Here is a 72089-nt window from a genome sequence, read left to right as displayed (position 1 = left end):
AACATCGGTTAACCCAAACCTGCCAGGATCATCAGATACTGTATTCCACCACAGCATACGCACAACTAATATAAGTTCATCAGATCAGTGGAAGACTAATTTTTACCTGTGAATAAATCTCATATACTTGATACCCGAATTGTGATACAATAATTATATACATGTAGGCCCGAAGGCATGATAATTACACAATAAAAGTACAATTCATATATCAAGTATATACAGGAAATCATCAAAACAATCAGAGTACACAGCTCGGCTCGGTATCAAGGCTGGAGCTCAGCTCGGCATCACATAGAAGAGCTCAGCTCGGCCTCAGAAGTGGAGCTCAGCACGGCCCCAAAGGTGGAGCTCAGCTCGGCCTCAGAACTGCTGTCCCGCAGTACAACTCTCGCACGAGCAGTCGCTGCCATGCTCTAACTCCTCAGGGGTCCACCAGTCCTCTTCAGGAAACTCAACTGTGGGACCCACCCCATGCTCTTCAGATGTATGACCTGCAAAATCATCTAAAAAGGAGTGTACACGTGGGATGAGCTCACTAGCTCAGTAAGTAGAAAGATGGACCACACATCACAACACATCATATGCACTACATGCCATGCTATACATTTTAAATCACATCCACCTAAGCAACATTACTAAGTCCTTGGTTTTAGTGCTACTACAACCACAGTGCGCGTATACTCCGGGTACGAGCCGCGAACTCCCTCCCGCGATACGCCCATAGGGCTGTCGGAGAAGGCCCACCGTGAGTACTCGGAAAAGTAAAGACAATGCCGTCCACCGGCTCTCAACAGAAATGTAAATGACTGAAAATAAAGGTGCTGACTCCAGCAATTTAAAAGCAGTACGATTGGCCCTCTTGAATGTACCACCGGGGTTGCCGACTGTCCTACATGACCCGCCGGGCGTTATGTCTAACCGCCACAGTGACCCGACGACCGCGACCACTGCTTCCCCCCAAATGATAACCCAACACCTTAACCCCTGTTGGGAAGGGTCGTAGCACGGGATGGTGAAAATCCTAATACCGCATGCTCCTATATGACAATAGTACGATTGCATAGTGCCTCCGTGTCCCATTCCACGGGCCACCAATGCACTCGTCTCCAAGCCGACTACGGCATCTAGTCTATCAATGCATCATGCACAATGATGTCCACATTCAACATATAAACATCTCATTCAATTGGCATTTGGAAAGTAAACATAGCACATATGCACATCAATGTGTGGAATGACTAATCTACATAGCATATTCATGATGGCATGACTAGACTAGATATAATTAAATGAATGCCAAACAATGCCTTGAAACAAGGCCAAACGTCCTCTCCCCACTTACCTATAGCGTACAAGGATTCCCGTTCGGTACGGGTGAGATCCGGTGCGAATCGGGTAGGATTTGGTGAACCTAACATAATTGAGCGGGGTTAGTACTTCACCATTTTAAGATCAAAATTAATGAAATCCGATGACAAAATCGTGTTTAGAACGTCAAAAGAACGTCACACGTCCGATTTGGGTCCAATCGGACTTAAGGATCACCCTCGGGGCCACACGGGTGGGTCAGACAGGTGGGCTGTCTGGCCCACTGGTCCTACCCACCGGTAGGGGGCCCGCCGGTATGGCCCATCGGTTCCACCCGCCGATTGGGCCAGGGGCCCCTGCTAGGACCGGCGGGTAGGATGGCCCGCCGGTTGGGCCCGCCGGTTGGGCCCGAAGGCCCCCCCTGCCTTCTCAGGTGGGTGCCCACAGGCGGGTAGGGGCCCACCGGTTGCACCCACCGGTCTTGGCGGGAAACACCCTGTTTCTTCCCAACTTTCTCCATTCTTTGGGGATTCAAATGGGGCTTTTCCCAACCCATTCCTCACTCCTTCAAGGTCTTATAGGATGGTTCTAACCTAGATCTAGGTTAGATTCAAGGGATGGGAAACCATCTTACCTTCTTTGCTCAAGAACAACCTCAAACCCTCCAAATCACTTCAAACCCACAATGCTTCTTCCACCTTGTCAATATCTCTTCAAATCCTTCAAGATCAACACATAAATCATCTATTAAACCTTAGATTCATCATTTCAAAGGGGATTTACATGATCTCAAGAAACCATACTCGAATCAAGGGTTTAAAGCTTGGGTATGGTGAATGTTCACAAAATCCAACTTTGCTTACCTCTAACTGTAGATCTAGAGTTGAAGATCACTCTCCCGGCGCCGGAATGGAAAGATCAAGCTTCGGCGCCGCTGAAATCCTCCTCTTCTTCCTCTTCCTTCTCTTCCCTTCTTCTTCCCTTTCTTTTCTCTCTCCTCTTTACTATCCTCACCAACGTACGGGTGACATAAATGGAAAGAAAAGAAAAACATAAAGCTATATATATAATTCCTAAATAAGTGAATAGTGCACATGGATGGGTCACTCAGGTGGGTGGGTGCACCCACCTGTCCGCCCACCTGAGGGCCAAAACTTGGGATTTTGACGGAGTTCGGGCCTCGGCGCGAACCCCACCCCTGGCATACGATGTAGCATACGTATATACCTTAAAATACAGCTATAATACCTGCTTTATCCGTGCATGGCCTTATGGTAGGTGCATGTACACGGCTTGGGCACTCCCATCTCTTCTGGCACTGGCTCGGACTTGTCGGGCCAGCCGGTGTTTAAGGTCACCTGTGCCATCATAGCCCATAAGGAACACGCTCTAAATCCCTCTGGTTCGGTTCCTGCATGGTTAAACCGGTTCAACCTTGAAATCAGACCGGGTTTAAGAAGCAGGGTATTACACATAGTGTCTAAGAATGGAATTGAAGTAGACCTAGGTAAGGTAAAAGTGGTTGTAAAGTGGGAAACACCCAAGAATGCGATAGAGATTAGAAGCTTCTTGGGATTGGTGTGCTACTATTGGCGCTTCATCGAGAATTTCTCTTGAATCGCTGCTCAAATGACCAATTTGACCAAAAAGGGTGTGAAATTTGAATGGTCTAAGGAGTATGAAAATAGTTTCCAGGAGTTGAAGAATCGATTGGTGTCAGCCCCAGTATTGAAAATTCCATAAGGCACAGGTAGAATGACGGTCTACACTGATGCTTTCAAGATTGGGTTGGGTTGTGTTCTCATGCAACACGGTAAGGTGGTGGCGTATGTATCTAGGAAAGTGAAGGAGTATGAGAAGAACTACCCCACTCATGACTTGGAGCTAGTGGCAGTCATCTTTACCTTAAAGATCTTGCGCCATTATTTACATAGGGAGAAGTGCGAGATATTTAGCGATCACAAAAGTCTCAAGTATTTCTTCACCCAAAAGGATCTAAATGAGGTAGAGGAGATGGCTAGAACTTATGAAAGATTATGACTGCGACATCCAGTACCATACAGGTAAAGCTAATGTGATGTCTTACAACTTAAGCAAGAAGCAACATTGATGGATTGGATGAAGTCCTTTTATATGAGGGAGCGACCTTGGAGCTTGATCATCAGCCGGATAGTGTTAAGCAGCTAACTCTTTCTCTGGCGGCTCTATAAGTACTACCATCTATCAGGCAGGAGGTAATTATGAAACAACCCTTCGATCCTGAGTTGCAGAAGATCAGAATTATGATTCAAGAGCAAATGGTGGATGACATTTCACAATAGCCAGTAATGAAGCACTATTGTTTCGAAGCTGGTTGTGTATGCCCAATGACTTGGAGATACAGGACAAGATAGTAAAGAAAACACATAGCTCAGAGTACACACTTCACTCCGGAAGCACCAAAATGTACAAGGATCTTAAATAAAGTTACTGGTGGCCAGGGATGAAGGTTACGGTGGATATGTGGTGCAGTGTCTCACGTGTCAGAAGGTCAAGGTGGAGTGGCATCGATCATATGGAACTCTTCAGCCCCTCCCAGTACCAGAGTGGAAGTGGGATATGATTACTATAGACTTCATCACTGGGCTACCTCATAGACCCAAGCGATGGATGCAATTTGGGTGATACTTGACAAGCTTACTAAGACTGCTCATTTGATTCCAATCAAGATTACCTATTCCATGGACAACTTGGCACAACTTTACATAGATAATGTAGTTCACTTACATGGGGTGCTGGTGAATATTGTATCAAACATAGATCCATGGTTCACATCTAAATTCTGGAAGAACCTCCAACATGCCATGGGAACACAGGTAAACCTAAGCACTGCCTTCCATCCACAGACTAACGGGCAATCCGAACAAAACATATAAATACTAGAAGATATGCTCAGGTCTTGTGCGATGGAAATGAATGGTAGTTGGGAGGAAAACATACCTCTTATGGAGTTTGCTTATAATAATAGCTATCATGCCACAATTGGAGTGGCTCCATATTAGGCATTGTATGGCAGGAGATGTAGGACACCCTTATATTGGGATGAAGTGGGAGAACGCCAAATGCTTGGACCAGAGATGATACATATGATGTGTGATAAGGTTGATGTCATTCGGGAGAAGATTAAGGCGGCTCAATCACGTCAAAAGAGCTATGCAGACAACCGCAGAAAAGACATTGAATTTCAGGTGGGGGAGAAAGTATTTCTTAAAGTCTCTCCTACCAAGGATTTACATAGGTTCCACAGGAATGATAAGTTGAGTCCGAGATATATTGGCCCGTTTGAGATTTTGAAGTGGGTTGACTCTGTAGTGTACATGCTGGCCCTTCCGCCTTCACTCAACAATGTTCACAATGTATTCTATGTTTCAATGTTGAAGGGGTACATTCATGATCAATGGCATGTGCTAGCTATGGAACCAGAATACTTGAAAACTAATATGACTTATGAAGAACAGCCTGCTGAAATCCTGGATCAGAAGATAAAGACTCTTCACAACCACTCCATTGCTTTTGTAAAAGTGCGATGGGCTAACCACTCACTTGAGGAGGCATCCTGGGAGAAAGAAGATGAAATCCAGGCTGAATACCCTCATCTATTTGGACTACCAAATAACTTCAATTTTGAGGACAAAATTTTAAAAAAGGGGGGGATAAATGTAGTGCAATGCTCACTAAACCGGGTTTATTTTCCGGTTGGCTTGATTTGGTCCTACAAGGTCCAAACCGGAAAGGGTTGATGCAGCTACCCTATGGTGTATGACATCAAGGGTGATTTTGAATGCAGGGTGGTCAGACAAATTCGAGCCAGTGCCGATGTGGTTTGCACGCTTAAACCATGCCCTTACACATATCATAAGGCTATGTATGAGTAGGGAAGGTATGTTGTCGTATTTGATGATGAGAACTTGGTTCATGACAAGTGGCAGAAGTGAAATACGTGTTGAAAATCGATTCCCACCGAAATCTAGCAAGGTTGGCCATGTTTTGGCCAATAGGTGGGTGGTCACTGGTTGGTGCGACCCTCCTGTGCCACCCACTTGTAGGGGAAATGTGGGCCCTAGCAAACCCAACTAGGGTGATCACGCGTGTTTCAGGTTCCCCATCATAGTGAAGTTATATGTGCCCAGTATTACCGGTTACTTCGCTCAGTATCGTGGTTTAATGCAATTCGAGCCATAGTGTCAAAACCAAACACACCCTAGTAGATATTTATGACCCAAACTATAAATATCATTTACTGCTCTCCAATTTATTATTTTAGAAAGGGTTGGTGGAGAGGAGTAAAGAAGAGGGAGAAAAGAAGGAAGAGAAGGGAAGGAAGAGTGCGGGAAAGCGTTTTCCCCTTGTTGCAGAAGTCGTAACTCGCCATTTTGACTTCAAAAAAGTGATTGAAACCTTGGGATCTACAATTTGAGGTAGGTAAGTGCCATAATCCCTTGAATTTGGTGAAACTCTCTTATGTGGTCAAATCAAAGAGTTAAGAGGGACTCTATATGATTTCATTGAAGGTTGTAAAGGAGGAGCAACCAAGATTTGAAAGGATTTTGTGATATCTTGAGTTGGGAGAAGGATCTTAGGTTTTTGGGGTTTCTTGAGCTAAAGGTATGATTTTGTTCCCAAAATCTTGATTTGAACTTAGATCTATGATGTGATCATGTGAATGAAGTCTTAAATGTGTGGGTAATGTGATGGAAATAAATCCCTTAGGTTCCCAAAAGGTGGGATGAAGAAGGGAAGTAGGACAGTAGAACCCATTAGACACTGCTGGGTAGCACCAACGGGTAACCAGACCCACCAGTGTGACCCCTATGTCTTACTTGGGCTTCGGAGCCTACTGGCGAGTAAGACCGGCAGGTACCTAGACCCCTCAGTATAAGCCACTGGTCCTGGCAAGGCTCCAGGGTCCTATCGGCGGGTATAGGTACCCGCCGGTAGGGTGCAACAGGGCCAGGTTAGGCTGGGTTTCTTAAAATCCTAGCCTAACCCTGAGTCCAGTTAACTGGGCCCAAACCCTGACTTAGGGCCGCAAAACTTCAATCCTAGCCCTACCCTTTAGGGTTTAGCCCAACCCTTACCCGCCCTGATTGGCCTTGATTTTTCAGGGTCGGGCCGAGATGACCTTAACCCTAACCCTGGCCTTGGTTTGCCATTAAGGGCTAGGTATACCTTGACCCTGACCCTGACCCTGACCCTACAAAATATGAAATGACTTAAAAATAAAAAATATTCATAATAAAGAGGAGATAAAAAATACAAAGTTACAAATTACTTATCATGAGGAGAACATCCCAAAGCAAACATTCAAACAATACAAATAGCTCCAACTATTATGGTAGACAAAGAGTCAACGAGGAGATCATCCTAATAAAGCAAATAATCCAAAAAATTTCAATTATTTGTCATGATAAACAAAGAGATCATCATAATAAGGAAAATAATCTGAAGATCTCAAAACCCTTGTCATGTTAAACAAAGAGGAGAACATCCTAAGAAAACAAAAAATCCAAAGAACTCAAATTTATTTAAAAGAAAAAGAAAACGACATTTTCTTTCAGCATCCTTCTTTGCATTTCCATTTTCACTCTTCTTCATTAACTGGTCCCTGTAATTTAAATACTAGGTGTCCTTAACTCAATGTCAAATAATATATAAAATTAGGCTAAATTGAGGGTTAACATCAGGGTCACAACTAGGGTCAACATTAGGGGCAGAAATCATGGCCAGGTCGGGCCAAAACCAGGGCCAAAATCAGGGTAAAAAAATCAGGGTCGGGTTCAGGGCGGGCTAGGCAGGCCAAAGACATCAACCCTTACCTGCCCTGACCTTGACTCAAGGTCAGAAATTTCAGGGCCGGGCTCAGGGCCAAAATTTTTGGGTCAGTACTTGTTCAGGATCTGGGCGGTCCAAGGGAGAGTTCGGGCCATCAAGGCCAAACTTGTACCCCTACCCATTGGTAGCACCCACCGGTCTTGGTTGAGCCCTGAGGTCCTACCGGTGGGTAGGACCAACGAGTACCCAGACCCACCGGTAGCACCCGCGCCGATGTGGTCTGAGTGTTGTCTGCACGGACAACTTGCACAGGTGGGTCCTCCTACCCACCTGTGGTCCAATGAGCTCTGTTCAAGCTTGAACTCATCGATAACCTCCTTTACATTATTAAACATGTCCCGAAACAGACTTATTCTAAGCTTCCTGTTTGTGTTAGGTTTTTGTGACACTCGTCTTCGCACGCTAGATCTCACTCGTACCATATGTGTACATTCTTGTACGTGAATAGGTAAGTGGGGAGAGGACATTGATTTTATTTTGGAGTGTTTATTGCATCATATCATTTTATATATCATCTTGCCATTTATGAATGACATCTCCATGCATATATCTTGTCAATTGTAGGATGCATCTATGAATCATATTGCTGTATCTTTAAATTTTCAAATACTTGTTACTTGTTTTGAATTATGAGCATGGATCATTTCAAATATTGGATAATGATGATTTGTTGGGTATGTGACGAATTGCTAGATTAGATGTCGTAGTTGGCTTGAAAACAAATGCATTGGTGCACTGTGGAATGGGACGCGGAAGCACTACGTAGTCGTACTATCTCATATAAATGCATTAGATTTAGGTTGACACATCCTTCACGCTACAACCCTTCCCAACAGGGGTTTAGTTGTTGGTTTATCACTGGGGGGAAGTGTCGATCGCAGACATCCTTGGTGGTTATAAGTACGCCTAGCTGACCATTAGGACAGTTGGAAACCTTGGTGATATATTTAGAGGGCCGAGCGTACTACATTTATTTTCTAATATGGTTCGGCCAAGATATACTTTACTACTGTGGTTCAACCACGATTTACTTTTATGTTATGGTTCGCTCATGATTTACTTTTTTGAGTACTCACGGTCGACCCTCTCCAACAACCCTATGGATGTATCGCAGGATGGAGAATGCGTCTCGTACCCAGGGCATACACACTGTGGTAATGAGTAGACCGTAAGCTATGACTTAGCATTGTTGCCTAGGTGGATAGGCCTAAAATGAACTTCATGCACATAGGATCATTTGGATTGCAATTGGTTGATTGAGTCTTCTTTCCCATTACTAAACTAGTGAGCTCACCCCTTGTGTGCACACCTTTTTAGATGATTTTACAAGTTTTCCTATAGGGGAGCAAAAGCCAGGGCCCATTGACCAGTTTCCAGTAGGAGACTGGTGGGTTCCAGAGGGTTTTGGGCATGGTGCCAGGTGCATGTGCAAGGGCTACGTTGCAGGGCAATAGTAGCGATTCTGATCATCACCTTTTTTATTCTTTCGATGCATTCCCCTTTTTATGCTCTTGATATTTAAATTTTTATTTCTTGTGTAATTATCATGCTTACAGACCCACATGTATATATACTATGTTTTAAAATTTGGGTATCAAGAGTAAGTGGGAAATTTGTAGGTATATATATGATGATTTTCTACTGAATTATTTAATTATATTTTTATATCGTATGTTACATGTTGTGTTGTGGTTTACTACATCAGATGATGCTGGTATTTTTGGGTTACCCGAAGGTAACCCAGTTACCGGTCAGGTTGTATGTGAATGGGGCGTGACAATAGTGGTATCAAAGTGCGATGCTCTAAACACTCACAGCTTGCAAGTTTGAACCTTGTAGAATCTAAAATAGGATTTGGGGTGGGGTAAATATAAAATATTTCAACATAAAAGCTATAATGATATAAAAGTTTAAATATCCATCATGTTGCATGTACCGGAAAAAAGAGTATAAGGGTAAGGAAAGGAAGAAGAAGAACAGAAGAAAAAAAAAAGGAAGTTGCCCAAACAAGTTCACATACAATCACCTTGATTCACTGTATTATCAATCATCATCTAAATCTATGACATCTACCTCTTGGGACCTAGTGTTAATGTTGAGGTGACGATCATAATAGTCGAAGCGTCGGTTTACTAGCTTCACCTCCTCTTGAAGCTATCTAAGGTTCACTGCCACCTCTGCGGAGACTGATTTTAGGGCTTCGGATAGGTACCTAAGATCTGTCTCCATACCTTCTTGGGTCTTTCAGAGTGTCCCCTCATGTGTGGCACCCTCCTCTTGATTCCTCAATATCTGCTCTTGTCCTACCCGAAGTGCCTCTAATCGGTCCATCATACCTTGGAAATCAAAAGCTCCACCTGGAGGGGGTGGTGCTGTATAAGAGGGATCCTTAGCCTCCATTGCTTTCTCCTCATCCCCTTTGGGAACATATTCCTCATCTTGCTCATCATCTTCCTTTAGAGCCCACTTTCTCCTCATTAGCTCCCACCACACCATACAGATCCATCTTATGTAAGTTCCCTCGGGAAAATTTATCCAAGGGGAACTTTCCCTCCTCACCCCTTAGATCCATATAGAAATACTAAAATACAATCGTGAGAGACCGAGCATAGGGGAAGTTACCATCGAAAGGATGTGTAGTGTGGTACTCCATGGTCTTCATTATGACGAAGGTAAGACATATGCGGGAAGCATCCTCTGGGGCCATGTAGATACAGTAAGCCATGTACACCCCCATGAAGTTCACCCGATTCCTCTGATCGGCTCTAGGGAGCAAGTTAAACTGGACCAGGTGGCTGAAAACCTGCACATCTGGAATATACGTAGTCTCGAACTCGGGGCATACCGCACTTCCACTCATGGTCTAGTAGATGTGGCTCTGTAACTCCTGGTTTATGAAGGGACCTAAGGCCTTGCCCCTAGGAGGACAAAAGTACCAGTTACCCTCCATTGAAAATGCACAGAATCTCTGCTAATAGTTCGATGGGAAGCCTTTTGTCTCATCCCTTCACTTGACTAGTGAGAGAGTATACCCTACCATCATAGGAGACCTTGAGGTTGTAGTAAAACATCCGAACAAGATCGGGGTAGCAAGGTGAGTCAATAAAAAGAATAGACTGCCAGCCCAAAGCAATAAACTTCTCTAACAGTCGGACCTTAAGAAGTCCTCAACTACCACAGACTTCTCCATAAGTACGGGCTTTGAGGAGAATGTGGACCATGACACGGCTGCCTCTAGACTCCGAAAGACATGCTAGTCATAGTCTTCGGGGTCTATAGGTGCATTTCTCCTCGGACAAGCCCTTATTGCAGAAGAGCTCGAAGTTGTACACTTCCTCTTCTAATTTGGATCATTTCTGCTTCGTGATGGGGCAATAGCCTCCTTACCCTTACGAGATGACATCCTGCAAAGTCCACATGAAAGACATAAGAACCTGACAAAGATTTCAAGAGGAATTAAATTAAGAAAGGGATAAAAGAAGAATCAATGCAAATTAGGACCATAAGAGGTGGAAAAGTAGTATGAATGACAACAATCCAACATGGCACTCATACTAAGTACATTGTTGGTGGTAATGTGTAGTGAATGATGAATAAGGAGAGAAAACCACTAAAGTGCTAATGTCGTTGTTATGATGTGTTCATATAGGAATGATAAGTTGACAGGGAAAAGAGTTGACATGTACAGTGTAGTGACCAAGTGAACATCAAGGTGTCATGATTTTTTAATGTACATTTCACAATTAGAAGCCAAGAAGTGAGAGCATTATACTATATATAATAATTTGGGTATCAAGAGTAAGTGAGGAATTTATAGGTATATATGTGACGAGTCTTTTGTTGAATTATTTAATTGTATTTCCATGTCGTATGTTGCATGTTGTGTTGTGGTTTACTGCATCAGATGATCCTGGTGATTTTAGGTTACCTGGAGGTAATCCAATCACCGGTCTGATTCTATATGAACAAGGCATGACAATGACTGTCATGGGTTACGATTTTGAGGTTGACTGTGTGTATTTGTGACATCATACTATGGTTATTGTTGTGAGCATAGATTGGCATCGTGATTGAATGTGTGTGCTTTCCAACTCGGCCGTCACTGGGCTAGTGTGGCTCACCCCTCGTGGATTTCTCTTTTTAGATGGTGGAATCAGAGCTGAAGTGGACAGGAATTCAGCAAAGGTTGTGAGTCTCTATCTCATAGACATTGTGGAGTGAACAGTTGTTCACTTCTCATACTGTGGTTTATATTTTCATGACATGTATGATGTATTATCTATTATCTATGGCTTAATTCAAATTGGTTCTATAATATTGTATTTATCGTTGCAGACTAATCACCACGGGTAATTATCAAATTACAATTTTTTATATGTGCACTCTCATTAAGTTAGTGATCTTGTGGCAATGTTAGTTCGTAGACTACTTATGTGATCCTGGTAGAGGTCAGTTGACTACGTTGAGAATCAAGTGCCACATACCTTGACTTATAGTTGAGGCAGGGTGTGATAAAGTGGTATCAGAGCGTGAAGCTCTCTTCGAAAATCTCAATGCACAAGATCATAGGTCCAGTGGTGATTATTAGGTTTTAAAATTAAAAGTACAAGATAAATGCATAAGCCATAGTGAACAAACTAGGAGACTAGTATAGGTGCTCAAGCCGGAAACCAAAGATAATTTCATTAAAGAGCATAAACTAATTACATAGTTTGTATATACCAATTGGATTGAGAAGACATAAGATAAGAGAGAGAGAAAAGATAAATAAAGACAAAAAAAAGTAAAAAAATCAAAAAAATTAAAGAATCCACTAGAACATAAACCTGATTCAAACTAAAACAACTGAACATAAAACTAAACACCAAAGTATTGACCCAAGTATTCTGCCCAATCCTGCACTGATGTCTCCAAAGTAGATACACGAGAGCTAAGGGTCTCTAATCTCGTAATCACCTGTGAATCCATGGAAATGACACTGAAATGTGTATATGAAAGGCCTCTCTCTCTCTCTCTCTCTCTCTCTCTCTCTCTCTCTCTCTCTCTCTAAATAAGGCATAACCTCCTATATGCTCGGTACACCTATAGAGGTGGAAGGAGGAAAGGATCCAACTGTAAAGTAAATTGGTGGGGCTGGATAAGTAAATGGATTGAATTTGGTCAGAGGTGGAGGTGGAATACTACCTCAGGGCAGTGAGGAAGCATCCTGAGGAATCTCCTACGGAACATGCTCACCCTGAGGGAATGGCGTATGCAGTTGATCTTCAATAGACATGAAGTTCCCTTACTACAGTAAGGAGCATCAGACATACCTCACACCTAGTCTTCACCATCGGTGTTCAAACGGTATATTGATATGTCCCTTTAATAATCCTAAAGGTATTGGACCTGAGGGTTATGAGTTCACCAGGGAGCCCAACGAACCTTGATTCTGGTCCCGTAACTACTTATCACATGGGTGACCATGCATCCGTGTAGTGCAAGTTTGTGAAAGTGTAATGCATGATGCTTATTAGTTACAACAAAACCCCTAACAAACATGTTCTTTGTATACAAGGCTCAATCAATTAATTTTCTAAACAAAGAACGCATCGGTGTATGACCTAAATAGGTTTGGTATGAAGTTTGAAAAGTCCCTAGTGGAGTCGTCATTGTGAGGACTGGTGGGGTTTGCTAGACCTCCTCCCCTATTGATCCAACAGTTTCTATTGAACAAGTGCCACCACCTAGATTAGGGTCTAGGACTCATTGTTAATTGAAATTGAAGCTGAAATTGAAATGACTCCACCCAAACTGACTAACCACGGGTTAGGGTTTGTGTCAGGTTGCAATCTGAGGAAGGGGTTAGGCACCTTGGTCCACCAGGTAATAACTAGACTTTGACCCTAGGTCTAGACATATATTATTAAATGGTCTGTCTAGGTTTTTGAGTATACACAAGCACACTAACACGTTTACATTGAAAGGAAAACATGGCGAAAAAAGAAGAAGGAAGGTTCAAATCCACGTACCCGTATCCAACTGCTCTACATGGTTAGTATACTGAATGTAAACATGCTGAAGAATGAAAAATAATGACTAAGCTAGACCTAGGATTCATCTCATTGAGCATGATGTGAATGAAATTGAGCATGGGTTTGGGGTATGCAAACATGTGAGTTAAGGAAGCAGAACATTGAACATTTAATTGAAAGTAATATATAAGTATGCTGAAAAAGAGAGAATAACAATGAGAAAACCGTCGGTAGAAATTTTAAATAAAATAGTAAACATCCAGAAAAATCAGATTACATGGAAGATATCAAGTTGATTTTTTTTGTGAAAATGCATTTAGCATGCATGCAATGTGAGATTCAATAAAAAAGAAATCACATTCTGCACCAACCAGTGAGGAAACAAATCCAGAAAAAAATAGTAAATAATATAAAAAAATGCGAAATTGTATAGTAAATATATCATGGCCTAATATACAACTTTGAAGAAGAAAGGTTTTTGAAAATCCTTATGACATGCATGTAACTGACTGCACTTCTTTGCTACCCTACTAGGGACAGTAGTGAGTTGTGCTCAGTAGAATTACGATTGCGAAGAACACAAAACTCAGAATGTAAATTTTGTAAAAAGGGAAAGGAAGAGGACATACCCCCTACAACTTTTGTGAAGGGTGTTTTGTCTTTTGTGGTTGGAAGGACGTTTGCTTAGTTGTGATTGGTGTAAGCTCAAACTGATTTGAAGTACAACTCCTCCTCCTTAGAATTCCAGTGCTTTAATCTACAGAAATTGAACTCTGATTGGGTCATATAGCACACATGTGGGGGTTGTGTAGAATCATGCGAGGGGTCATATATTTAGCTAAGAGGCTCCTTGGGCACCAAGACAAGTGTAGGGATCTTCCAAATAATGGTGTAATCTCATTCCTTGCTTGGAGCAAGATTTTGGGTCTAAATATGGGAAGTGTATATTCCCAAGAGGTGTAGGAAGTTAACACATTTGTCCCATGTGTTGCTCGAGTCTTCACCTAGGGTCTAGGTACGTGTCTTGAGTGTCAAGTATAAGATTTTGAATGAGATATAGTGGAAGATTCACCAAATCCCTACAAAATCGTAGTAGCCAACACAATATGCCCGACCAAAGTTCATTCAGTGTCGGCCTAAGTCAGTACAACTCTGGCTCGAGTTGAGTCAGGGGGTTGTAGTCTATTTGGGTTTTTGATTCAATTTGGGATCTGTCTATGATATGCTGGGTGGTCTTTTGGTCAACTCTAAGCAATCAAAACCCTTAACCATTTTTGAAACAATTTTTGTTTTTTTTTTTTTTAACCATCCTATGCCAGAATGAAGTTAAATACACTACATGGTCCCTCTGCGTCTCAGGGGGTTTCCAACTCATGAATACATACCCCTTCCAGGGGTGACAAATATGATGTCTACAGCCATCCTTTCGCTTGGATCAGCGTGTCTCTCACTTTCTTCTGCTGTGAATTCATCTTATAACAACTCTTTTTTTTTTTTCCTTAAAGAATGAAGAATTTGTTCCTTTGGATTTGCTTTTCTTAGAATCTTCTGTCGAGGATGAGGTGGGAGAGTAGGATAGGAGGATGGGGCAATGGGGCAATAGGGGCTAGGATGAAGAGGAGAGGCCAAGGTGTTGCAGCGTTGGGATAAGCTGAGGGGGTGTAGCGGGTAGGGATGGTTGTATAAGAAGAAAAGGAAGAAGTAGTAGTGGGTCCCATTTATTTTTTATATGTATATAAAACAATTTCAATTTTGGAGAGGTATAAAGAGACGATTGAATCATGGGAGGGGTAATTTGGGTTTTAAAAAATAACAAGGGAGAAGGAGATGTTGAATTTTGGGGAATCTGACTGAAGGTTTGAGTACGAGAATTTGTCGAAATACTTGTTAGTTTTTTCCTTCTCTATTTTGATGGCATATAATTTTTTTTTTATAAATATGTAGGTCCCAAGGAGACTTGAACCCGTGATTTCTTAATCGTGATGTGCTGACCTTGCCCACTAGCTACCCCTTTGCTTATTTATTTATTTTTTATTTTTAAAGGGTGCAAACCCCTTGAGGTTGCTTAGATTTGAAGATTGTATACGACAGACCTTAAAAAATGTTGTTGATGTCCTCTTAATCTTCATCATGGGTAAAGCGAACTCATATATGATCTTAGGCCCTCTTTGGTATCATTTTTCATTATTATGTTTGTTCACAAAAATGGTTTTGGCTGCATTTAGTATCATGGAGCTTGTTTCTATTTAAAAAAATATTGGTAAAACATAAAAATAAAAAAGAGATCAAGAGTCATTTATGTGTCTTAGCCAAAATTGATTTTCAGTTATTTTTGCGCTGAACTTTAATGAGCACGTGCTTAAAATCCCAATATGAAGGGGTAAAGTAGTCATGTACTTTGTAATTAGAAATCAAAGCCCTTATCCCCTCTTGTTCAATCCAAAGTGGAGAAAGAGTTATAAAATAGATTTGTGAAGGGAATCTTTTCACCAATTTATTCAAACAATCATTTTGCACAGAGGTACTAAACTATTTCTCATAAGAAACCATTTTTCTCAAGTAATTATCAAATCATTTTTATGTTTTGATAAAAAATAGTTTTCATCAATGATTTTTATTGATTAAATAAAAAAAAAAAAAATTGATACAAAAGAGGGCCTTAATAAATGGATTCTGCTCCACTCTTGAGCGATGATTGCTAAGGTGTTGCCTATAACTATCTTGGCGATTGCCACTTGTTCAGGCAAAGATCCAATGGTTTTCAGTGCTTATTTTTATGTTCCTTTGTTGACACCTCGTTTTCTGTGCTTTCAAACATTGGATCACTGTTTGGACACTTGGGGCTCGCCCGCTATGGGTCGACCTGGACGATCACCTCTAAGGAGAGGTGGCAGGTGGTGGATCCGTCCTAAATTGCTTTAACAAAATAGCAGTTCAACCCCCCAAAAGGCCAAAGCTTAATCAAGACCTGGAATCAGGGTTTTTGTAACGAGAAGAGGGGCTGGGTAATGGAGATTTCAGAATTAGAGGACGCATTGAATGTGGTGCAATCTTCCGTTTCAAAAATCAAATGGAAACTGAAACCAGCAGCTAAGCGTCGACTCCGCATAGGTATTCGTCTTGTGCAATTTTCCATTTTGTAAAAGATTATATGTGCTGCCTCCTTTCTATATTTTTCCCAATGGGTGATAGTCTTCTATGATCCTCTGCGTCTGGGTGTGACTCTAATTGAATGATCTTTCCCTCTTATGGTGTGGGTGTGGGTGTGGGTGTGGGTGTGGGTGTTGGGGAGTGATTCATTTCTGTAGACTTTGTTGTACTGTATTTTAGGGTCCCCCGACATCCCCTTTCTGTAGTTTAAATATTATTTTCCTCCAGCAGCTTTAATTTGTATTACATTTTAGAAATTTGTGCTTCTTTCATATTAAACTTAACTGGGTCTACCGTGTACTGCGAGATTGTAATGACCACTCTATAAAATTCTCATGTCATCAGCTGCAAAAATTGGAATTCTACTCATTCCACGGTTATATATTCTGTAATATGTCTATATATTGGCGGATTGTGTTATCCATATGTATTAAATTTTGTTTATCCATCTCTCTTAAAAAGTTTTTTTTTTTTTAGCTATTTTATCCTACTGAGCGCCTCTGGCCAATGGCCAGCCTACTGGGTGCTATTGGGGCCGAGGGCCACCTCTCTCTTAAAAAGTTTTCTTTTTAAGCTATTTTATCCTACTGTGTGCCTCTGGCCAATGGCCAGCCTACTGGGTGCTGTTGGGGCCGAGGGCCACCTACTCTTACATACACCCACTCTCACACATCCGAATATGACAGGGTTCGATCCCACGACTTCCTCCCCTGGGTGCTGGCTCTTCAAGCCGAAGCTGCCACCACTAGGCTAAGCTAGTGTTCATCTCTCTCAGAGTATGCTGTGACATCTAATTTGTGGTTATTTGTTGGACAGATATCTTAGCCTTGTGCACAGGATTAAGGCCAGTAGTGATGATCGACTATGGTGGAAAGATGCCTGAACTTCAGGAACGACTCTGCACTGTCCTACAACTTACTCAAAAGGTTTTACTTTAACAGAGCTCAGTTCATCGTTTCCTGGACACTGTGTTAATACATCAATACTGAGCAGCAATTTCATTGATCTTGATGTCGGGAATGTCTACTAAATCTTACTATTGTTGTTCGCTAGTGATGGTAATTGTCTTTGCTCAGAAGTCCAATGACTTTTGCCCAATTTCTGTTTTTTGCTTAGAATTTTTTTTACTTGGGCACATTAATACATAGGTATTTGTCCTTGCCGAGAAATCCAATGACATCTGTCCTGTTTCTGTTTTTTGATAAAAAAACTATGGACTTGGGCACCTGAATACATATGTCTTGCATCTTGAGATTTTCATAAGAAAGTGGCTGAGAAGGGAGATTTTTGTGGCCAGCGGCCAACAAAGAGGAGCAAACAAGAGTGTTTCTTAAAGAATGTACTGATATTAGAAAAACAGTACTTTCATGTTACCATCCGCCACTTCTTTTATGATTTTGGAAGAGAAGTTCTAAATCAATTTTCTTAACTTCAAACAAACCTCTCTTCCTTCAATATTCTGTCTTTTCCCCTCATTGCTCAACTTAAGTGTTTGTGATGGCAATAGTAACACGACTGGTTACAGTCTCTTGAAGAATTATTAATTACTTGCTCTTAAAACACTAACCTTTCTTGATGGGTTGTTAGTCTCTGGATGCAAGTTCTTCAATGCATTATCATTTTCTCTTTGAACATTCAGTCCCTTGATTTGGATGAGTGGCAGTTCCACAAATGTATTGTTGAGATAAATTGGAAAATCTGAAGATACATTCAGTTGGTAGAATGAAGAGACATTGCGCATGAGTTGTTTAATGAGAAGATAAGGTAGAAATATGGTTTCTAAAGAAAAACTATATTATTCTGCGAAATGTATCAAATTTGGTCATAGCTGTACGAACTGGAATTCATAATAGTTTCATATATATCATTTCAAATAATGTATATACAGTCAATTTTGTATGTCTCCCATTAACCTATCAATCAACTCTGTTTTGTTTAAAGAAATAGCTTCTTTAGCTGGAAAAGGGATTACCACATACCTGCATCTAAATCCAATCCTCACCTTCTTGCAAATAGCCAGAGACCATTTACCTATCTGAAATCAACTTTACTTTCTTAGTCTATAACCATCATGGATACATGGTAGAATAGGTAATAAGATTGAAGCATCTGGATGTTAAGTACACAAATTCGGTGGGACAAAATAGGGAAAATATAATAAATAAATGGGAAAAAACTAATAAAGACATAGAAGGAGATAAAATAGGGGTATTCTCTATTTGATAGATTAGCTATACGGATCAAGATTGGGGTCTTGGCTAATTGGGAGGTAGCCAGCCTCTTGGCCTTATCGAGGAAGCCATGACCTCCTCAAGTAGAGAAAACATAGGAGCCAATTGTCATTCAAGTCTGTCTTCTCTTCATTCATGATCTCTAATAAATAGGGCTGTATAGCCGTTACATAACCAACTTTGCTACAACTACTATCATATCAGATAACTACCCACTAACTCCATAACACTACAAGTTACATGATACTACAATAACCACACCCACATCGTCAATGTAGATAACTAACCCACGTGCAGGTGTGCACATAACAATCCTTCCTCCTAAAAGTAAGGTCTTATCCTCAAGACCAAATGAAGGAAATTGAATCTGCATAAACTTCCGGTCCTTCCCATGTTGCCTTTGATGGAGACAAGCACCTCTGGGTAAGGATTTGCATTCTTCTGCTTGTGAAATTGGATGGTGGAAGGCTTCATCATTGCCATGGACTTTGGGAATCCGATCCGATGGTAGGTCCATGCTTGGTGCTCTGATACTAGATGTTATGTACACAAATTCGGTGGAGACAAAATAGGGGAAAATATGATAAATAAATGAGAAAAAAATAATAAAGAGATAGAAGGAGATAAAATGGGGGCATTCTCTATTTGATAGATTAGCTTTATGGACTAAGCTTGGGGTCTTGGCAGATTGGGAGGTAGCCAGCCTCTTGGCCTTATTGAGGAAGCCATGACCTCCTTCTCAAGTAGAGAAAACATAGGAACTAATTGTCATTCAAGTTTGTCTTCTCTTCATTCATGATCTCTAATAAATAGGGCTGTATGGTTGTTACATACCCTACTTTGTTGCAACTACTTTCATATCAAATAACTACCCACTAACTCCATAACGCAACAAGTTACACGATATACAATAACCACACCCATATCGTCAATATAGATAACTAACCCACGTGCAAGTGTGCACGTAAGACCGGTTCTGAGGCTGGATACTAAGCAGAACAGAAGCAAAGAACAGTACACTCAAATAATTATTCTTGATGCTAGTTCTGAGAATATTAATGCATCTGTTCAATTCTCTTATCATTAATCAAATAATATATTCTTGGGATTGGAGTGAAAGGGACTTCAGTTCAAGTGTGATATTTGAAGCATAGTCTCAAGACGTCTAGGGGATTTACTTGGCCTACTGATGGTTAAATTGGTTAACTTGATTTTGCTGTTAGGAGCTTTGAGCCCCAGATCAGCTTTGGAAGTGGCACTAGATACAAACCTGATAAGTTCAGGTTATGAGGCATATGGGGAATTGAAAGCAAGGCGTGAAGCTTCCTTTCTGTTAAAGCTCGCTGAATATTTGTATAAAGGACCACTGTTTATCCTTGTTGGTGAAGTTTGGTATCTATAGTGGGTGGATGGGGAATATGGTCCACGTCATAACCATAGCTGTCAAATTCACAAAATAATTGCCGAATTGATTGGCCGAACCAAATGATACAAATAATTCATGCGAATTCCAATTTTCCCCAAAGATTTGGAAAATTTTGTGGATAATTGATATAAGCAGAATTCGTGAAAAATTCGTTCTGATAAATTATTCAGTCATAATAATCGGGATAAGTAAATTTAAAGATATTCTTGGTGGTAAACCTGAGCTCTTTTTTCCATATTCTCCCCCTGCATCTCCGGCACTTCTCTCATATCCATCACTGATCTCAACCCTCCTATTATAATCCTTCATTGGCCCCACTCTGTTTACACGGATGGTGTGCCCTGCTTTCTGCCCAGAATCATCGACCTTGTTTAGGAGAATAATATACTCGTTTGAGTCTCTGCTATGGTCCAGAACTGAATGTGCAGAAGCTTGGTGGAGATGTCATGATTGGAGAGAAGCAGGACTGCATGAATATGGGAGGATGGAGATGACTGTGGACTGGTATTTTGGGCTTCAGTTTCACCCAGAGGTAGATGGGTCTGTTTCTATTCTTGTCCTATTACTCTCCTCCCACCTTCCTCCGCTCCCTCCCTTTTCTTTTGTTCTCTAATTTTTATTGTTTGTTGTTCTCTTTCTTCTATTGTAAGTATTGACAAATACGAATTAGAAAACTTCCTTTTCTAATATACATGGCATTGGTGTTTTTCCCCCTCATTTTTAAGTCATCCATTTCAATGTGGAATTCATTCCTGTTCTTTTTTGAGATTAACAGTGCTTACAACTAGATGGGAGATGTTATTGCTAATAATTCTGAGCTCAAATAACATCTACATCTCTGCTCTCAATGAGAGTGATATGTCAGTCTTGATTTTTCTGTACATCTTCTAGACCAATAGCAGATTCACAATTGGTTTTTGGCCTTCTTCAATCTCAACTTCAACACTTGTCTAAATGATTAAAGAAATTAAATTTATTAAATAAGGTAATTAACAGAATTTTTTAAAAATATATATATATTTTTTAAGATGGGTACATATAGAAGAGGGGGGGGGGTGGTAACAGCCCGGAGGCTAGAACTTGAGACCACAAGTGATCGTGGGAGTTTTTGTGGTTCTCTCAAAACCGGATCGTGGGGTTCTTTCTGGCCTTGGACAGCAAGCGAAATCTTTGCCTCGATTTGGCTTCTAGAAGATGCTTTTGTTTCAGCAGCTTTGTTTACTTTTTAGTTTAGTCTAGGCTAAGGAAAGTTAGTTACTTAAAATTAAATCTCAATTGTTCTAGAGACTTTCTAACTTCATTACTTTCTAATTTCATTTTTTTTTTCTTCTATTTTTCGTACTTTCTATTTTGGCTCCACACTAGAGCCTACAATTTGTTAATGGACCCAAGGGGTCTCCCCACTATTTGAATGAAGGAAACTTTGCTTTTGTGCAATATATGTCCTGAGAGAGGCTATGAGGTGAGAGACCTTGTGAGATGCTCTAGGCTGAGATATCCGTCTACTCCTTTCCCCCTATCATCCACTCGATCTCCTTCTTTCTTCTTTCTTATTTTTTGTGTTTTAGTCTCGATGAAGTAAAAGAAGCTTTAAGGAGGATGAAAGTAGGCAAGGCATAAGGTCTAGATGAAGTTCAATAAAAGTGTGGAAGAGCTTGAAATTTGTGGTTTATCCAAGGATTAAAGTATTGGTATCAGTCGCCGTATCGGTCGGCCAAAATTAAGATACGTATCGGAGGGTGTCGTATCGTATCGGAGATACGCTAAAGATAGGCACATAAATGGATAGGAAACACTTTTTTATACACTTTTGCATAAAAAAATAGTTAAAAAAAGCTATATATAACATGTATTATGCATAAATGGTAAATTTAGAGTATCACACTAAGAATCCAAGGTTTGTAGTTGTCCTATAAATGTAAAATCCTTATTCCCAACATTGATTTCCACTTTAGTTAGAGAGAAAAATGGTTAGCAACAACTTTGGAACAAAAACACCTTAAAAAATTGTTTTTCTAAAAAATTATCCATTTTGGCCATTTTATGACCGTATCGATACGTATCGGTGTGTATCGGTCGATACATATTGATACACACCGATACGTACCGATACATACCTATACATACCGAAACGTACATTTCACTTTGATTTTGAATTTTTCATAGAGTATCGGTATGTATCGGTGCGTATCGAATCGATACAAAAGGGTTTTAAAAATTTCATGTATCATATCGATCCGTATCGTATCGGTCCGTATCGGCCCTTACCGATACGATACAGACCGATACTTTAAACCATGGGTTTATCTTGGCTAACCAAGCTGTTTAATAAGATTATGAACACAAGGAAAATGCCAAATGAATGGAGGAGAAGCATTATGGTTCCGATTTACAAAAATAAAGGTGATTTTCAAAGCTGCAATAACTATAGAGGCATAAAACTAATGAGTCATACTATGAAATTATGGGAGAGGATTATTGAAACTCAGTTGAGAAATGAAACTACTATTATAACCAATTTGGTTTTATGCTAGGAAGATCCACGATAGAAGCTATTTACTTAGGAGACGCATGGAAAGATTTAGACATATGGTCTTTATTGATCTAAAAAAAGCTTATGACAGAGTCCCTACAGAGTTAATCTGGCAAGTACTAGAGAAGAGAAGTGTTTTAAGTAAATATATCGATGTAATTAAAGATATGTATGATGGTGTGGTGACTAGTGTAAGAACTGTGGGGGGTCAAAGGTAGTGAATTCCCAATTACAATTGGGTTACATCAAGGATCAACTTTAAATCCTTATTTTATTGCACTTATCATGGATGAATTGACCAGAGACATTCAAGATAAGGTACGTTGGTTTATGCTTTTTGCTGATGATATTATTTTGGTGGATGAGACAAAAGTAGGGACTAATTCGAAGTAGAGTTATGAAGATTAACCTTGGAATCAAAAGGTTTAAGATAAGTAAAATGAAGACGGAGTATATAGTGTAACTTGGACGGATAATGAAGTGGTGAAGATTGATGAAAGGGAGGTTCCGCAAAGTGATTATTGTAGGTACTGGGGTTCAATGATAAATAAAGAAGGTGATATAGATAACGATGCTTCAGAAAGAATTAAAATAGCATGGATGAAGTGGAGAGGTGCATTCGGAGTGTTGTGTGACTGATAAATCCCTTCAAAACTTAAGTAAAATAGGACAGTCATATGACCGGCTATGATGCATGGTGCAGAATATTGGGCAATTAAGAAGCATAATGTATATAAACTGAGTGTAACGGAGATAAGGAATGTGAGATGGATGAGTGATAAAACTAGTAAAGTAAGGAATGATCATAAGAAAGTCGTTTGAGGTGGCATGGCCGTGTTCAATGAAGGCCTCTGGATGCTCCAATATGAAGGAATGATTTGATCTAGATTGAAGGATCTAAAATAGCTAAGAAGAGCATACCTAAAATGACCTTAGGAGAAGTGGTGAGTGAAGACATGTATAGCTTAGGCCTTGTGTCAAGTATGATGTTGAATAGAGCTGAATTGCAGGGCAAGGATCCATATGTAGCCGATCCCATGTAGTTGGGATAAGATTGAGTTGTTGTTGTTGTTATTGTTGGTGTATTCTCAACTGAAAGTACTTCCGATCTGCTACTTCTCCAATTGAAGTTTCCTTTTGAAGGCCAATACGTTGCTGCTGATCTGTGAAGGAATACTACCTGCGGATTTCTAGAAGTCAAGGTTTCTTCCAGACCTTCACTGTGGTCGTCCTCCCCATCCTGATCTCTTGGGGACTTATTCCTCAACCCAAGAGCAGCACTTAACAATTGTTCCTGTTCTGAGGCCACAATCAGATTTCTCCTATTCTGCTTTCTGCCCTAAAATCAAGAATCAAGGTAACTTTGTTTCAGGCCACTAATTTGACTGGTTTGGGAAGTTTATTCACCTTAATCAGACCTATGTTCGATTATAATTTGGGTCTCAACTCCCAACTATTGACAGAATTTTAGAGTCCTGTGCATATTCAGTTTTTATGGGTTTGTCCCTAATCTGGGCGTAGCCGATTGTGATTTTGGGTGTTACTGTTGTGCCTATTTACGCAGGGTTATGGGCTACCGTTGTAAGGTGTTATTGGCTGGTTACACATACTGATATCAGTATCTAAATCAGTGTGCTATTTGAAGTTGATTATTGATCCTACTTTGGGATAGGGTTGTAGTAACCTAACCTTACATTATCTACACATATTGAAGTGAACTGAGTATTATTATTAATTCTTATATGTGGGTAAACCACTTGCAATTACCTTAGTCTCAAATGAACTGCACATGGTTCAAGAACTCGGTGAGATCTCATTTTTCTGGAAAGGTGAGTTGTGCACACATGCGAGGTAGAAAACCTGCAATATCTCGAGTGAGATTTCGAGATCTCACCGAGATCGCGGTCCAATAACTTGTCTCGAACCATTTCGGTTCATCTCGGTCCATTTTTGGGCCAAACATGGCTTTAATAGGCCATGTTTCAACTCAACCTGGCAAGATTTCTCGCTGGTTTCACCTTTTTTTCCTCTAGCTCCCATTTTTGAGAGAAAATCAACAAAAAAACTGTGGGACATCTATTCTTTGGCTGGGATCTTCACTCTAAGTTGCATTGAAGCCAAGATATCTAAGATTGGTGGTGGCTTTTCCCCTCAAGAACACTAGGTAAAAACTTCTTCTCAAACCCATATTTTTCAAAGTAACATCATCAAATCTTGTTTCTTACCATTGGTTTTTTTATATGTCATTATACTAAGGGTGATCTATACATTCATGGAAGAAAAATTAATTTTTTTATTTTTCTGTTACAATAAATTCTTTTCTTGGAAAAAAAAATTGGAAAAATGTGATTTATGTAAGATGTTTGATACTCATTTTTTTATATGTTGGACACCAAAGGCTGATCTACAGCCTCATGGTGGCCATTTTTTTTTTCTGCCAATAAATTAATTAATAACTACAGAAAAATCAAAAAATTATGAAAAAAATTTCTATTTTCAATGGAAAATTACTCTAATGTTGTGTAAATATTGTTTGTATATTTTGAAATGAAAATGGTGTTAATAGTTACCCTCTAGTATACTTTATTATGAACTTTGATTTATTATTAATAAAAAAATATGATTTAAAATTCAGTACTAGGAGTCTTGGTTTCTAGGATGGAGATGTTATATACTTTTTGGCTTTATGTATACTTGCTATGTTGTTACTTGTTAATTGTTATGTTATATTGTTACTTGTTACTTGTTACTTGAATGTATGTGATTCATCAATCAGCAATAGGAATTAGAAATTATGGCTTTTATATAGTCTAATGATTAAGTTGTGTCAAAATGGTGATTGTGAAAGGTGGATTGATGAATATATCATACTAGATGAAGTGTTTGAAGACTCGCTGCATACTTACATAGGGTACATTGTCAAAGTACCATTTTGACTTTGTTTTTTGCAAATCTGATGTTTCCATTGTGTTTAGAATGGCTAAAATAGGGTAAATACACAGTTTCAGGGTCTACAAAGGTCATATGCCCACCGAGATCTACCAGCGAGTCGACCGCCCGAAAAATACAAGGTTTCGGCGGGATCTCGCTAGATCTTTTTTTTTTGGGATAGCGAGATGGCTAGCAAGATCGAGTTTTAAAACCTTGGAACTACCATGTGTACTAATTATATTTAAATTTACGTTTATCATTTCTATGTTATTGCAATATGGTACAACAACTCAACCTTATCCCAACGTGTTGAAATGTAATAGATGAAAGTTAATATGAAAATAAGTAAAATAATTATTAAAATTGAATATCAGAATTTTTTACAGGTAAACAAATAATTCCTGAATTAATCCAAATTATTTTATAGTCCACCTTTATACTTTTGACTGAATTCTTAAATTGAAAAGGGGCGTACACTGCGTGAGGCTCCCGGCTCTATGGGGTTTGGGGAGGGTCATAACATATGCAGCCTTACACCCCCTCCCCCCCTCCGCTTCGCAATGGAGCAACCTTACCGTTGCACCGAATTATTAAATTGACAAAAAGTAGTCCGAATTATTTCCGAATTTGAACTTGTCAACTATGGTCATAACTGGCCAGATTCTAATATAACTGACAGTTGACATCTTGTTGGTTGGCATGCATACTACATAGACCATGATGCAACTTGCCAGTGTTGGTGTTAGATTCTCTCTTATTGACAGTGACCTTTTAATGATTTTGTTGTTCCTAAACTTATCAATTATGTAGTGCAGTAGGGGGAGAGTTTCCTGTTATTTGGGTTGTATTAATTATGTGTTTTAACCATCTTGCTTAAGTATATTGTTTGGCTTTCAGGAATCGTTGTTTTTGCAGCCTTTGAGAGTAATGGTTATAGAAGATATGATTTATTTGATACATGTTAGAGGACTTGCTGAATATGTAGAGTCGAGCCTAAACTCGGAGACAAAAATTCTCTTTGTAAATCTTCAACAGGATCCTCCAAAGGTTATTTCTTGTTAACGGTTTTCATATTTTTATGGATTTTGATTGTGTTCCTTCACATGGCATCACCTTCTTCTGTAAGAGTGTAAAATTTCTTTCCATCTCTCGTGCAGATGGTGATACAGACAGAGCAAAATTTGGTAGCAACAGAACTAAAAGAAATTCAGAAGTTCTTCTTGTCAGTATTTCCCGTTGATGGAACAAACAAGGGCCTCTTGCCATGTGCCAGGAAAGATCATCTGGTGGACGAAAAATCACCAGTTGGTGGGGTCATTACTTCTCAATCTTCTGAGTTCATCGATCTCAGTGACTGCATGCAAGACGTGCATGTCACTGTGCCAACCCTAAATGGGTAATTTCTCTCTTTATCATGTCATTCATAAAATTTATGACTAGTGATAGAAAATTAACCTAACCAGCCATTACACACACAATGCTGATTGTGGGGATATAATACATGGTTGTGCATCTTGCCTGGATTGGCCAAGAAAACTGGGAAGAGATTTTCTCAGAGGTAAGTTTACTCAGTTGCAAATTTATATCCTTCTGATTATGGAAATGATACAAATTCTTTTCTGATCTAGTATGGCTGCATATGCATGTGCTAATTTTTACCAAGTACTAATTCCTATGTACCATGTCCATTGTTGAAGTAGAAATTATAACACCGCCTTCCCACGTGTTAAGTGTTTATGGTTTCAGCAGGGGTGTTTTTGTCCATAAGTTTATATTTTTGTCCTTCTGTGTAATCAACACATAAGTTTATGTCTTTTGTCCTTCATTGTAAATTTTACATTCTATTATTATAAAAAGGTTTCCCTACACACGATCAGAGAGTATTTCAGTTCTCTCTAATCGTGAGGTGTTGTTCCCTCCGTTCTCTTCTCCTACTTTTCCTCTTCCTTTCTTACATGTATAGGTACTGATATCAAGTTCTAATACTATCACATGGTATCAGAGCATTGATTTCAGTACCTGTTGTTTTCATCTTTGTTTTGAGTGCTTGCTAGGGTTTTTCCCTATCTTGTGGTGTGCAGCCACCTATGCTTTTTTTTTTGGATTGATAAAAAATGCATTAAAAAGAAAGAAGAAAGAATATATAAAGGGGGAGCAAGGGGGGGGGGGCTAACTTGAAGTCAAAAGAAAAATACAAACACTATCCAAAAGAGGCCACAACACCATCAAGGGGGAGGGGAGGAGGACAACAACAAAGAGGAAGGAAGACCCCAGGAAACAATGAGTCTGTTCCTTGGGGAATCTCTAACATTAAGTGATGGAGAAAACAAGCTTAGAGCTAACATCAAAGTAGATGGCTTTCCAAATCAAGGTTATTAAGGCGGTGAGGTGACCGAGGCATTTGAGGGTCTTTCGGAGCACTTTGGAGATAGGGCGGGCATAAGGCGTCACCTTATTGAATAAAGCGTTCCTGTGTTTTTTTTTATACAATCATTCTATTTGACTCAAATCCTAGTTGAATCCTACTACTCATATGCTAAATAAAGATTAAAGGTTCATACTTCATACCAATGGAATAATACATAAGCTAATCTGGTTTTCCAAATAAATGGAAGGCACTAGGCAGTAATAAAGAGCTGCATATGAGGCTATAAGCATAGTTATCCAATCTGGTTTTCCAAAGAACATGGTAGATAGTAATATATTTAAAAAAAAAATAAAAAATCATTAGCCTTATATTTATACAGAAAACAAGATTTTCTTTAAATCAATAGCATCATATTTATGCAGTAATTGGCTCTTAACACTAGCCTTAGGTCTTCACTCTTCACTAATATTAAGAATCAAACAAAAACAGAAGATTGAATTAAAAACAGAATCACAAGAATGACAGAAGAAAATGAAGAAGAAATGTACAGAGCTATCACTGTAGGTTAAAGGAGAGTGAAGAACAGAAGAAGAGAAAAAGAACAGATTAGTTTAAATTAGTTTAAGGCCATAACACCTGCCAATTACAAATTGATATTTGGAATCTATCTAAATTAGTTTAAAAAGATTATAAATTCTAAAATGCACATAAGGCGACTGCCTTGGGTAAAAGGTGTCATAAGGCGTATAAGGTGTCGCCCTATAACGCCTTACCACATAAGGCGACCGCTTTATGTGTTGTCTCTAAGGCACCTTACTGCCTTAGACCCTTTGAACCGCCTCAGCCCCTTGGCATTGCCTTACTAGCGCCTTGGCGTTGCCTTACTAGCACCTTGGCGATGCCTTAATAACTATGTTCCAAATTGAGTCATGATTCTAGAGTTGGACGTCCATCTATGAAGATTTCTCTCCAACCAGATGTGGTTGATGGTGGCACAGAAGGCAAGTTTCCTTACTATATCAGAAATAGTGGATCCACCAAAAGTCATATCAATCCAAATCCACTCTCTACTAATTGGAAGAGCATGCCATCTAGCAGGCCAAAAGCTGCTAAGGACCCTCTTTGATGCAGATCCGGGTTCCAAAATCGGACTCGGATCGCTTATGTGCCCACTTAAATAATTAAGATCCAAATAGAAGAGATAATGGCCCTCTTGTAATTAAATGGAATGGCACCATTGTAAATAAACTCAAGTTTCCAATAAAGGTGGCAATTCTATAAATAGATAGAAACTTATAAAGAGTGACAGACTTGTAATCAAACTAAGTTTCCAAGGAGTGGCTGAATTGTAATTTTTTAGAACTTCTCAAGATAACCCAACGATGGTGATATGATAGTCTAAAAGGTAAATTAGGAAGGGGAAATAACTAAATGGCAAACTGTAAATAAGAAGGAAGGAGTGGGTATTTTGAGAGAAAGGTTGTATTCTCGATTAAAGGGATTTTAGCCACCAAAACCCTCAGATGTAAAGGTTGGTATTCTTGATGAGGGATTTCAGCCACCAAAACCCTTAGTCCGTTTGCCCAGGTGAAACATTCTTCATCCAAAATCTTAGGTAAAGAGGGTTAAGAATAAGGGAGATTGGTCGAATCTCTCTCAGATTTGCTTGTTCGGTAATGGCAGAAATTAACACAAAGAAAGAGAGAGAAAGAGAGTTCGCACAAGGGGGGGGGGGAGAGGATGGCCACATGACGTTGCAAGTAACCATCCGGCACTAAACAACTCAATTCAATCCATTCCTAAATCTGTCTAACAAATTGGCTTACATGCCTTTATATAATAAACTGAAATCAAAACTTGCCTAATTAAAATCTGAAACTGAAATAGCAACTCCTAACTACTTCCTAAATCCTAGAGTAATAGAATAGAAACAAAATGAAACTAAAATTGGAAATTTTTACTAGTTTGATAGCTACCCCCAAAATAACCCCAAATAAGAGGTTACATATCTTCCCAATTAAAATAACTTAGGCTTTTTCTAAATAAGATAAATCCTAAAATATTGATCCCAAAGATCCAACCGGACCCAATTCATCTCGGTCGAGATTGCCGAACGGGTCAACCCGGTTCAGCCTTAATCTTGCATCAACTCTCCCAATGTTGAGAAAAACTTATCCATGAGTTTTATAGAAGGAGATGATCACCACTCGATCAACATCCACTATCATCGGCTTTGATGGGGCAAAGATCCAGCACATCTCACGGTCAACGGTCACGATCTCTTGATGGTCGTCAACAAATGATATGACTTTGATTGGAATATGATGGCAGGGTTTCACAACCTTGATCGGACCATCGATTAGTTCTTCAGATGCAACCTTGATCGGACCATACAGTTCATCTTCATCATCACGTCTAGTGTCAACCGGCTCTTCCATCACTAACCCGTCCTCGGTCATGTTGCACACCTTATCACATAAACGTTTGGTACTATTGGTAAGCTCTCAAAAATCTGATATGAGTTCTGATTGAAGTTCCTGAGATTCTGATCGAATTTCTCGAAATTCCTTCAATCCATCATCAAATTTCTGTTTAAGCCTCTCCAGAAGAGTAATAAATTCGGGAGGATACTCCATAGGAGTAAAGGATTTTGACTCTGATACCACTTGATGTGTATCTAAGTCCCAAAACGGGAATCGGATCGCTTATGGGCCCATTCAGATAGTCAATAGTTCAATTGCAACAATTAATGGCAGATTCGTAATTAAGACAAGCTTCCAACAATAATGGCGAACTTGTAAATAATGCAATTCAACCCAATTAAGAAACAGTCAATAACCATGATGGGCTAGGGGTAATCTTGGAATTGACAAAACTCAATGGCAAGGTGTAAATACGAAGGAAAGAAAGGGAATCTGAATGGTGGGGGTAAATGCATTAATTAATTAGAATAAGGAGAAGAACATGGGTCGTCTTCAACCTTGGGAAGGGTTACAAGCGGTGGAACCGGAGGAAGAGGAGTTCGAGCAACAATACTCCCTCATGCAAGATCAATTCGAGCTGAAGTTTTGGGGAACCATTCCTTACCCATAACTTGTTAAACCAACGCAACAAACATCCAAATCTGCTACCTGAAATCAGGTAATAAATTTCCGAAACAAGGCTTGGCAGTAACCTTTAGTTCAGGCCTGAAACTTGGCTTCAATCTCAGGTTGGAGAGGGGCTTTGGAGCTGGCTTGGGGAGTTATTTCGCCCAAGGGGAAGGAACCTATGACCGGGGCCTCAAAGCTAATCGACTATGGCTGATGATTCGGTGAGACCTTCTGAAACTAGTAGTATCGCCTAGAACAGGAGAAAGTGAGTCATAAGACACAAACTTAGCAATGGGATGCAAAGTACATGATCGAATACCCTTGTGGACAGCAGTGGGTAGATCAAAACCAGAAATATTGGTATCAAGGATATCAACACCAGAGGAGGGAAGAAGGTTACCAGTTTCCAGAGGAGGAAGATTTGTGTCAGAGGCCGACAATTGGCATGGTAGAGTAGTGGTAGAGGTAGTGGTAGTCTTGCCCTGCCTTCAAACATAAACTCGTGCCTCTGGAATAGTCTCCCCCTCAACTGGGGAATCTGAAGAGTCTGGCAAGATAGGAACTGTAGCAATGGGTGGAGTAGCAACAAGGGGACTAAGAGGACCAGCTATAGGAGGCGACACATCTTCCAATGTTTCAAATGTGGAAGAAGGCTCCCCCAGGATGGTAGAAACGATAGCCCTTTTGAGAAGCAGAATAGCTTAGAAATATCCCTTTTGAGAAGCAGAATAGCTTAGAAATATACACTGAAGACCACAGGTTCGAACTTCCTATGAGGATGAAGATCACGAGCATAACATGCACACCCGAAGAACTTTGAAGGAACAGGAAAGGTCATAGAACCCTAAAGGAGATCCAATGGACAGCGGAATCAAAGTACCCAAGAGGGCATCTGGTTAATAAAAAAAAAAAAGCAACTGTGCGGATCGCATCACTCCAATATTGAGGGGGAACATGTATCTCGAGCATAAGGGACCTTTCTACTTCACACAGGTGCAGATATTTCTGTTCAGAAACACCATTTAAGCAGGGGTGGCATCATAACTAGTTTGATGGACCATCCCATGAGCAGGGTTTAAAGTATCGGTACCGTATTGGCCCTTACCGATACGATACGGACCGATACGATACATGAAATTTTTAAAACCCTTTTGTATCGATACGTATCTTACGATACATACCGATACGCACCAATACACCACCGATACGATACGATACACACCGATACGCACCATAGTTTTTAAGGCGCTGGTAAGGCGGCCTTACCAGCGCCTTGGCGCTGATGCGGTCTAGGGATGGTAAGGCAGTGCTCCGCCTTATGTGAAGTGGCACCTTATGGGTTTTTTTTTTTTTTTTTAAACACATTTTAAAATTACTTGATGAAGATTCCAAATATAGATTTTTTATTGGTATGTGTATAGTTTTGTTAACACTTGAGATGTATGGGATTAGCTTTACTCCATCAAAAATAACCAAAACAAACAAAACAAAAACACGATTCACAAACAGGGTTTGGATTTTGTCAAGGGTTTTAAGAAAGGGTTTTGAGAAGGAATCAAGGAACAAGGAAGAACCATTGATCCAGGCCACCATTTTGCTCCGGCAGCGGTGAGCTTCATTCTTCTTTGACGGGAGTAAAAATATAGTGGATGACCTTAGGACTTAGGCACTCATTTTGGCATCATAGAGGTAAGTATAGTAAATACTTGTATATTTTATGTCTTCTTTTCTTTATATTTATAATTTTGTTTCATAATTATGTATTTATATTATATGTTAGTATGTTATGATGATTAATGATTGATGATTGATGATTGATGATTGATGAAGATGAACTTAGTTTATTCACTTTATTGATTTGTTTTCATTAGTATGAATATGAACCTTTAATATTTATTTAACATATGAGTAATAGGATTCAACTAGGATTTGAGCCAAACAGATTGGTTTTATAAAAAAATTACATAGGAACGCTTTAGTTGATAAGGCGACGCTTTATGCCCGCCTTATCGCTAAGGTGCTCTGAATGACCCTCAAACGCTTCCGTCGCCTTACCGCCTTAAAAACTATGATACGCACTGATATGTACGATACTCTATGGAAAATTCAAAATCAAAGTGAAATGTATGTTTCGATATGTATTGGTACGTATCGGTGTGTATCGGTATATATCGACCGATACACATCGATACGTACCGATACGGTCATAAAATGGCCAAGATGGGTAATTTTTTAGAAAAACACAATTTTTTGAGGTGTTTTTGTTCCAAAGTTGCTGCCAACCATTTTTCTCTCTAACTAAAGTGGAAATCAAGGTTGGGAACAAGGATTTTACATTTATGGGACAACTACAAACCTTGGATTCTTATTGCGATACTCTTAATTTATTGTTTATGCATAATACATGTTATATATAGTTTTTTTTAACTATTTTTTATGCAAAAGTATATAAAAAAATGTTTCCTATCCATTTATGTGCGTATTTTTAGTGTATCTTAGTGTATCTCTGATACGATACGATACCCTCCGATAAGTATCTTAATTTTGGCCGACCGATACGGCGATCGATATTGATACTTTAATCCTTACCCATGAGAGGCAAGGTATGTTTGGAAGGAGCCCGCAAAATATTCATGACCATTGTCACTCTAAAGAACTTTAATGGTGGCCCTATGACCCATACTGAGTTTGTAACATGTAGTGGAAATTAAAAACACTGGAAGACCTCTCCCTTATGGCTCATCAAATAGACCCATGTAGTTTGTGGAGGACAATCAATAAAAGTTACAAACCATTGATAGCTATTAACAGACATAATACGGGAAGGACCCCATATATCAAAATGCGCCAAGGAAAATAAAGTGGCACTTCTCATACCGGAAATAGAATAGATTATCTGAGTTTTCTTGGCTAAAACACATGCCTCACAAAAGAAATGACTTGAATTACAAATTAAAAAAATGGGAAACTCTTAGCTAGAGTTCCTAAAGGGGGATGTCCCAAATGCCAATGCGAATGTAGTAGTTCAGAAGGAGATGGTGAGGAAGTTTGAGGAGCCTGACCATAGATTGAGGAAGCTCCTTCATCCAATAGGTACAAACCACTATGTACTCTACCAGAGCCAATCGTTGTCTTTATCACCAGTTCCTGAAAAACACAATGATCAGGAAAAAATGTGATTTTGCAATGGAGATTGGAGGTAGTGCTACTAATGGTAGCAAGTTCGTGGGAAAAGAGGGAACAAGTAAAACTGAAGAAAGTGGTCAAATAGGAGAGCAACAAACAGAACCCTTTCCAAAGATAGATGAATGGGTTCCATTTGCTAAACGAACCTTGCCTTTACCAGAGCAGGGAGCATACTGGGAGAAAAGTAAAAGAGAACCTGTCATATGATCTTACGCCCCGGAGTCAATGATCCAATAGGAGAAGTCAAGGCACTGTGACTGTAAAAAGGAATACCTGAACTGGAAGGGTCAGGGGCCATAGTGGAAGCAGTAGTAACATATGCAAGTTAAGGAGACTTCATCCTGGTTAGAAGATGCTGGAATGCAAGTAGTTCTTTCGAAGAAAGGGAAGCAGGTGATGCTGAGTCAGATGCATCGGTGTGGTTGCCTTGGTTTGAGTCGCCACGTCCCTTATCATGACCCTTACCAGAAGCATTAGCAGGGCACCCACGAAGTTTCCAACAGTGTTCTTTGGTATGACATTCCTTATCACAATAGTTGCATTTCACAGGGGTTTTGGTAAAGGAACCACCAGACCGTGGTGTGTCACTAGGAACCTGAGTGCCGGAGACGAGCTGATCTCTTTGTTGTAGGGCTCGACTTTGGGAGCATAGTGATCCGACGGCTATCTTCAAGGTGAATTATAGCATACGACTGCTAGGAAGTCAGACTCAAATCTTGTCTTCCCTCTTCTGGAATTTGACAACATCACCAGGTGTAGTAGGCTGAAACTCATAGAAATCCAATTCTTGCCACAATTACCTTAGCTCAAAGTAGTATTGTGACAGAGTTAATTCTCCCTATTTGAGATCATGTATCTTCTTACGAAGCTTGAAGACATATGCATCATTCCCAGCCTGGGAATAAGTATCCTGGGCAGGTTTCCATACCTTGATAGTGGAATCAAGAAGGAGATAGCCACGAGCAATCTGTGGCTGCATCGAATTGATCAGAAAGGCCGTAAGTAGGGAGTTCTCACACTCCCACTTGTCCACATTCGATCCTATACTAGTGGGCCTTGTATTTTTCCCTGTGAGATACCCATTGATACCACAGGATTTAACAGAGATGCTGCACAAACATGACAACATCAGATAGTTGGTGCCATCAAGTTTAATAGCACATAGAAGGTTTCCATTACCATCACATGTGGTCGCAATCGAGATGTCTGACATGATTACCACTTAGAGGAGTTGTATTGGTGAAGAAGGGATGGAACACACGGATACACCAACTATAGGTAGCAAGGGCACCAAAAAGCAGGGTAAAAACCTCGCAATCCCAAAAATTGACAAAGGGGTAAAACTCAAAAAAATCAATTTGGGTATAGCTTTGGAATAGAGTCTTGAGATGATTACGTGGCTAATACATGCTACACCAAGGAGAACTTCATGCCTATTGATGCATTATACAGGGTAGAACAACCCTGATAAAAAAGTCAACTAGGGTGTGAAAACCTTGAAAATTGATAAAAGGTGGAAAGTGGGTCTCTCAGATCATTAGAGAGATCTGAGAGCCCAAGAAGAAAGGTGGAGGGAGTAGGGGTCTCTCTTAGTGGTTTAAGAGACTACAACCGAGAGAAAGGTGATAAGAGAAGAGGAGAGAGAGAGAGAGAGAGAGGTGGGAGACGCTGGGCACAAAATCGAGAAAGAGGCGAGAGAGAGGTGGGATCCCTTAGGGTTTGGATCTAAGCCTCTGATACCATGTTGAATGGAATAATGACTTATGTCATATGGGACACTGGCCTCCTTTGTTTTTAATATGGAGTGGAACATTCCAGAAGTAAGTACAAGATGGAAATTACCCCTATAAGTCAATTCTACCCTTATATTTAATTATTTTTAGCTGGTTCTTAAGTTCACTTATCGACCAATCTTATCTATATCAGGAATACTAACCAGCCAAGCATTCTTATTTATAATAAAGCAAAGGAGAGAGAGATTACATATATGCCCCCCTCTAACCGACTCCATTAATTAGAGTCGGTAGAGGGGAAAAAACCTTTGTAAAGAGAAGAGAGAAAGAGAGAAGGGAGAAAGAATATGGTGCAATTTGGGAGTGAGATTGGGACTGGCTTCCTTCATTATATAGACTAACTATTACAAGTAACCTATAAGAATAGGAAACCCAAAAAAGGAAACAAAACTAACTTACTAATCTGACTTACCAAGGTCAATAAGGACCAGACCAAATTACCCCCTCAGAAAGAGAATCCTAACTTTTTCTTAGGAAGCCACAATTCCTCTTTGGCTAAGGAATTGACTTCTAACACTCCCCCTCAAGTTGGAGAATAGATGTTAATCATGCTCAGTGTTATGGCAAAAAATGTGCTATCCTTAAGATCGTACCGCGAGAACTGAGCGGGTGGCAAGCCCGAGTGCAATAGGCAATGATATGGGCGAACAGTTTAGACCCGACCGAGCTACCTATTCAGCCCAAAGTGGACAAGAAGGCCAGTGGCAGCCTGACCGACCAACTCTACTAAAAGAGCCTCGATTAGTGAGTGGCTGGACGAATGCCATAAGGAAAGTTGCGCAGATGTTCCGTTGCGCGGTTACCTAAACAAAATCTCAATGGTATTAAGGCCATTATCGAACAATAGACCCAAGACTTCACCAGCCAAGCACCAAGTGGTGCGCAACCTCGTTCAATTATAGGTGCAAGTATTTCGGCAGACTGGACTACCCTGTCCAGGTTGCTTGGCAATTGGACCATGGGACCCAGGTCGCTCAACATAAGAGTCCTACAGGTTCCTATACCTAGATACGTGTTAGTGGGCCCTCTTGACCCAATACGTGACTTATAAGCAGGGAATCGACGTGCCTACTCTGAAAAGGATTCTCAAAGTGATATCAGATCTTCCCTATAAAGAAGGGTATTAGGGTATTTCGCTCTATCCTCCGAGATTCGGTCAGTATGCGAAGATCCCATATCTGGAACGTCTCCCATATTCACTTTCCTATTACAACTCTTGCTATATTCAGACTCCTTCCAACATTAGGAAGCTACCAAAGTGGGACTCTCACTAGATGGCCGCTATCGTAGGAGAATTTAATTATACAGGTTATGAACCCTATAATTTATGTGTACGTATAGATACGGGTGCTACAACTAGTGCATATAGATGGTATGCATTACCCCCAAAAAAGTGGGTCTTAATAAAACATCCAATCCTAGCAAAAGGAATTGATGGTATTGATATGTTGATTCAGTTTAAAGTGAAGAAAGTAGATGTCTAGATGAATGAGGACAAATTCATTATTCCAAAGATTTTATGTTTCTCGTTTGTGCATGGTGATATTCTCCTTGGAAATAATTTTATTGATAATTATTTGCCTATATATGTTTACTAAAAACATATTACAGTAACTTTAGACCAAAATTTAGTAGAAATACCATTGCTAGAACAACATAGTATAAATGTCATAAAGGATTTGAGCCGACTAGGAGAGTTACAATATCTCTTAATGAGACACATCGGCTCTGCAAAAAATTAGAAGATTTTTTTTGGTGAAAAGCCCTTAAAATTATGGTTTAGAAATACTAGATATTGTAGTTTAAAGTTGTCTGATCACAAAAAAATGATTAGAGTTAAACCCTTGCTTTAGAGTCTTAGACAAAGCAAGATATAGAAGATTTTGATATTCAAATAAAAGAATTGTTAGAAATAAGACTAATTGAAAATACAACTAGCCCTCATTCTTCTCCAACATTTATGGTAAGAAACCATAGTGAGATAAAAAGAGGAAAAGCTAGAATGGAAGTCAACTATAAAAGGCCTAATCAAAATTTAGAATTTGATGGGTATTTTATACCAAGAAATGATGTCTTAGTTAATCAAACTAAGGGAACTAAATATTTTAGCAAGTTTGATTGTAAATCAGGATTTTGGCAAATCAAACTAACTGAAGAATCAAAGTCTTTGACAGCCTTCAATGTGCCATATGATCAATATCAATGGATGGTAATGCCCTTTGGACTATGCAGTGCCCCTCAAATCTTTCAAAGATGGATGGATAGTATATTCCGCAACTTTAAATATTTTTGTGTGGTATACATAGACAATATCCCTGTGTTCTCTAAGACACTAGAAAGACATAAGAAACATTTAAAAATATAAGTGATAAATTCATAGAAAATGGACAAGCAGTGATTCATTTTCTTGGAATAATTTTGGACCATCATGGTATAAAATTAATGGACATGTGAGAAACGTGGTATAAGTGATAAATTCATAGAAAATGGACAAGCAGTGATTCATTCCAAGAAAATCAAACATTTATCTAAAAAGGAAAACCATTACAAGAAAAACTCAAGAAAAATCAAGTGTTTGTGATTCAGATTTGGTTAGAAAAATTAAATCTGAGATAAAAACTATACCAACAATTTATTTTCCTAAAGAAGGAGATAAATTAATCCTAGAAATAGTGCAAGTAATGAACGTTGGGGAGCTATTCTTAAAGAAAAAGCAATAGTAAGAAAGAATGAATTATTGTGTGGATATAATTCAGGAAAATTTAAACCAAATGAACTGAATTATATTGCCTATGAAAAAGAGCTTTTAGTGGTAAAAAATGGAATTAAATAATTTCATATTTACCTTGTTCAAGAAAGATTTTTAATATGAATGGATAATCAAGCTGTTTGAGATTTTCTTAAATCTAAAAAGGGTGAAGAAAATTGATGCATATACGGTTGCACTTACCTATTTGGACCAGCATAACCGGCTGTGGAAGCCAAGGTCTAAGAAGAACTGGTCCAGCCCAGGTTCTTGGTCCAACAAGGGCTGGTAGTAGTTTAGTTTAATATTAAGTTTTTTATTTTTTCAAGTTTGTTTTAGGATAGGATACAATACGATACAATACGTAGGAGGTATAGAAGTAGGAGTCTGTTTTGGAGTCAGTAGGAGTCTTATTACTTCCTCTTTATATAATTGCATACACTCAATGTTGAGAAAAGGTGAATTTAATTGAATTAAATTAGTTTGGGTTGTGCATTTCTTCTTTCTCCCCCTACTATTCTGATTTTTCCCTTCTTCCCTAAGGCTACTCCATCAATTTGGTATCAGAGCCGAAGGATCCCTTGTTCTTCTGAAACACAACTCCCTTTCTCTCCCACATGACTCCCTGGGACTCCCTTTTCCCTATTCTTTTCCCATTCTATGTTTCGGCTCAACCGAGACTGAGAACAAGGTTTTAAATATTGGTACATATCAAACTGTATCGACGTATCGGCCGATACGTACTGATACGTATCATCGGTACGTATCGGCTGATACGTATCGGTATTGGTCAGCATTGGTACGATACTTACCAATACGCTACAGGAAATTTTTGGACAACCTAAGTGTATCGTAGTATTGGCGTACTATATCGTATCGTACCATATCGGTACCGATACGTATGATACTACCGATACGAACTATTGATCAAAGAATTAAATTCCTTTAAGTATCGTACTGTATCGTACAATCTCGTACCGATACGGTACGATACAGGCTCTTTAAGTGAGAAATGGCCATTATTTGGTTTTGTTTTAGCACTTGTTTGAAACAGACCACTTTAGCCTCTCTTCCCAACACTTTTCTCCATCTCTCTTTTTCTTTTCCTCTTGATTCAAAGCATTGGAGACTCCAATTGTAGGATTGAAGGAAATATTGTGGATTTGCAATTTGCAAGCAAGGAAAAAAGCTCTTGTTTTTTAAGAACCTTGAACTTGAATAGTAAGTTGTACATTTACACACTTTTTTCAATTTTAGGCTAAAATTATCAAATTTGTTTTACAAATCTAAGGTTCATCATGGTTAGAATCACATTTTGTGCATCATAATTACATGAAAACACTAGATTTATAAGGATTCACACACTTTTTTCAAAAGAAAATGAGGGTTTCAATTTTTTTTCAAATTTCTTAGATCTACTCATGCTCAATGGTAAAAAATGTTTAGATTTTTTATACGTTATGTAAAAACAAGTAATCTACAACTTCTATAGAAAATTTTGATTTTTCTCAAAATTTTGTATTTTTAAAATTTTTTTATTCCAAATTTAATTAAAAATCAAGAAAAATACAAAACATTATTTTTTTTTAGAAAATTTACTTCATTCAACTCCTAAAAATAATGTTATAACTTATACAATTACTAAATATATGATTTGAAATGAAACCCACAAAAAAGTGAGGGTTTCAAATTTTTTTTTTCCTTAGATCAACTCAAATTTATTGGTCCACAATATGTGGATTTTTATATGTTCTTAAAAAACAATTAATCTACAATTTCTGTAAAAAATTTTAATTTTTCTTAAATGTTTGTATTTTTTAATTTTGAAAATTAATTAAAAACTAAGAAAAATACTAAAAAATACAATTTTTTTAGAAAATTCAGTTCATTTCAGTTTTAAAAAAGTTTTATAATTTACTTGGTCAATGACCATGATGTGATATTATATGCACACTTTTTTCCAAAAAAAGTGTGTATTTTAAGTTTATGTAAATTAGGAAAAATACAAAAAATATTTTTTTTCTTTGAATGCATTTTATTTTAGTTTCTAAGAAAATGCTATTATTTACTAAATATTAAATCAATAAATATGCATATTAAGTTTCATTATGTATCTTTGTAGGAAGATGGCGCCTAAAGGACGGCTTAGGGATATTAGATGGGCTACAGCCGAGAAAGTACAAGGTAATAGGTTGTGGACAAAATGCAACTACTGTGATGCCATCCACCTAGGAGGTGGAATTACCAGACATAAACAACATTTGGCTAGAGGATTTTCTAATGTTGCCATAGTTTTTAAGGCACTGCTAAGGTGTCGCCTTACCAGCGCCTTGGCGTTGATACGGTCTAGAGATGGTAAGGTAGTGCTACGCCTTATATGAAGTGGCGCCTTATAGTTTTTTTCTTTTTTAAACAGATTTTAAAATTACTTGATGAAGATTCCAAATATAGATTTTTTATTGGTAGGTGTATGGTTTTGTTTACACTTGAGATGTATGGGATCAGCTTTACTCCACAAAAAATAATCAAAACAAACAAAACAAATACACGATTCACAAACAGGGTTTGGATTTTGTCAAGGGTTTTAAGAAAGGGCTTTGAGAAGGAATCAAAGAACAAGGAAGAACCACTGATCCAGGCGACCATTTTGCTCTGGCAGCGGTGAACTTCATTCTTCTTTGACATGAGTAGAAATATAGTGGATGACCTTAGGGTTTAGGCACTCATTTTGATATCATAGAGGTAAGTATAATAAATACTTGGTATTTTTATGACTTCTTTTCTCTATATTTATAATTTTGTTTCATAATTATGTATTTATATTATATGTTAATATGTTATGATGATTGATGAAGATGAACTTAGTTTATTCACTTTATTGATTTGTTTTCTTGATGAATATCTTACATTGGTATGAATATGAATATTTATTTAACATATGAGTAATAGGATTCAAATAGGATTTGAGCCAAATAGATTGGTTTTATAAGAAAATTACACAAGAACGCTTTAGTCGATAAGGCGATGCTTTATGCCCGCCTTATAGCTAAGATGCTTCGAAAGACCCTCAAACGCCTCCATCGCCTTACCGCCTCAAAAACTATGAATGTTGCCAAGTGTACAAAGTGCCCAGATAAAATAAACAAAGTAATGAGGAAGCATTTAAGGGGAAGTAGAGATAAAGCAAAAAAAGCTATTGAAGATGAGGTTAGATTGGTTGAGAATCTAAGGGATCATGAGGATTGTGAATGGCATGTTTGAAAAATTCGCCTCCAGTGGTAAAGGCAAGGGGAAAAAGAGCCCAGAAATTAAAGATATGAGAAATGCACCATACAATCCTTATGATGAAGGGTAACAAAGGATTGAAGAGGCCTTGCAACTAAAGACATTGAGTAAGAAAATTGGGAAATTAATCTCTAGGTGGTTCCACAGTTCTATGATTCCACCTCACTAAGCTAAAGATCCATATTTCAAGGCTATGGTCAAGGAGATTCAGGCATGTGGGAAAAATTTGAAGCCACCCACACCTCATGATATTGCTGTGCCATACTTAAATGCTATTATGAAAGACGTGGATGAATACATTGAAGAGTTTAAATACAAGTGGCCTGAATATGGAGCGACCATCATATGTGATGGGTGGAGTGGATCGACTAGGATGTCCATCGTCAATTTCCTCATATATTGTGATGGGAAAAAAATATTCCATAAGTTTTTCAACGCATCCTTAGATATCAAGGACTCAATGTATTTGTTTAAATTAATGGATGAAGTTGTGCAGGATGTTGGGCCAGATAATGTTCTCCAGATTATGACTGATAATGCCGCCAATTTCAAAAAGGCTGGTATCTTACTTATAGTGAAGAATCCCACCCTATATCGGACACCTTGTGCAGCCCATTGTATTGATTTGATATTCGAGGACATTGGTGAAATAAATAAAGTGTGCACATTGGCTTCTGATGCCAAGATGATCACCAACTTCATCTACAATCACAGCTGGGTGTTGGCATTGATGAGAAAGTACACAAAAGGTGACTTGGTGAGCCCTGCAACTACAAGGTTTGCAACAAATTATATTGCACTTGATACTCTTCAAAAATGGAAGAAGGGCTGGTTAAGTCATTCACCTCTAATGAGTGGTTCACTAGTAGATACCCAAGCACTGAAATTGGAAAAGCTGTTCAAGATCTAATCACCTCAACAAAGTTTTGAGAAAGGGTATACCGACTTACTAAGATTATGCAACTACTATTTGTGATACTTAGAGTAGTTGATGGTGATAAGGCACAGACCATGGGAAGTATAGTGCATTGTATAGAAGTTGTCAAGCAGAAGATAGAAGAGGATAACCCAAAGTCATTCAAGGCATTTTTTAAGATTATAAATCATCAATGGGAAACTAATTTGGTTCAAAACCTTCATCGGGCAGGTAATTTCTCAATTAAATTTTTAAGTGGCTTTATTAGTAATTTAATATTACTTAATCGTTAACAATAAATAATATGTAACCATGTGCAACCTATTATTTGAATCAGGATCTTCACTACACAAACAATTTAAGGTTTAGAAAGGATTTGATGGAATCTTTGAAGGATGTTATCAACATGTTAGCTCCTAATATTGATGTGGCCAAAGATGCAGTTGAAGAGGTTAGTAATCTACTAATATTACATATTGATTAATATTTAATACATTGAGTGGCATATTAATATGTTAATACCTTTATAGGTGAAGTACTTCCGGGAGACCACTCGTGGGTTTCTGATCATTTAGCTATCCGTGCTAGAGGAACACAATGCCTTGGTAATTTAGGTTTAATCAGCTATCCTTGTATTTCAAATTTATTTCGAACTCCTAATGTTGTAATTATCTTTGTACAACTGATTGGTGGTTGAACTATGGATGGAGCGTTCCAAACTTGAGGTCAATCACAATGAAAATATTATCATGCACGGCATCCTCAAGTGGCTGCGAACGTAACTGGAGTACGTTCGGATTGATACACACCAAACCTCGGAATCGTCTGAGTTATGAGAAGCTGGAGAAGCTAGTGCATATGCACTATAACATGAAATAGAAGATGAAATACTTAGAATTGGAGAAATCAGGGGATGATATTGATGTCAACGCAATTGACATCACCCACATACTCGACGAGGAAAATCTAGATAGGGGATGGATTGTGGACATTGAAAAGGTTTTGGTGATGGACAAATTATCTGAAGATCGATGAGAAACCACAGCTGATCCCATTATAGAGGACCTCATTAGAGATATAAATGAAGATTTTAAAAATATTGATGATGATGAAACCTAAGCACCATTAGGTATACAAGAGGATTATGATAGCTTCGATGATGGCGATATCAAGAGGACGAGATCAGGTGCTACATATAGTGTAACTCAACTAGATAGTGATGATGATCAAAACAAGGATGGTGCCGATGATGATAATGATAATGATGCTGATAACGATGATGATGATGATGATGATGATGATGATGACGATGGTGGTGGTGGCGATGGTGGTGGTGGTGGTAGTGGTGGTGGTGGAGGTAACGGTGGTGATGGTGGTAGTGGTGGTGGCCAAACTTATGTACCGATACATTTCACAGAGAAGGTTGCATTTACATATGCAGCCCAAGATAGTCATCATGGTGCTCGCACACAACCAAAGTCTTATAGTCGGTGGGGTTGGCAATCCCATAATCTGAGTGCTACTGATGCGTTGATGAGTAGCATGGAGTCAATGAGCATTAGTTTAGATCCTACTGGTTCCTCATTCGAACATGGACACAATGTATCTTCAGGTGCATCTTCAAGCTATGGATATGGGACTTTTGCAGGATAATCATTTACCAATCCATAGCAATACAGAAGTTTAGATCACGCTGGTTCCTCATCCGGACGTGGACGCTATGTATCTTCAGGTGCTTCTTCAAGCTATGGATATGGGACTTATGTAGGACCAACATTGGCCACTCCAGAGCAGTACAAAAGATTCTACAATGAATAGGAGAACCACTACCATAAATATTTCGATTGGGGTAAATATTGTGCCTATATTCGACAAGTGCAGAACATCATCTTAGTTGCTCCTATTCAAGAAGAAGGTCCTAGCCAAGGATTTGAACCACCACGACACTCTTTATGACACTCATCACATTGGCAATGGCAATGAGAAAAGAAAAAAACTGTAAGAAACCTCATCATTTTGAACATTTTCAACTCAATATACTTGTCTATTAGTGCGATACTCTCTCTTTTAGTGTTTATGCTTTCTATATACTATATATAGCTTTTTTTAACTTTTTTTTTTTATCCAAAAATGTATAAAAATGTGTTCCCTATCCATTTATGTGCATATCTTAGCATATCTCTGATACGATACGATACCCTCCGATACGTATCTTAATTTTGGCTGACCGATATGGCGACCGATACTTTAATCCTTGACTGAGAACAAAAAAAAAAAAAATCTCCTTTATCCATCGTCCCAACCGAAACCCCAACCCCATCCCATCCCATCCCTTCAACCCTATTGAAACCCCTTGCCCTCTGTTGCCTTCGATCGTGGATCCAGCAACACTAGGAAAAAAAAAAAAGAAAAAAGAAAAAAGAGAAGCAACTCAGAAAAGAGAAGAGAGAATAGAAGACAGAAAAGAAAAAAAAAAGAAGATAGAAGAAGAAGAGAAAGAAGAACATAAGACAAAAGAAAAAGAAGAAGAGGAGAAGAAAGAACAGAAGGAGTAAAAGAAGAGAAGACGAGAAAAGAGTAGAGAGACGAAAGTACCTGGCTTTTCTGTCGTCACCAGTAGATCCTTGAACTCTGGGGATCTAGTTCAGTTCCATCATCGCAGAAGACTCCTCGTTGCAGTCGAAGTTGGTTCCTTCGCTAGTTGAATCTCAGTCCAAGGTGGAGACAACCTCCTCTGTCGGTATTAAAGCCCCACAACCCACGATTCTTTTTTTATTTTTTTATTTTCTTCCAATCATTTTGTCTGATTTTCCTACTTTGCCCCTCTATTTCTCTTTAATTCTTTTATCCCCATATTTTCCCTTATTTCCAATTATATCCCTGCCTCACACGTGATATCCCTTGGTGGCTTAAAGTGAGCTTCATCTATTTACAATTCTGCCATCCCTTGAAAAAAAGAAAAAGAAAAAAGAAAAAAGAGTTATTTACTATTCTGCCATTGCTCTTTAAACCTCCTAATTTACTATTTTTGCTTATCATATTTGAGTGTAATCTTGCCCATCTCCAGTATGGTAGCTAATCGTGAAGTTCAATAGATGAACTCTTATAAGGGAGAAACTGATGCAAAATTTGAAGCTCTCACTACCGATGTCACTTCCCTTAAGACAATGATGGAATCCATGCAAGTTTCTATGAGATCCATGCAAGCTTTTATTAATCGTTTGGTGGTAGGAGATAGAGGAAAGAGTCCCATTCAATTTGGGGATTCTTCCAACACCACTCCACAAGATTCGTCACCACCACCACCGCCACCACCGCCACCACATCATACACCACCACCACCACCACCTCCACCACCACATGGGATTGGTAGATATGATGATGGACCAGAAAGAGGAGTAAGATTGGATGTCTTTGATTTTTATGGGGACCAACCCAAAACTATTCCTTGACTGGATTCACAGCTTAGAGACATTCTTCAGATAGCATGGGTTGACTGAGGCCCGAAAGATCCTATTTGCAGAGGCCAAACTGAAAAGCACAACCTGAGTCTGGTGGATCAAACAATAGCAACAAAACCGAACCCGAGGCATTGGTTTAGTCACTACTTGGGCTGAAATGCATGAAGTCATGAACCGGAGATTCTTGCCTTCTAACGACAAACAACGCATGCATCTCCGCTTTGCACAGTTGAAACAGGAGAATTTGACTGTTGAAGAGTATGTTGCTAGATTTTATTATTCGGCCACTTGTTCCTATTTTGAGTGGGATGAAGAAGTATTGGTAGTACAATTCCGCAATGGTTTGCACCTTCAACTTAGTGCTGCCCTGGCATCTAGCCGACTGCCTACAATGGAAGATGCCGTACAAGAAGCATATCAGGTTGGGGAAAGGCTGAAACGCCTATACAATCGGAGACCATTTACAGATGCTTTTCCTAGAGGTCCCAGTTTTATTCAGCCACAGTCATCTCCACAGAAAAAGTCAATCAGCAGACCATAGGCTAGTGCTTTATCTATTGCATCTTCACGACCCATCCGGTTGTATTCTCCACCTCGACGCGATTCAAACATGTCATCTTCACGGCCTAATCATCCATACTCCTCACCTCAGTGTGGTTGTGACAGGAACTCAGTATTAATAAAGGAGGCTATTCAATGTTTCCAATGCAAGGGGTACGGGCATCGAGCTAATCAATGTCCTAACCGGTTGTTAGCATACATTGACGAGGATAATTTTATACCCTATATACCAGACAAGCAATCGAAAACATGAACAGTAAATCTGGAGGCTATATGTGATCGTGAGCCTAGTGAGATCAATGATGGTGACAGTGATGGTGAACCTCAACCGTTCTATGTGATCTGTCCTCTTTTGACTACATAGAAGATTCCCGAGGAGGACGATTAGTGCCGTAACAGTATCTTTCAAACCAGGGTGCGATGCAATGACAACTTGTGTAATATGGTGATCGACCTCGGTTGTTGTACCAATGTTGTTGCTGAAGATGTTGTTCGCAAGTTGGGTCTAAAAATTGAGCCTCATCCGAACCCTTACAAGGTTGGGTGGGTGAATAACAATAATCTGAAAATAATGAAAGGTGTTTGGTCACGTTTTCCATTGGTGGACTGATCGATCAAGTTCAGTGTGATGTTCTCCCACTGAAAGTCCGTCTCATTCTTCTGGGACGCCCATGGTTGTTCGACAAGAAAGCCAAACACTGTAGATATGAAAATACATACTCTTTTCAGCATGGTGGCCTTGAGATGAAGTTCCTTCCAGCAAAGGATCTTCCCCCTCTCAAGCTCAAGAGAACAGTTGGTACTTTTCTCATCAAGCGCATCGACTCTGACGGCATTCTTGGACCTCATCCAAACTTGATGGAGTCGAGTTCTTTTCAGAGGAGGAGAGTTGATGCAGATATAGCTGCACTTACCTGGTTGGATTAGCATGACTAGTTGTGGAAGCTAAGGCTAGGAAGAACCGGTCCAGCCTAGGTTTTCGGTCCAACAAGGGCTGGTAGTAGTTTAGTTTAATATTAAGTTTTTTATTTTCTCAAGTTTGTTTTGGGATAGGATACATATGAGGTATAGAAGTAGGAGTTTGTTTTGGAGTCTAAGTAGGAGTCTTATTATTTCCTCTTTATATACTTGCATACACTCAATGTTGAGCATAGTTAGTAAAATACGCGTATAATACGTGCATCCGAACGTTTAATTCAAAAATTCGTAATTTGACGTATCAATCCAAAAAAACCGTTTAATACACGGATTTTAAAGATAATTGTGTTATACACGAATAATACTCGTATAATACGTTACATACTCAATAAAACTTTTGGATTAAAAAAAAAAATGAGATCTACCCAAATGGGCCAAATCCCGATTCTCGACCCTTGTCTTCTATCAGGAACCTTAATCGATCGAAACTATTACCCTTCTTCTTCTCTCATCTAAGTAAAAAAAAAAGGGGGGAACCCTTGCCCCAGTGACCCCTTCTCCTCCATCTCCGTTCTCGGCGGCCAGCGACCGAGGGTGATAGGTAAGACATCAATATCCCTTGCTCTCATTCTCTTCCCATGGATTGTTGAAAACCCAATTAACCTTTCTCTTCCCATTGGTAGTTGAAAATTCAATCGAGGGCGATTGCATCTGCTAATAATTTTTTACGGGAAGCAAGAAAGATTCAAAAGAGATGACCCACATGGACAAAGATGGCAAAGGGCGGGATTCTCCAAAAGGGGTTGAAATGAAAACCGTTCTAGGAAATTTAGCATACAATCGCCATTTGAATTAGACTGACAATTATTTACAAACATAGTTACAGCTGGACAATGTGAAGAATTAGAAAAAGGAAAATGACACTGGTGTTCTCCTCCCTCTGTTCCTACAATATTGCATCTGAGAAATCAAAGGAGTTGAAGGGAGGAGGTTCTTGAGTCTTAAAATTGATCCGTGACCGGTCTTAGATTGTACCCCCATGGAAATTTCAAAAAAATCCAAGCTCATCTCTGGGATGAACGATTGCAAACATTTATTCTCCATCTTCTTGAACCTTGTTTTTGTACCAAGAAGAAAAAGAGAACATTTAAAAGTTACAAGACGAGATGAGGTTTGATTCTCCTCTTAGTTCTTTCTACCATACCATTTTTAGGGGTTAAATTTAATTAATATTAAATGTGAAAATTCAAAAGAATGGGAAATGATTTCAAATTGGAAAATCAGATTGGATCTTAGTGTTCATAAAAGCATGATAGATTAGAATTTAGTTTCAAACAATTATTTTTAGTCCCGGATTTTTGCTCCCGGATTTTTACAGAGCAATCGTATTAAACACGTATTAAACATGTACCATATCATTGCCGTACGTGTTTTATTGCACCAGATTTTGTGAAATGTATTATTACTGTATGGTCCATTTAACTGCCGTACGTATCCGTTCCCGTATTATTGCCGTCCTCGAACTTACTATGATATTGAGAAAAGTTGAATTTAATTGAATGAAATTAGTTTGGTTTGTGCATTTCTTCTTTCTCCCCCTACTATTCTGATTTTTCCCCTCTTCCCTAAGGCTACCCCATCAAAAATCCTAAAAGAGGTAGATGGTGTAATTTTATTCGTCAATATTCATTCGAGACCAAAATACCCCTAGGAAAGAGAATCCTGACTTGTGCTGAATGGCAAGCCATGATTCCTCTTTGGTTAAGGAATTGACTTCTAACAACCCCAATATGCCCCCAGCGACATCTCTCAGCCAATTCAACAGTGAATTGAGTTTCCAAGATGTAAGTCACTGTGTAGGTGGTGCTTTATATTTTTATAAAAGTTGACCACAGTTTTTTCCATGTTATGAAATTTTTTGTCTGTAACATTAAAACTCAGTATTATATTTGTTTCAGATGGCTTCTAGGTTATCCAGTAGTATACTTGTTTGATAGGGATCACATTGCAGATGCTACTTATAATCTGTCCACCAAGTCTCTTCATCTCTTCAAGGTTTCAGTCTGCAGGTTTGTTTGCATAATCTTATTAATAAAAGCAGCATATATTATATGATGACCATTTGATTGGGAATTTTTGAACTCCTGCAGAAATGGTATATCTGGTGAAGGATCTCATCTAGAAGAACTAATGAGGTAATTTTCTCATAGAGTAATGACTTGATGCTCTTATTTTAATTTTTTTCATACCATGAGTGTTAAAGTGGTGTATAAAGGAAAGATTAGTAGGAATGCTTGCTCTGGGGGGGGGGGCGGTGTGGATGGAAAAGTCCATTACTACACACAAATTCTGGTGGCTGGGATCACCATTCACCATAGCTGTTTCTGCACATGCTATTTTGTAGGCAGCACTTTACATATCAGTGACCTTCATGACTATCCCGACTCCATTTTTGGTCGATCGGAATTAGATGGAATTGCAAAGAACAAAATCTTCAGCTATGACAGATTGACAGTTGCAACATCAAAGAATGGAGGGCTGCCTAAGCGCTTATGTGGCAAGTCGCCCATCTTTAGGCTAACAAAGCGACCAAGTGTTATTTTTATTTTCCCTCTTTTCTAACATTATTTAGAAAACCTACTTGTAAGGCTATAAGGCTATAAGGATGTAGAGACTTTGGATGGAGAACAAGAAGACACAAGAATCGTGATCAGGAAATTAATGGTGAACAGATTTTGAATACCGACTTGTAAGGCTGTAAGGCTGTTTGGAACTTAAATTTCCAGCAAAAGAAGCTTGAGATACCTCTTCTTTTCTCCACCAATCCCTTTTTGTTTCTTCTTGCGGGTCCCTTTTTCTCTTCTTTTCTCCACCAATCCCTTTTTGTTTCTTCTTGCGGGTCCCTTCTTCTCTCCCTCTTTCTTTCTCTTTTCCTTCTTTTCTTTCTTTTCTTTCTTTTCTTTCTTTTCTTTCTTTTCTTTCTTTTCTTTCTTTCTCACGACCCTCCTTCTCTTCTCTCTCTTCCTCTTCTTTTATAGCTCACAATTCCCTTTCTCCTACTCCCTCTTGGTCACAACTCTCTCCCTCTTTCTCTCTCCTCATTCAAAGACTTCTCTTTGTCTCTCTCTCTCACTTCTCTCTTTTTCTCTCTCCTAATTCCTCTAGGACAGCACATTCCTATATTTCCTTTATTAGGACTCTTCTCACCCCTCACGTTTTGTTTAATTGGGGTGGGGACCACAAGCAATTTAAAACCGAAAATAAAGATAAAAGTAAGAATCTTTTTAATTAAAAAAATTATTTCCCTCAATTTAAACTTACAAGGTTTGAACCTAATACCTGACTAATGTCCCAACCTAACCTCTAGGCTAGCACATTAATTTATTACTTAAAGCTATTCAAATATTTAAGTAGACTTAGAAAAATAACATAAAAGAAATAATATTCTAAGGTTCCAAATTTGGAGGTATTACACTGAGAATGTCGTTTAAGGTGGTTTGGACATATCCAACGGAGCCCTTGGGATGCTTTATTGCGGAGGTGTTATCAGATCCAGATGAATGGAGCTAAAAGGGCTAGGGGCAGACCAAAGATGACCACTGATGAGTTAGTAAGGAAAGACATGCAGAGGCTATGCCTTCATCCTAGTATGACATCTAACCGAGCTGTTTGGAAGACAAAGATTTGTGTCGCAAATTGTTTGTAGATGGAATGTCCCGGAGATATTGCTTTGCTTTTTCCTTTCTCTCTCTTTCCCTTCTCTTACCTTTCTTTTTGGTCTTCCCCACTCGCGTATCCATGTAGCCGACCCCCATTTACTTAGGAAAAGCTGAGTTGTTTTTCTTAACTGATAAACCCTCTTTTGTTGGCACCCATCTCATTACTCACAATAACACATAGCTCCCGAACTTTAAATAAAATTACAAATTGGCAAAAGTAGGTAAAATACCCAAATTGCCCCCAACTACCTCCACTATAAGCCATTGATCAGGATGTAAGTCTAACTTTCTCCCTATTTTTAACGGCTCTTTGTTCTAACGGCTCATTGTTAGCAGTGTCTCTCTAGCTCGGCTATGTCCCCCAACTCAGGTAGCGGCGACGGCGGTGGCAGCGGCATTAGCGTCTCTCCAGTCGTACCTGGTAGGTAAAACCCCCACCTGTTGCCTCCCCTGATCTATCCTTTCTCCCTATTCCTACCTTCTATCCTGACCTCTCCTGCCTACCTTGCCTCTGCCACAAAGCCTCGATCTATCTCCCCCCCTCGATCTCTCTCCTTCCTTCATCCCTTTGTCGACTTGCCACTGACACATACCCCTGCTTCTGCTATCGGTGATCTTTTCCTTGCTTTCAAATACATTCTCAGAGGCCTGATCTCTGCTTTCAATTCCAGCCAATTCCACATGAACCTGATCAATTTCTCGTCTTAAAGACTGGAGGAGGTGATCATGGTGAGTCTGTGTGCCTTGAGTTTGTTGGGTCTGAGCAAGAATTCGCTCAAGGTACTGATTTTGGACGACAACATTTTCTGCTTGCCAATTTAAAGCTGCTTTTGCTGGGAAAATTTCTGAAGGTTGTTCAGTAGGACGAATTGGAGGCTTAATTTTCCAAACATGCCGAACACCATGAGTATCGAGGCCTGATTACTATCCTTTTCCATCAACATCTTCTCATTCACCAAACTTTTGAAAATCAAGAACCCTGCCATTACATCCATTACACTCCTGATCTTCATGTATTAAACATCAAGCCTTATGACCTCTTTACCACCCGAGTTCAGCATAGAGATGAATGGAGATCCTTTTTACACACTATGTGTGCTACAAATAATGTCTCTCCAAGTCAGGTTCCAGCCCCTCTTCTTCTTCGAATGGATACGGCATGGGAACTTCATCAAACAGGTAGATTGCCTGACCCCCGCATCGAACAGCTACTAGAAGCCTACGTTGATTGGTTGATCGATACCACCAGTACGTATCCAGCCAGCAGTTCTGATAGTTCTGATGCCTCTAATGTATAGATGTCGTATTTTGTCGGTGTGTATAACCCTACAAAATCCACTTCCTTCTTTTATGAATGAAGGTCCTAACACACCTACTCCTCATGTTTCAGAGATGGATGATGACCCTGAAATTCACAATCCTCTGGATACCCAACACAGACCTAATCCTATTCCACCTCCCCCTTTTACCCCATACCAAAACCAAGACCCAAAACAATTCTTCACCCTGGATGATATTCCTGTCTCCAAATGGGCGTCAAGAATTGCAGACTTTCACTCCTGGATAAATGCAGAATTACTCCAGGAAGGAGCTACCACCGGGACTGTCTGGCCCAAATTTGTCCAAGTCAGGTTCCAGCCCCTCTCCTTCTTCGAATGGATACGGCATGGGAACTTCATCACACAGGCAGACTACTTGACCCCCGCATCGAACAGCTACTAGAAGCCTACAATGATTGGCTGATCGATACCGCCAGTACGTATCCATCCAGCAGTTCTGATAGTTCTGATGCCTCTAATGTATAGATTTCATATTTTGTTGGTGTTTATTGTATCTGTATTTGTCTTTGTATACAGAAGAGTGTCGGTGGATGGATAAGTAGTAGTTGCCTGTCACTCTCTTATCTTCTTGTTCTTTGTGAATGTTTTTTGAAAGTTGTTAGCATACGTGTCCATAGACACGTGTCAGGGTTTGCTTATCTGTAATATTCTATAAATAGCCTTATGGCTGAATGAAATGGGCAGAGTTTGGTTTGGTTTGGTTTAAAAAAAAAGTTTGAAAATCCCTCCTATACCTTGCCTATCGCTTGCTACCCCTGTCCCTGCCATTAATCTCTCCCTTTAGACCATCAAATCCTCCTTCCTGTACCGACCCTACCCTTAGTGAGATCTGCTCCCTTTACCAACCCCGGCTTTGACCTCTCACCTTTTGTCTCCTCCGTATAGGCTTTGATTCGCTCTCTCCCATTGAACCACACCAACTCCAATCAACCAACACTGATATCCTCCCCTATTCGGAGAAGCCATCATCTAGAAAAACCTTCCTAATTTTCTCACCAATATTACTGCACATTATTGAGTGGAAGATATACTTTTCCGATGTAACCTAGAAGTCTCTGAGCTACGCCCCTTTGTCTTCCCACTTGAACTTGGACAACTTCTCCTATGCCTTGCCGAAGTCCGGATTGAGTAGCAAGGGAAATCCTAATTACTTTTCTTACTTTGCTACTTGCATTTGTTTTCCTTTTTGCATTTATACATACTTGAAAAGGGGAAAAAAATTCACACAACACATTGCACATCATGTTTGTGAGTTATTGTTCTACACTTGGATTGGCAGTTTCACTTTCCCATTTTTTGCAGCTTATCTACCCTTTTGTTATCTCCTGAAAAAAGAAAAAAAAAATCGTTATCAATTTTCTTGTACAAAAAAAAAAAAGGTTTAATTTTTTATTCTTTATCTCTATATATACCTTTACTATAAGTGTGTTAGGTAGGCAGCCAGCACCCTATATATATTTATTTATTTATTTATGTCCAGCCAATCTCTTTTGCATGGATCCTTTACCTTCTGATTGTTACTTTTTAATCTATTTTTTTCTATTGCATGTTACCCACTCTTTTCATGTCGTTTGACACTAATTCAGTATGTAAGCTTAAAATTAGATTGGCATCCTGGAACATTAGCTTTTTAACAGGTAATAGTTTGGAGTTGATAGATGTTATGTGCAGAAGGCATGTTAATGTTGCATGTATCCAAGAAACAAGATGGAAGGGCGGCAAAGCGAAAGGGTTAGATAATTTTAAACTTTGGTATTTGGGAGACACAAGCAGGAATAGATCCTATTACCTTCTGATTATTACTTTTTGATCTTTTTTTTTTTTTTTTTTTTTTTTTTTTTTTTATCGCATATTACCTTCTCTTTTCATGTCCTTTGACACTAATTCGGTATGTCAGCGTAAAATTAGATTGGCATCCTGGAACATTAGCTCTCTAACAGGTAAGAGTTTGGAGTTGATAGATATTATGTGCAGAAGGCATATTAATGTTGCATGTATCCAAGAAACAAGATGGAAGGGCAGCAAAGCGAAGGGGTTAGATAATTTCAAACTTTGGTATTTGGGAGACAAGCGGGAGAGGTGGAATTGGCATAGAAGTGGACAAGGAACTTAAGAACGAAGTGGTGGATGCTCAAAGAATTGGAAATAGGATTCTCTCCATTAAACTGGTGTTAGGCGATGAGACTATCAACATATAGCCAATGTGTATGCGCCACAAGTAGGACTAGATGAGAGTGTTAAAGCATAGTTCTGAGAGCACATGGATGACTTGGAGGGGACCTTAATGGACATGTGGGCAAGGATCACAAATGATTTGAAGAGGTACATAGCGGGTACGAAGTCAGAGAAAGGAATGCAGAAGAGATTTTTGTGTTGGACTTCGCAATAGCATATGGCTTATGCATTGCAAATACCTTTTTTGAAAAAAAGAGAAGAACATTTAGTTACCTACAAAAGTGGAAAGCATACAAGCCAATTTGATTTCTTCCTGATGATAAGCTCAGACCGACTACTGTGAAAAGATTGTAAGGTTATCCCTGGGGAGAACTTGACTGCTCAGCATCGACTATTGGTCTTGGATCTGTATTTCAACATAAGACAACACAAGAAGATGTAGTTGTCCTAAGATAAAATGGGGGCGACTTTAAGGAACTCCTCAAAATTCACCAATAAAATGGTTTTACAGGGAAAGTGGGATTTTGATGGAGATGCTAACAAGATGTGGACTGAGATGACGACTTGTATTAAGAAAGTGGCTAAAGAAGTGCTCGGGACATATAAGGGTGTCTAGCCAAACATTCGAGCGACTTGCTGGATTAGACAAGAAATTCTACATACACATTATAACAGTCCCGTTCGGCCTAAGATCTTGGGGATACACTGCCTCTTCTTGTGTGATTCAAATCCCAGATTCTCATTCCTTTCGGACTCAGCCATGAGATATCCACTAGACAATAAACCTGGCTTTGAAGGTAATGCCCGTTCTGGTTCTAGCAGATTTTTTTATTTATCTTCATGGTTCTATTTCGAAGAACTCTTGCGTGGGTTTCAGGGTTCCTCGTATCAGACACTCTACACTAAAGTTTCATCAGGTTTGGCTGCTAGGGAGGGAGTTCCATCGATTTGTTGGGGGCTGGTTATATAGTTTCTATCGAAGGAAGAAGACTGTTACGTGCACGACTTTGGGCGGAATTAGTTTTATTGGGAAATAGGGGATTATGAATATACTGTTTAGGAATTATCAATTATTATGAATTTATGTAAGAATTATCCGTTACTAGTGTAGTGGTGTAGGAGATTAGTTGTCATTATCCGTTATTGTAACTTCTTAGTTGTGGGTTGCGAGGGAATGTAAGAGTTGTTGTAAAATCTATTTATAGGGAGAGATGAAGGAGAAAAACAAGTAGAAAATTATGATTTGAATTTCTATGTTTTCTCCACAAGAAAAGAGGCTAGGCACCTCCAAATGGCCGAGACGTCATGGCTTTGTTGATAAGGCCAAGTCATCTTATTTAATTGCTTAATTATCTCTTTTTTATTTCTTCCTTCTTTCTTTCCTGCTTTATCTCTTCTCCTTCCATGTACGTATCAAGTGCTATCAAAGCTCAGGCATGGTGCCTCGTCGGTGGATTTCCTACAATTTTCTCCTTGAGAAACGAGGTTATGTCCTTTTCAATCAAGTCAAGCGAAGACTACTGGCTGAGCAACATGGGAGGATCTAAATGCTGATACGGTTCAATTTCCAAAAAAATGGTCTTGAGGACAAGACCAAACTTCAAGGGGATGGATTGTTACATGCTCGACTTTGGGCGGGGTTAGTTTTATTGGAAAAGAGGGGATTATGAATATGTTGTTTGGGAATTATCAATTATTATGAATTTATGTAAGAATTATCTGTTATTAATGTAGTGGTGTAGGAGATTAGTAGTTATTATCGGTTATTGTAACTTCTTAGTTGTGGGTTACGTGGGAATGTAGGAGTTGTCATGTAAAATCTATTTATAGGGAGAGAATGAAGGAGAAAAACAAGAAGAAAATTATGATTTGAAGTTCCCATGTTTTCTTCACAAGAGAAGAGGCTCAGCACCTCCAAATGGTCGGGACGTCATGGCTTCGTCGATAAGGCCAAGTTATCTTATTTAATTGCTTAATTATCTCTTTTTTATTTCTTCCTTCTATCTTTCCATATTTATTTCTTCTCCTTCCATGTACGTATCAAAGACTGATCCTTCTTGTTCCTAATTATGACCATATTCTTCCAATAATTTTCAAAAGCCCTTGATTCATGAGTTTTATTTCTGCTTTCTCTGATCTCTATATTAAATTCCAGAATTGTCCCCTTCCCTTTTGAGTTTAACCCCTGATTATTCCCCTATCTTGTTATGGCAACTTATAATTAGGCTTTTGAACCCGTGGTCACATCAACCGTTCTCTTCTTGTTCTGTCCCCGTTTACCATCCTCTTATTCTTATTTCTGGAATCTCAAAAATATTTACCCATTAAGTACAGGGTTGATTATGGCATGGAAAATACCAAAATAACGGGTTTTCCACTGAATTGCATTCAAACTGAGTTTTATCAGTTCGTCAAGTTTCTTGAATCCAGAATCCAGATTCTGGTATAACTTGTGGTTCCAGTAATGCCGTAGTAGTCTTACGGCTGGACCAAACCAGTCTGGAGACCCAGACCGAGGAGAACCAAGTCCAAACCTGGCTTTTGGCTCAGCAGGGATAGGTAGGAACTTACCTTTTTATTTTAGGTTATTTTTGTTAGTTTATATTTATTCTTCAGTTGTTCTAGAGCATGGACTTTATGTTAGATTCAAACTCCATCTTTGTTTTAGAGTCGGTGCCAGTAGCTATATATGCATGCTATGTTCCAATCAAGTACAGATTTGGATGCATACAATTTGGTTTGAGTTATTGTTGCCCTGAGTTTGTGAAGCCAATGTCTGGTTGTGGGGTTTTCTCCTCTCCTTCCTGATCATCGACTCTTTTCAGACTCATAACTTATATTGTGTTATTTTCCCTACTTTATTCCTCTTCTTTCTCCTTGATTCTTCTCTGTTTCTTTCTCTTCTCATTGATGTTACCCTGTCTAGTCATTACATTTGGTTAATCAAGTGTGAACTTGATCTCTCTCTCATGTTTTACTCTTCCAGCCTTAAACTCGGGTTAAATTGCTACCCTGTTTCCAAATCCATAGTTCGAAATCCTCCTATATTGAGAGTTTCAAAATGAAACTCAGATTTGGTTTTGGAATTTCCACCAGTGTCTATCGTGGAATTTTTATTTGTTTATGGATTTCTGGTTCAATTGATTATTGATTGGGCTTCTGAGATGTTTTGGTTAGCTATCGAATCCTAAAACTTCTAGTCGATTGGGTTTTTTGTTGACCAAGTTCTTTCAGTGAGAACCAACCCCTGTTTGGTTCTACCATGGCTGGTTTTCTGTTCTAATTTTGAAGAAACATATTTCTGTTATTGACAGTCAGGACCTTCTTTTCCCTGATTTTCCAAACAGTCCTTACTTCTAAAGTTATTTCCATTTTATCCCCCGGCCATTCTAAATACCAAATTGGAACTTTTCCTTTAATTACATATACGGTGCAGTCCTAGACTCTGCTTGTTTTACCCAAATGGGTCCTGAGCTTACCATAAAATTATGAAATTGCCATTCTTCCTTTAAATTTGAGTTTTATCACTCATTGGGGGGCCATAGCATTATCCAGTTCTTGAGAATTTCTTGAGGACTCTTAACTGCACCAAAGAGGGAGAGCCATTGATTGTAGAAGTTAAAGAATGTGCTTATGTCTATGGAGATTGATAACCACTCGCCAAAGGAATTCATCGGGCTTTGGTGTAGAAAGGTTTTGCATGGGTTTAATAGTCGAGGGAATCATGATGATTAAAAATCATTTATGGCAAGCCCATCCCCAGATTTTCTTTTCCCTCTATTCATAGTCATGAAGGCGTCTAAACTCTTTCCTTGGTCCAAGGTGACAACATGCCTTGTTGACACTCACATGTTTATGTTGATTTATGGTCATTGCTTATTTTTCTATGAATATGCTATTATTTATCCTATACTTTGTTTATTATATATTGATTTTATCATATTAGGTAATTAATAGCATAATTATATCATATTGCATGATATAACTTCTATGTTTCATATAATTATAATTATATAAAATTATCATTGTTATATATATATATATATATATATTTTTGGTGAATATTATCATTGCTATATTAAGAGGACAGACTTCAGTGCAATGGTAAGGTTGTTCCATTATGACCTAGTGGTCTCGGGCTTGAGTCCAGAAACAGCATCTTCACGAAGCGGGGTAAGACTGCGTACATTATGACCATCGTCAGACCCTGCAATGGCAGGAGCTTCATGCCTGGGCTACGTGTGTGTAGTCCAGGTACCCCTCCCCATGCCTTGGTTCGCCTTAACAACTTTTCCTCTTTTTTCTCACACATAGGGTGACACACGCCTAGGGTGCCTAGGCAACGTGTAGGTGGGTGCATCATTGCCTAGGCAGCCCTACAATGCCTTGGGTCGCCTTAAAAATTATTCCCCCATTTTCTCATGTATTGGGTGAGAAATTTTTGGGTACCTATTTTTAGTTGACTGATTTCTACCAACATGCTTATACCTACATTTTTGAACCTCTTGTGAGAGGGAAAACAACCAAAAACAGCACAAGGGAATTGTACATTGAAGTAATGGAGAATAGCTCTCCCTGTCTTCTCCATATAAGGAAATTCCTCTTTCAGCATAGCCCAACTAGGTCAAATAGGTATTCACATCACATAATGTGTGCTCACATATCCGACGGTGAATGGTTATTTACATTTTCTTTTAATAGCAAAAAAAAGGACCCTAATTTATTTGATGACAGTAGATGCTAATCACAAAAACATGTGTGCAGAGATAATATATAGGCATTTGTAAAAACATATAATCAGTATTTGTGCTTGTCGACACCTTATGGTATGGTTAAAACAGATGTATTATTTATATATAAATTCTAATGCACAACCTGATGATATTAACATATCTGAACAGCTTCTCAGTGCCTTATGATCTGAGCACGGAAGGGAAGAATGAATCATGGGCTCAAGACTTCCGTGCTCAAATGCTGATCAGGTTTGAAAAATGCAAGCAAGCATGGAGGTATTTGCAGATGGACGTCAGTGAATGCTACCCACAAGCAATCGTGCTGTAGTAGTAGAAAAGTGATTGATTTGCTCAAGGAACACCATGGCCCACCACCCCATGCTGGTTTGGATGGGTTATGGGTTCACCCAAGTGTTAAACAACTCAAACAATATAGCTGTTCTGTAATTAACCAGAGCTTTAAAGAGGGTTTTTTTTTTTTTGAATTAAGTGTAACATAGGTATTAAAAGTAAGGGAAAAGGAAGCCTATGCCGCTGTTGTACAGATTTTTTTTATACCCTTTTCACTTAGGGCCCTTTTGGTATCGTTCTAAAAAAACGTTTCTGGAGTTTTTTCGTTCTATTGGAACGAAAAAACAGAATCTTCTGTTTGGTGCAATTATGGTCCGTTTCTGTTTTTTTGGAACAAAAAGTGAAAAAAAAACTGAAAAAACGAGATTTGACGGAACTCCAAAAATGGAGTTCCGTCTTCCCAGTTTCGTTCCATTTTACAAAAAAAAAAAAAAAAAAAAAAAATTCCAATAAAAATATGAAATTTTAAAACACTATTTTTTCGTTTTAAAACTGCGTTTTGACACAGAAACTGAAATTTTCGTTTTTGAAACGAAACGGCATTTCTGGAACAGAAACGATACCAAACAGGCCCTTAGTAAACAGTGGAACCCAAAGCGACACCATCCGATTATGATCATGTGGAACCCATATAGATTATATACCATTTCCATGTGCAGATTCCTTTTTACTCAGTCCTTGGGGGAAACTCTCCCTCTAGCAATAATTAAAGGATATGACTGATTTAACATTAAATGGGTATTTTTTTTTTTAAATACAGAAATAAAAGCTAAAGAAAACTCTCAATATGAAGTTGTCTTCAATCTCAGTAGAAGATTTGATCCCCAACAATGGAATTCATCCAAATCAAATCAGCACTGACTGAGCTGAAACTTCTTATGGACAGGGGTTGTTCATTTCTTGGTCGTAGCAATTGCTCCTCAATCTGCATTCAATGGCACTTCTACCTCATTTTCTCTTGTCAATGGTGTCACACCTTGCTCTAAATATGGCTAAGGCATGCGACACTAGATTCTCAACCCAGTCAGCCTGACTATATCTAGGATCACAGATGTAGTATAATAATCAAAACCCACTTTATAAAAACATTTATTAAATCATAGTACGCATATAAGATCCATAAAAGCATAAATAGTTTGGTGACTGGACTATTGTGATACCGAATATTGTAATTACAAATTTACAACTCCATTCACAAATAATATGAATATTTATAATCTTACAGCCATAGGTGTCATAATACATTCTGTACAACATATGTCATCTGTCCCTACAAGTGTCTTGCAATGCACCTGCATACCAGAGCTGTCCTTGCCTTGCCCATAATTCCAACACCAATATCTAAAAAGGAAATATCAACGGGGGTGAGCTATACAGCCCAGTGAGGGGTGAGCATACAAGTACGCACGTACAATTTATGAATGCACATACAATATCTTAGAATCAATTCCACATATCCCAATCCACATATCTCAATGCAACATCCACATGAATTCATTTATTAATCTATAAATTTCCCATCTAATTACTAAGTCTCAAATGCCTATGGGTATAAGTGCTATAAGCAACATAAGTGGCATCCCCTACCCTATACATTGGGCCTCAGGGATATAAGCTAGTTGCAGGTAAGAGTCAGCCAGTCCCGGTCAGAGTCTCGGTCCCCCATGTGTCCTACAGCCATGCGTACAGTACATCGTACCATGCTGTACCCTCTCAGGATACAGTACGTCATATCTGGGCGTAGTAGTTCTACACGACTTACCACCGAGTGGGATTAACCAATATATTACCTCCTATTGGCAAAGGGTTATAGCACTAGGGATGTGAGCCTAACCATATGCATTTACATGCATCCATCACAATCATGACATTCCATCACATGTTGTGGCCATATGTAAGACTGACCTTTGAGCTCACGGTATCGGACAAAACCTCGGCCACACTATGCCACAGACCGTCAATATTACACCCACTACCATCCACTATCACAATAATCACCCACAAATCATGATCACACCATCTGTGGCTGTAATTATAAGATTGACCTCTAGGCCCACGGTACCAGACAGAACCTCGGCCACATTGTGCCATAGACTATCAATATTACACCTACTACCTTTAAATCTATTATCACACTATCCATCCACAAATCTCAATCATATCCAAGTTGGTAAAACATGCATCATGTGAAATTATATGATTTTATATAAAATAAATCCATAGCACAAAATATCACCACATTCAAATGTGGAAGCAAAATCAAACATACAAGAAACACTCCATAAAACAAACAATACCCACTCACATGATTTCCCAAATCTGGAGTTCTTTCGCTGAATTGCTGATCACCGTATCCTCACCAAGTGTACATCAGGTTCCTAAAATTAGCAGTTTACACATGTGAAATGTTGTTTCCATAATTATCTTATTCTTCCCTATACCTCTATTGAATTCCAATGTTGGGATTCATATCCACTCACTAACTAGTATTCCAGTTCAACCTATCTAATTTGTAGGTTCTTTATCCAACCCACATGGTCTTTGGGCCCATTCGTAGTCTACTGAATCGGATCCACATGTATTTAACTCATAATGACCTTACTGTACATGTTTGCATTGTCCTTAATTCATGAATGTACTGGGATAGGGTTCCAAGCATACGTAGGGGCTTTTCCTGCCTCTTCTTGGCAGAGTTCTGCCGGGTAATTCCAGCACCCAAATTACATTACTCCCTCTCCATTTTAAATTTCTACACCTTAAAAACTAATTTCCCAATTCAATTTGGGTCTCTGAGCACTATCTTGGGTCAATTGGGTCTCAATTTTACCCAATTTGCTTCCTGGAAATGGTTGTCGATCAAATCACCTGTCCCAGGGAAAAATTACGGTCATGTGTGGGCAATTACCACCACCAATTTCATCATATTTTAGTTTATTATGAACAGCCCTAAATTTTAGGGTTTATGGGTCAGTCCTATACCCATCGGGTCCCAATTTGGTTCCACTGTTGGGGCTTTTGCTGTGGGAGGCTGTACTGATCTCCACAGTCAATTTCCAACCCTCTGTTTCCCTTTTATACCATCACTACCCCCACCCGATTCCTACTATAGTAAAATCCACAGTCTACGGTTAGGGTTTTACCTTCCCAATTGGGTGTTGGATGTGTAAGAGAGTCATCAGCTGTACAATCCTTGTCCCAGCTCTTGAATAAGGAAGCACCACATCAGTGCAGATGTGTGTGCAGCAGTAGACGCTGCAGCATCACCAGCTGCACTGGTGTGCACAACATCAGCAGCAGTCGTAGCAGGCAGCCGCCGCATACAGCCGCAGGTAGCTGCAGCAGCAGCCCTCCCTTTTTCCTCTCTTCATTTCTCTCCTTCTCTCTCTTCTTCCTTGTTCTGTATTTACAGTAAGTGAGAGAGAAAAGAGGGACAGCCGACCTCTCTCTCCCCTATATATATATTGCCAAATAGCCCTTAGGGTCTGTTTGGCAAAACCTCTTCTATATAAACTCATTTTCCCTAAATGTTTAAAATTAAATAACTAATTGTAGGCTAATGAGTTTAATATGAAATTTGTTGCATTACAACCCTCTAACATGTCCCTATACATGGTAGAGAATGGGTGGCATGATCCCTTAGAGTAGTGGGGCCCACAAAGAAAAAATGCCAAATCTGGGCATTCTGCTGGTTAGCCAGGGCCTATCCCACTGGTTATCTGGTGTGGGCTTCTTGCTAACGTGCCTTCTGCCCATGCTACTTCATCATATGTGAGACCTTCCTCACATCTAGGCGTGTCAACGGTCCGGGTTGGTGCGGTTTTGGTCCGGTTCCACCGGTTTCGGTGTGACTTTGGAACTAACTGAAACCGCCCCATTGAGGATTTATCGGTTTCGGTCTGGTGTTGGCTTCGGTGCGATTTGGGTTTGGGTTGGTACCGGTTTGGATTTATCAGGTTCATTTCGGTTTGGATCGATTTTTTAAACCGGTATGGAGCCATTACAAGCATGAATAACACAGTTTTATTCATTAAGTGACAAAGGGCCTGTTGGCCCACTTGAATAACACAGTTTTATTCGGTTGGACACTTGGGCTTCGCCCACTTGAGTGTTGGGCCTGTTGGCCCACTTAGGTTAGTCCGTTAGTGAGTTTTAACTTTTAAGCTCGGTTTTATCTCGGGTCGGTTTGGATCGGTTCTGGTTTCGGTGCACATCTCCGGTGTTTCCGGTGGCCCAATGGTCTAACCCGAACTGAACCGAGACCGGATTCAATTTAAAATACAAACCAAAACCGGCCCAATAAGCCACCGGTTCGATTTGGATCGGGCTTAATCGGTTCGGTCCGGTCTGGTTTAACCGGTCTAGTTTAGATATTGACACCCCTACTCACACCTGAAAACCGTCTTATTCTCCTCACTTTCCATCTTTACACTTATTTCTCTATCGACACCATTTCACTCTAGGTTCCCATTTTCTGAATTTTAGCTTTGGTTTTTATTCACTAAAGGTCACCTCTACGACTGAGTTTTCAAAATCTAGGGTATTACAATTTTTCCCCTCCTTAAAAAACTTTCATCCTCGAAATTTGTAAGGATGTTCTCTTCCCTATTTTAATTCTCATACCATAGTTTTCTCTAATCAAACCTCAATGGATTTCATTGTAACATCATCAATAAATTGATTATATATATATATATATATATGTAGATACATATCAAATTCAGATCTCTCAAACCTTAACACTCTTAAATCTCCTTTAACAACCTCGAGTAGATTCTTTATCCATAAGTTATTAATTATGTTTTTGACCATCATTTCCACCATTACACCTTGTTTTCTTTCACAGTCATAACAATTCTCTCCATTTACTTTTGATGAAGTCAATCAATTCAATTTGTTTCCACTCTATTTTACTTCAGTTGACCTCAATATACTAAATTCATTCCAATTTGTCTAGATTGGTTCATCTATCTTCCACTTATCCCCATTCACTTAAGATCCAGAAATTAATTTTATGTCTTAACCATATTTCTTCTCTTGTCTTAAATTTCTCTTCAAGATTCAATGGCCTCCGTACATAGTCATATATATAGTATCTTTGACCTTTCTATCCAGAAATGCATTGGAAATCTGAATTCAATTTTCATAAGAATAACCAAATTGCTACTCCGTATTCTATATCGTACTTATGATATGGGAATGGTATTATTAAACTTTGATCTTTTTCTCATTTCCCGCTTAGGTCTACATCATTCGCTCCCTGACATGTACAGATTTTATTAGACCAATCGTTGGAGTACTTCAGATCATTAATTCACTACATCTGCAAGTTTTATATCATTATCCAAAGATGTCAAATATCACTTCATATCAATCATCAATTCTCACTCCCTATAGTTCAGGTCTCATCATATTTACACTTCATCTACCAAGTTTCCATTGTTAACTTCTACTCTCATTTCCTAGGTATCTTGCTCAATTTATGGCATCCCACTTATTACTTCTCATTAACTCTCATTTTCAAGATATCATTTTATGCCATGGTCGCACTTAATTGTATCTTCATTTGGGATAAATCCCAAAATATCATGTTGGGCTTCCTTCTTAGTCCACTTAAGCATTTCTGACTCCCAACGTACATTAATCATTCTCGTCCCACTTACTTAGTCTTACTTTTCCTTAAGTCCATCCATTAGTATATCTTCCATTATAAAAATATATATGTAAAGAATGGATATTAATTATTCGTTTTCCTTCAATTTCATAACTTAGAAATTCCATGTACATATCTAAGTGCATATTTAGGTATAATTGTCATACTTAGATCATATACAACCTACGACAAAAATTTCAAATTTATTGGGTGACTTTAGGCCTAACTGGTGGGAGAGCATCCACGACCGGCCGGCTGGTTCGCCATACTATGTACTGTTAAAACAGTACCTGAGAGCATTTTATTTCACTCTCAAACTCTCATTTCTCACTCCACAAGCACCAGTCTGCCGCTAAACTTCAATCTAACTTTCTTCCGGCTATTTCCTTGCATACTTCACTTCCAGTTAGTGCATTCTCTGTTATTTCTCTGCTTTAGATAACTTTGTGGAGGTTTTCTAACCTAGGTTACATTCTCTGCATCATGTATTCCTTTATGCAATTTCCTGCCTTTTCCTTGGAATCTTCTTATCACACATCATTGTTTTTACTTGCTTGTATGTATTTACCATGTAGGACACATGACTATTGATAGGGTTACTCGTAGCAAAGTGGCTACAATCCCATTGGGCAAATGGCTATGGATGAAACCTATGATACGATTTGGTTTCGAACTCCCATCGACCAAGCTAACTGGGTCCACTTCATGTCCCGGCCTCTAATCGTTGAACGCCCTATTATCACACTTCACCTTCAAGCTTTCAAAGTAAAGGAAAGGTTCAAGGCCTTGGGTTGGGAGGCTATCTTGAAAGTGGAAGAAGATGTGCATCCCAGGCTAGTTCGGGCCTTTATTGCAATCTGACCGGCAAACACTTGCAAGATGGGGAGTACAAAATCACTAGTCATGTAGGTGGTAGGGACATCTCCCTTACTACAGCTGAGTTTGGGTGTATCGTTGGGATATCCAGTGAGGAAACAAAACTTATTGCCCTCCCAGGACTACTTCCTATGGGTTCCTCAAGACCACAGAGTTAAATTTACTAAAGGCTGTAGTTACTGAGGGTGGTGAGGCCAACTGGGCCCGGATAGCAAATTGGAAACCTTCTCCAAAGGTACTGTGTAGGATTGTCCAATACAACATTCTTCTCGTTCATGGTCATTTCAATGAAATCTCTCTGATGCAAGCTTACACAACTTTGTGCCTTTACTTGGGAGAGCAGATTAGCTTACTCTACTTGATCTTGAGGCATATGGTGCACCAAGCTTATCATCCTGCTGAGGTTAATCTGTTCTATGGTAAACTTCTGACCAAGGTATTCAAGCACATGGGACTTTGTTTAGTGGGTGAAGAGAAAAGAGATTCTCATGCCATCCCTTTTGATAGGGTCATTTTGGAGAAGATGCAACTCCATGAGTATGCAAGCAATGATGTGGATGTGGCACCTATAGTTGAGGAGGAGTCAGAGGACCATGAGGATGATGAGCTGCACAGGAGGGAGGACGAGCAACATGAAGACGAAGTACAACATAGAGATGAGGAAATACACATGGAGGAGGTCCATGAAGAGTAGGAGAGAGTGATACCACAGAGAGATGAGGGAGAGGTACCACACAGGGATGAGGAGCAGTAAGAGGATCCCCTAAGAAACTTCCATATCAGTGATGTGGACATGGGTCTCAATGGGTTCACTCCGGCTGATTTTGAGAGCCTAGAGGCACAACTTCCCTGTGTTCCAGAGGAGAGCATTCATGGAAAACTGAGGGTATTCCTCAGACTTCACAAACTCATATTCCTCAGCTTCCCTTTGTGCCGGCACCAGAGTCTACCCAGCCCACTACTCAGACAAGAGGTAAATCTCATTCATTATTTTTATTAACTGTTATTTGCTTCTATGGCTTAGATGCCCCGACTCTATAGACCGTGATGGATTGTTAGACCCATACCCTGCCCGGTCTAATTTGCTCGCGGTCGCCCATTATCGAAGGGGAAGAGATGATCCCACATGTTCGTGCATTGCGTGCTAGTCCAACTGGAGGGGATTCATACCTTCCGATCCTAGATGGTAAGTGACATGATTCTCCACACATGAATCCTAGCACCAACCAACATTGCCGGAAGACTATGAGCACGGCCGAGGGCAACTACCCAAGCGAGGCCAGCTAGTAGATAGCAAGCAGTCAAGACAACATGTTGTCTTGACTACTGAAAAATATGCCACCAAAAATAGCTTGGGCCTGAATCCGATGACTATTTTCGCTGACCAAATAGGCTGCTGTCAGTGTTCTGATGCCCATGGGTCCCACCACCCGCATCGTGGATATCCCCGGATGGTCCCAAATCATCCTCCACACCTTCCTCGTGATGTGAACACTTTATGGACCTAAGTAGTTAGGTCCTCGTGCTCAAGAAATTGGATTAACCTAATCGGACCGAATAGGGTTCAGCCAAAGAGGCCCTAAGGCCAATTTGCCTTATAAGTGGGAAATGAGGAATTCATTTTCTCATTTTTCATTTTCCAAAATGTAAGAGAGGAGAGGAAGGGAGAAGAAGAATAAGAAGAAGAGGAAGAAAAGGGGGAAAGGGCTTACCTTGGTGCCGGCTGCCGCCTAGTTGCCGAAATCTCTGCCAGAGGTAAGTACAATCTCTTCTATTACTCTCTCTCTCTCTTCATTTTGGCCTAGGTTATTCTAGGTTTTGATGGAATCTTAGTGCAAAAACCATGTTGAGCTTGGGGAATGCGTGTTCCACCTCCCTGGTGCCATTGTCGAGCTCAAACTGAGTCTGGTGAGCTCCAACAACAAGAATGATCAAATGACCACCTAGGGTTTTGATCATTCAATCAACATATCTCCTAAACGTCTCAGTGGAATCAGGATTTTATTAGCTTAGAATGATGCTAGGAACATCCCCTACAAACTCCATGGAACAAATCCCGATGATCGGACCCGAGTCAGAATTGGTAATACCCAAAACAAATGAAAAGAGATCGGGGTCGATAGTTAGCAAGGAACTTGATCCCCCCTAACATAAGGGGCAGCTGCGGTCGATCCAGGGAATGGAGGGGCCCTTTTACCAAGTCTACCAGATAGAAGATGATAGAGGGCCAACTATCGTTGCATTGCACAAGACGGTGCCGTCTCACTTCGAGTTCCTTCCTTATTAGTCAAATCTGATGATACGCCTCGGCTTCAGCTGCCTGCTACTTTTGAAGTCTAGTCATCATATTAGCCTTATTGAAAGAGGGGCCTAGAACTTGATCCTCTTCGAAAACCTCCTCACAATCTGAATCAGAAGCATCAACACTGCTGTCTGCTAACGTCTCACCTTCATCGTCTATGTCATCTTCATCAATAGGGTCATGACTGACAGGGCTCTTCTCATCTTCACCAATAGGTTCAGAAATAGCAGGGCTCTTAGCAAGCTGATCAGAAATTTTGAGAGAAGAAGAAAAATTCCTCAACTCCTAAATATTTTGGACAGTTGTTGTATTGCCACTGAAACAAGCTATGGAAAGCACTAGGGTTGTTTTCGGTGGGCTGTTTCTGGTGATTGCCTGAGCCTTAGGAGCTCTCTTCTAGTTCCACCGGAAACAGGACTGATATTTTCGGTGGGTGTTTCCGATGACATTACTGTCACTGATGGACTTTATCTGTACCCTTTGGGAGTAACCCATGTGGGCCTTTCTTGGTGTTTTCGAAACTTATTGATGTATGGTTGCCTTTGTGTCTAAGACAGTGACGTGCACGTGCCCTGAAGTCAGAATTGAGTTGATCGACCGATGGCCGTACTTAAACCTTAACACACACGAGGATAAATAAGGTGAGGGACGGATTGCTTTTATTTTGGGAATGTTTATTATTTAGAATTGCTCGCATGTGTAGAATTACATGTTAATTACATTGTTCAATGCTGATAATGTTCTATCACATGTTACATTTTATGATTATGATATGAATTGTTATGGAGATGTATGGAGAGATCTAGTGTTACTGAGGTGGTACTAGTACTGCGATCGCCATGTGTTTGTTGTATGTATGAGATGGAATCCGGTGTCACCGAGGTGGTACCGATACCATGATTACCATATGTCTGTTGCATTCATGCATTGATTATATGCATTAGAATTGGTTTTAGTCGTGTGTTAAACTTTGTGGCCGATGTGTTACCGATATCATGTGCTCTGGGACTGCAGTTGAAAATGGATATGCTTCGTGGCTGATGATTGGTACTGGTGTTGTGTTGTCCATACTCAACTATTATATGCGTGCTAGATTAGGTAAATGGCCGTGGTTTACACTTTGTGGCCGATGTGTTACTGGTATAGTGTAATTCATACTAACTGTATCACTATAAAGGCATGTAGAATATTTGTGGTTAGGTATCACTCCCTTTGCTACAAACCCTTGTTGTTGGCAAGGGTTAAGGTGCTGGATAACCTATTGTGGTATGTTCGATGTGTCTTTTTGGAATGCCACACCCACGGTACGATGTGCTGAGGTGGTACAGGTACTGTGATCACTATGTGTTTGTTGTATGTATGAGATGGAATCCGGTGTCACCGAGGTGGTACCGGTACCATGATTACCGTATGTCTGTTGCATTCATACATTGATTATATGCATTAGAATTGGTTTTTGTCGAGTGTTACACTTTGTGGCCAATGTGTTACCGATAACATGTGCTCCGGGACTACAGTTGAAAATGGATATGCTTCGTGGCTGATGATTGGAACTGGTGTTGCGTAGTCCATACTCAACTATTATATGCATGCTAGATTAGGTAAATGGCCATGGTTTACACTTTGTGGTCGATGTGTTACCGGTATAGTGTAATTCATACTAACTGTATCACTATAAAGGCATATAGAATATTTGTGGTTAGGTATCACTCCCTATGCTACAAACCCTTGCCAACAAGGGTTAAGGTGCTGGATAACCTATTGTGGTATATTCGATGTGTCTTTTCGGAATGCCACACCCACGGTACGATGTGATTGTTGTCGGAGGCGAGAACTTATCAGGCATGGCTAATGATTATTACAGGTGCCGTGACAGCCAGGAGGGGGTTATCAGGGGTTTTTTGGGTGACCCATGGTCGCATATGGGGGTCGGTAGACTTCTATTCATGATTAGGGTTTGTATCCCTGTGTAGTCGATGGTAGTTCCGAGATGAGGGATACAGCCTAATATGCCGTAGTAGTATTTACCAGACTTAGTTGTATTGTTAGGTGGATAATAAAAAAAATGAATTGTATCACAAGCATCATGGACTATGTGTTTAATTTTCGTAACCATGCATCATATTTACTTATGCGAATGTTATGCTTGGATGTGTATGAACCCCACCACTCATTAAGCGAGTTGAAAGCTCACCCCATGTATACACCTCTTTTTAGATGATGATGTAGGTACTGTGGTGTCGATGGGGTGTGACCCAGTATCCTTAAGGTCAGAGTACGGTGTGAGTGACTGGTGGATACCAGAAGTGGAGGAGCACGATCAGGACTATGCTTACAATCACTATGCTTATGTTGCACCGTGAGTAGTGTAGCATATTTTTTATCCTTTTGATATAGACTGTGGATTGTATATTTTGAGATTTATATTTATAAGTCTTGGATAATTGTAACAGAATAACTAGGTTATGGCTATTATATTATCATTAGATATCTCCCCATTTTATTGATGATTCCGTTATTATATTCTGATTCCATTGCTTTTGGTTGGTTTGTAATGTGAGATTGTGAAATGTTAAGGTACTGCGATTAGAGATCCTGGTAGGTTATAAGACTGGTATATGTCTTACTCACACCATCCGTATTCCTAATGGTAAGTTGGGTCTATTGAAAGTGGGGTGTGACAGCTTGGTATCAGAGCACGATGCTCTGCCTTAACTCACAATCGCAACCAAACCATGACTTGGGGAAATTGTGATTTAAATAAAAATATTAAAGACAACAATAATAGAATTGCACAAACTAGGAGACTAGCATAGGTGTCAAAGCCGTTTATTAGATAAAAAATTTGATTACATAAGCTTACACCATTTTTATAAAAATAAAGACAGAAAGCTGGAAATCCTAACTAGCCTAAGTCTAGGAAACTTAAATGACTGAAGCAAATGACAGAAAATAAAACCCAACTAAAGTCTAGAACAAGGAATTCTTAATAAAACACTGAAAGGAAAATCCTAAAACTACAGTGGCAACATGCCACTACTCCTGCTAAACCTACTGCTGCTAGTGCTGTCCTTGACCTTGAGCCTAACTCTGGTTTTGACAATGTGTTTCTGAAGGTGGCTTCGATATGGCGAGGTGGAAAACTTTCGC

At 39.4% G+C, this 72089-nt stretch overlaps 1 protein-coding gene and 2 long non-coding RNA genes across 6 annotated transcripts; 2 read left to right on the top strand and 1 right to left on the bottom strand.

The window, feature by feature from the left end:
* Positions 1-16018: 16018 nt before the first annotated feature.
* Positions 16019-60304, top strand: LOC122062954. Of its 2 annotated transcripts, XM_042626620.1 has the most exons (7): positions 16019-16307; positions 17163-17272; positions 26365-26514; positions 26625-26863; positions 49752-49862; positions 49944-49988; positions 59929-60304. In XM_042626620.1, exons 1-7 carry the CDS (start codon positions 16205-16207, stop codon positions 60086-60088), a joined length of 918 nt encoding a protein of 305 aa, XP_042482554.1. In that variant the 5' UTR covers positions 16019-16204; the 3' UTR covers positions 60089-60304. The 2 variants fall into 2 exon arrangements, with proteins under 2 accessions (XP_042482554.1, XP_042482555.1); XM_042626621.1 differs by lacking the exons at positions 16019-16307; positions 17163-17272 and adding an exon at positions 17281-17404.
* Positions 60305-61165: 861 nt separating this feature from the next.
* Positions 61166-63537, bottom strand: LOC122062950. 2 transcript variants are annotated; one of them, XR_006135156.1, is made up of 3 exons: positions 63252-63537; positions 62417-62489; positions 61166-61452 (listed from the first exon to the last, which is right to left on the bottom strand). It is a non-coding gene; the product is annotated as an uncharacterized LOC122062950 (long non-coding RNA). The 2 variants fall into 2 exon arrangements; XR_006135155.1 differs by lacking the exon at positions 62417-62489.
* A 2458-nt stretch (positions 63538-65995) lies between these two features.
* Positions 65996-71337, top strand: LOC122062965. 2 transcript variants are annotated; one of them, XR_006135159.1, is made up of 4 exons: positions 65996-66166; positions 66337-67610; positions 69497-69580; positions 71157-71337. It is a non-coding gene; the product is annotated as an uncharacterized LOC122062965 (long non-coding RNA). The 2 variants fall into 2 exon arrangements; XR_006135158.1 differs by having other exon boundaries at positions 65996-67610.
* The last annotated feature ends 752 nt before the right edge of the window (positions 71338-72089 follow it).

The sequence above is a fragment of the Macadamia integrifolia genome, unplaced genomic scaffold (assembly GCF_013358625.1).
Source record: "Macadamia integrifolia cultivar HAES 741 unplaced genomic scaffold, SCU_Mint_v3 scaffold115, whole genome shotgun sequence".
Lineage (NCBI taxonomy): Eukaryota > Viridiplantae > Streptophyta > Magnoliopsida > Proteales > Proteaceae > Macadamia > Macadamia integrifolia.
The sequence above is the reverse complement of the archived record's forward strand: the minus strand, read 5'-3'. Positions and strand labels throughout refer to the sequence as shown.

Coding starts and splice junctions, on each gene's coding strand:
- LOC122062954 (XM_042626620.1), top strand. CDS start 16,205: ATGGAGATTTCAGAATTAGAGGACGCATTGAATGTGGTGCAATCTTCC. Junction 26,864..49,751: donor ACTGTGCCAACCCTAAATGG/GTAATTTCTCTC, acceptor TATTTGTTTCAG/ATGGCTTCTAGGTTATCCAG. Junction 49,863..49,943: donor TTCAAGGTTTCAGTCTGCAG/GTTTGTTTGCAT, acceptor GAACTCCTGCAG/AAATGGTATATCTGGTGAAG.